Genomic DNA, 67,710 nt, shown 5'->3' on the forward strand with positions numbered 1-67,710 from the left:
AACTTGTGAGGTCGTAGTGTCCTCCCGCGAAGTGGGTAATCATTGCATTTCTTCGTCCGGAAGGTATTCCGCGTCCGTCTCCGGCCGTGGGGGCAGGTCCCCCCTCAGGAAGCTGACCCGAACCTGGGGATCCCACGCTCCGACTAGGGACGGAGCCCCGGGTGAGCAGAAGGGGAGCCTCCAAGGGACGGGTGGGCACGCGGGGCAGAGGCAGGACGGCACTTGGGCGGCTTCGCCCGCCAGGGGGTGAGGGCAGAGAAGGCTCGTGGGCGAACTCCCTGCGGGGGGCCTTCCCCTGGTTCGGACCGGGAAGGCCCCAAAGTTCACACCTCCCCCCCCCGCCCCCCCCAGGCCGACCGCGACACAACCACCTTCCAGGAATGCGCTGCCGGCAAAGCCCCGGACTTCCCCAGGCTCCGCGCCCAGAAAGCCCCAGAGAAACGCCTTTTCCCGGGACGAGGTTCAGGGCCCCCGCTGAGCGAGGCTCCCGGTGCAGGGAGAGCAGTCAGCGCCCCCCCTCCCCGGCCCGGCCGCCCGGAGCCTCCTCCGGCCTCCAGCCTCCGGGGAGGGAAGGCGGGAGCCCGCGCTGTGGGAGAGCCGGCAGCGAGGGCCGCGCAGCTGGGGGGGGGGGGCTCTGCCGCTTCTCCCCCCACAGCCGGGGGCCGGCCCGCCGCTTCGGCCTCCGCTCTCTGTGCCGGGCCCCCTGCATCCCAGGGAGGCTGCAGGCAGCACGAGGCACCAGGGCCGGATTTGCAGCGGCCTCCCGCCCATCCCCAGTGCAGACACCACGAAGCGGTTATTCCTGGCCCTGCGAGCGAGCCTGGCCCCGGTCACGCTGCGGAGTGAGACAGGCCCGGAGGCGGCCCCGCGCTCGTGGCAGAAGCCTGTGGCATTGGGGACACTTGGGACATTGGCTCTGGAGCGGGGCTGGCGGGGGGTGGGGCGGGGGGGTGTCCAGGGCATAGGAAGGTAGCAGTGCTGGGACCAGAAAGGGAAAGGCCACGACGCTGATGGCCAGGCTCTGGGGCAGCCCGTGCCTTTGGGGACCTCTGTGCAGGGAGCTTAGAGTCCGTGGTCTCCCAGGGTCATCCTCGCAGACTCCAGCTGCCTGTTCCACAGACCACGAGCTGGTGGTCCATCCCCCCCCCACCCCTGCCCCGGGACCAGAGTCCTGCGGGGATCCAGACCGTGAGGACAGGCTGGTGCTGCTTCCGGGGACGACTGCGGGCGCGGGTGTCCGAGGCCTGCGGGGGGAGCCCCCAGGGGGCTTCAGCCCCAGTGCACATGTGGATCCAGCCTGTGTGCCCCAGGTGACCACAACCTTACCCATGTGGCACTCTGGTGTGAACACGTGTTTGTTTGCTGGTGAGCTTAAGCGCTGGGTTGGCGGCGTTCTCCTCACACCGCTACCGAGGTGCGTGGCCGGGCGAGGTGGCCGCCGGACTGTCCACACACAGGCCCCCACGGCTGGTGCTCGTGGGCCCGTGAAATGTAGCTTTCCAACTAGTCACATCTGGTGACCCTCAACTTTATAACAGCTTCCCTTCCTTTAGCCCTCAGTGAGTGTGTTGGACATCTGGAGACCGGTTCTGTCTTGTTTTATCCGGTTCTCCTGCGGTCTACACTGCACGTGCTGCTTTCTTAGTCCTGACGGATGTTGCCCGGTTCTGTGTTCCTTGCTGGCCGCCTCCCAGCATCCAGCCCAGACCCTTCCGTGTCCCGCTTCCTGTGGATGCTCTGTTTCCTCCTGTAATAAACCTCAGTTCTGCCCCGGTCACTGGGTCCCGCCCATCTCCCTGCAGTTTGGGGGTGCAGTTGAGACTCCCCAGGGAGGCACTGCCGCCGTCTCCTGGCCCAGAGTCCGCCTCAGGCCTGCAGGGCCAGGATCCAGCCGCTCATGGCCTCCAGGCGCGTCCACTGGGCGCCGCCTCACGTCACCAGACTTGTAAGAGACAGACGCGTAAATCAGAGGAGGATTTGCGGACGTAGCATGAGTGGCCCCTAGTGTGACAGAGTTCTGTGGCCCTCAATAGACACGACCTTCTCGGCCCCAGATTCTGGGGAACTCCTGGTTCCTTGCTTGCCTGATGCCTGCAGTCATAGCCCTGGAGGGGGTCTGGGAGGCTCCCTGCCTGGTCCTCACCCCCTGGGGTCACCCCTTCAGGCCCGGAGTCCCGAAGAGCTCAGGCTGTCCTGCTGTCCCACGCCCTTGTTCACTTTGCCAGCCCGGGAACAGCCATCCCCAGCCATCCTGCCCGGACCGGACATGGTAATGTCGGGAGACACCTTGGGTTGTCCCGACGGGAGGCGCGGCTGGCACGTGGTGGGTGCGGGCAGGGAAGCTGCAGAGCGGAGGATGCCCGACGGCAAAGGCCCCGGCCAAGGACGGGACTCCGAGTGAGACCCGAAGTCAGGCGCTGGGCTGGGGTACAGACAGAGTGAGGGCCATTGACAAGGGTTACGGGCTGGGGAACTGGAGGCGAGGCAGCTTTGAGCAGGAACTTGAACCCTTAACAAGATACCTGTCCGGGCCAAGGAGTCTGGCGGAACCTCGGGAGCAGCTGAGTCCCCCGAAAGTGGGGCGGAGGCGGGGGGGAAACGTGATTGGCCCGCAACTCCCCACCCTCCTAGGAAGCGGGGGGCTGCCCCGCCTCACACTGAAGCTAAACCAGCAGGGCCACACCGGGCCGGCCAGGAGAGGAGGAGGGACAGACTGACAAGGGGAGCAGGGAGAGGCGAGCCCCCAGCCGCCGCTGCGTCGTGGGCCACTCGACCAGAGCGGAACTTGGCTTGTGGCCAGTGCCCCGTCTCAGCAGGCCTGCAGCCTGACTCCAGACCGAACCCCGAGTCGCCATGCCCCACATCCCAGCCAACAGCAGGTGCTGTCAAAATGTGGTCCCCAACACCGGCCCTACCCAGCCTACCCTCCATCTAAACCACCTGTCTCCTCCTGCCTCCCTGTTGCCCCAAACCAATCTTAAAATGCACATCGGTTATCACACCCTTGCTGGGACCTTCAGTACCTCCTGGTGTGCTTAAAATCCAAGCTCCTAATCATGGCTTCTAGACTGCTTATCCACCTTGATCCATTCTCCTGTGGCTCACCACACTCCCAGCCTGCCTGGTCTCTTCCAAACCATTGGCAACACTCATGCCTCAGGACCTTTGCACGTGCTCTTCTTCCTGCTTTGAATACCCTTCCCTCCAGCATTTGTGCGACCAGCTTGCCCTCCTCCCTCCCTCCCCTATGATGTCACTTCCTTGGTGAGCTCTCCTTGGACCACAAAGCCCTGTGTGCTTCCTGAAAGCTCTCACACATGTGGGGTGGGTGTGTTTGCCAATTTGTTGTTTTTCTCTCCTGCACACTAGAATGTGAACCCCATTGAGGCCAGGAGCCGTCCAGTCCCCCAGTATACCTCAGGGCCTGGCATTAGGTCAGGGGGAGGGCAGTCTCAGGGGATCTTTGCAGAACCTAGCGGCCCTGGAACCCCGTCGGGTTCTGGGGGTGACGCTAGTGCAGAGGGCGGCCTCACTGTCTGCACTTTTTACTCTGGCAGGAGTCGGCTGCCTGTCTCCCCACCCACCGAGGACAGCCTGTCCCCATACAGCGAGTGAGCCCTTCACGTGCCCCTGATCATCCAGCTTCTCTGCCTGCCTGGCACCCGCCCTGGGTCCAGATGGCGAGATGCTCGGCCTTGGGCCCCCCCGCTGCGCCCTGAGCGTCCCCGCAGCTTGGGCTCCTGGGTCCTCCCTTGCTGTCTTCCCGCCGGAGCTCGGGGCCGGCGGGGCAAGCGGACGCCTGGACGTCCACCCCTGCCGGGGGAGCTCACGGAAGCCCTTGCAGCCGTCTGCTGTCCCTAACAAGGAGGGTGTCGCTTAATTTCCTTTGGGGTCGTAAGAACGGGGCTGGAAAAGACTCCGGAGAAACAGCAGGAAGAATTCCACGGAAAGGTTTTGGGAAATTTTCTAACAGCCACTGCTCAGGCCCTAGGGTTTGGGAACATTTTGGTGGTGGGACAGTTTAGACGCCCAAAACAGGGAGAAAAGGGGACTCTCTTCAGCAAGCTCCCCGGCAGCTGGTGGCCGTCCGGGAGAAACACCGCGAGGTTGGAGACATGGCTCCGGGGATGCTTTGGGTGCAACTTTTCAGCGGCCTCCACGGCCTGTTGCCGCCGGGAGAACTCCGGGACCGCAAGAACGCTGCGGGCCGGGGTGCAGCCGCCCAGCCCGCCCCCCGCGCCACGGAGGCGACGGTCCTCCGGCGCCCAGAGCGTCCCGGAAGTGCACGCGGGAGGGCGGGGCGGGCGCAGGCGCACTTCCGGCCGTCGCGCGGGCGGCCGCCTCCCGCTCGGAAGGTGAGTGGGCGCGGGGCGGCGGCGGCGGCGGCGGCGGGGATGCTCGGCCCGGCCGCCCGCCCGCGCTCGCGCGTCGTCCTCGCGGGCCCCGCCCCGGGCCACCCCGCGCCGCCGTGACCCAGGCCCGGGCCCCGGCGCCCCTGAGCGGAGCGGAGGCCTCCGCGGGGTAGCGGGCCTCAGCGGGCTCACTGGCCCCTGGCGATCGCGAGGGTCCGTTTGCGGGGCGCCTCCCCACGCCCCCGGAACCCCGGCGACGGGGCCGTCGCGGTGCCCACTTTGCAGGTGGGAAACGGAGGCTCCGAGAAGGCCGCAGTCGGGAGTATGAGCGCCGGACCTCAGCCGCCTGGCGCCCCGAGAGCGCGCCGGTCCCCGCGGGGCGCGGGCCCCAGGCCGGGAGGAGAGCGGGCGGGGAAGGCCTTTCCCCTCCGCCTCCGGCCGGTTGCAGCAATGCGGGCCTGGGACCTGCGCCCAGAGCTTGTGCGTGCGTCCCGGCGGGCGTCCCCGTGTGAGCGCCACCTCCGCGCCGCCGGCCGGCGGCGAGGGGGGGGGGCGTGCTCTGGCCCAGACGAGTCCCGGCAGGTTAGCCGAGTAACTTGAGAAGAGACTTAGGAGCGTGAGGACCTGCACCCAGACGTCATGCCTGCTGCCGCACCCCGTGCCCACTTGTGTCCACTTGCCTGAGTGTCCGCGACCCTTCCCATGACCAGGGAACCAGGGCCGCCCGGGAGGCGGGGGTGACCGGGTGGCCCAAGCGCGGCGAGCAGCCCTGTTGGGGCTGCCTCCTCCCCTCCTCGAAGCGGATGCAGTTTGCAGTCACTGCTTAGTGCACTTGAACTTCCGTTCCTCCCGCGCCGGCGTCACCCCCCGTGGGCAGTCCTGCTCCACAGCGCGAACGAAAACTCCTCCCGTGGGGCCACGCCGTTCTTGCAAAGCACGTTAACGCAGAGTACTTTCCACCCCAAAAGAGGCTCCTTTCCACCGCGAAGGAGGCTCGGGGCGCTGCGGGCGCCCGGACGCGGTTTGCAGCCTGTCCTCTGAGGGCTCTGCAGGGTCCGAGGACGCTTTTCCTCTCCGGAATTGTCTGGTTAAGATGTGATCTAGAACGTTCGTGCTCCAGCAAGCGGAGCTCAGTTTGTCACCCTCCTCCAGGGCCCGCAGCTGTGGTGTGGGAGGTTTTTCGGGGAGACGCCGCCGCCTGAGGGTGTGGGTTCTGAGGACGTTCTCGGCCAGCGCTGGCATGAGGGCGTCGCTCCCCGCCCGTCCCCGAACGTGTGCGGTGCCGCCCCGCGGCGGAGTCCAGCCGCCTCCCCCAGGCCCCACGCGGCGCCTCCCCCCCCAGCGAAGGAGCCGCCGTTCCGGGTGGCTGCTCGGCGGCTGGCACTGCTCGCACCCTCCGCACGCCCCTCCCCCCCCTCATCGTGCCATGGTTTTCATTTCCCCAGGTCCCAGGTGTGCATACCTTCAGCAGGCCTTGGGGAAGATGGCGACCCTGGGGGACGGTCAGGAGCCCCCTCGTGTCCCGCCCCCTGTCAATCTTGCATCACCAGGGACACCTGGAGCCCACCGCCGCGAGGCCCGGCTTCACCTCCACGGTCATCAACACGGTACTCACCCTGCGCTGCGCTCCCTCCACCTCCCTGCGCTACCCACCCGCCCCGCGCCAGTGGCAGTGTGGCCGGAAACAGGGCAGCTCACGGCCGCTGGGGCTCCTGCCCCCTTGCACTTGGGTCGGACCCGGGCAGCCGAGGTTGAGGCTGCAGACCGAGCCTTGTGAGCGATGGCTCCCCAGGGGATGGTCCCCTGGGAGCACGTTGGCCCTGTGTCCTCTCATCTCCCTTTACGAGCCTTTGCTCCCACACGGAGAAAATAGCATCTGAGTTCTGGGCGGGCTGGTCTGCGCGGGGCCTCAGAGACCTGCAGGGGCAGAGCTGCCAGCCTGGTACTCCCCTCCTGGCGGCGTCTCAGGAAGTCACAGAAGTGGCCAGTGCTGAGGGGATGTCCCAGCCCCACGGCACCTGGTGCCCCTCGGCCTCCCTCCTGCTTCGAGGGCAAAAGTCCCTGGGGCCCTGGCCTTACAGCTCAGGAACACAAGCCGAAGATGGCCAGGTCAAGGGCCAGAGTGTGTTTCATCCCCCCTCTGTCCTGAAGAGCTGGCACTGAGCCCGGGGGCGGGGCCTGCTCTGTGCCCGGAGGGGACCCCCCTGCAGGGTCTCAGCATCACAGCGAGCGATGGGGTGACAGCTGGGATGGGCCAGCCTCTGGGCCGAGGGCTGTGTGGATTATCTCCAAGCCCAGAGACTGCCCTCTCAGGTGGGCATTGACAGATGAGCACAGTGAGGTCCACAGAGGTCACAGGGGTGGCAGGTCACACGCAGCTGGACAACGTGGCATTCACCCCCACCCAGGTCAGTCAGAGATCGGAACGGGAGCCACGCCTAGCTGGCCCCAGACCGTCCCTGGGGTGGACCAGCCTAGGGGTGTGGGGTAGGTGTGGAGCTAGGCACTGCCCGAAAGGAGCCACACACACACACACTCTTCCCCCCGCCCCCCTGCACGATGGCCCAGGGCTCCCCCGTGGCCGTGCTCCTGCCCCGTGCGGTCAGCACCCTGAGGCCCACCCTTAACCTCCATGTTTTTCTGCCACCTCACAACAGCCTGCAAGGTAGGACCTGTCCCTGTGTTCCAGACAGGGACAGGGGGGCCCGGACGCGAGCCAGTGGAGGCCGGTGGGACTCCGAACACATCAGCCTGACTCCAGCCCAAGCCCTCAGCCCCCTCCCCCGACCGGCCTGGCAAGCTGTGGCCCAAGGCTCATGGCTCCTGACTGGCAGGACGCAGGACCGGGGCGGGGCTGGCCTGGAGGACGCGCTGACCACACGGGTTCTGCGCAGCGAGGAGGCTGGAGCCCAGCACGCAGGTCGGCGAGCCCACGCAGCGTGGGGCTGCCCCTGGTCCAGTCTCCAGGCAGCAAGAGCCCGGAAGGCCGGGCTTGGCCCCCTGAATCACATCCATGTGCCTCGTGTGCCTGGGGCTTTGCCCAGTGAGCGGGAGTGTGGGTGGCAGCCAGCGGCCTCAGTGCTCCCTGAGTGCTCCAGAAACGGGGGGGGGAGGGGGGAGGCGCCTGTAGGGAACAAAACCCCCGGTTGACCAGAAAGAAGAGAGGGGGGTGCTCGGAGGGGTGTGGCACTGACGGAGGAGGCGTGGCTGGAGGGTGATGGAGCTCAGGGCGGTGGAGAGGTCGGGGAGGGGGTGCCTACATCCCTCCTTGCGGAGACTGACCCAGCACCGAGAACTGGGCCCTGTGACCACGCTGCTCCCCAGGACAGGGGCTCCCCCTCGTGGGCTCTGGAGCTCATTTCCTCTGTCGGTGCTCCAGACGCTTCACCTGAGAGCCCAACACTTCAGGAACCTGCCCAGGGCCCTCCCGCCAGCGGGGTCGGGACTCCTGGAGCCCCAGCCTCCCTGTGAAGCCTGGGGTCCCTCACACCACCCCCGGGGCTGGATGCCTGCAGTCTCCCACGTCCTCCTGACACAAGAGCCAACTCCTAAATCTCCATGACTGAGCGCAGTGCTGGCGGGCTGTGAGGGGGTTGGGGGAGCCGCGCGGGCACAGGGCACTCGGTGGGCCCCTGGGGGTGGTGTGGGCATGAAGCTGCCGAGGCCGCCCCTCCCTGTGCCTGCAGAGCAGGGGGCTGAGCGGGAGGGGTGCAGAACGGGACAGACACATCGGAGGGGCAGTCTGTGAGCAGGAGCAAGTGACAGAGAAAGACATGCCGCCCAAGGGTGGGCAAGAAAAGCTGCCCGGAGGCGGGGGAGGAGCTGTGTGGCCGGGGCAGTGCCACCCCCATCCCCCCGGCCAGGGGCTGGCCTTCCAGATGAGGCACCTGGCTTTGGCACCTGAGACCTGAATCCTGGCTGCCCTCCACCCCGTCCACACCCAGGCACGCACTTCACCATTTTATGAACAAGGAGCGCCCCTCCCAGCTAGAAAAGTTCCTGCCGCTCGGTGGCCCCAGATCTCCACACACAGCCCCTCCCCCCCAAGGCCAGCCCCAGGCCTGGGTGCCGCCTCTGAGGTGGAGCAAACCTGTCCCTGGTGCAGGTGCCGTGTCCCAGCCTCCCTGGAGGTGGCCAGTGTTGGGGGACACAGCGCTGAGGGTGCTTCAGGATGGGGCCAGTGAGCAGGAACCAGCAGACCCACCTGGTGGGACGCGGCCCAGCCCGGGCCCTTCACAGAGGGTGGGGGGCGCGCCCAGAAAGGCCCAGGACTGCCCGACACAGAAGGTGCAGGGGCGCATCGGGGGCCCAGGGGGCTTTTGGTCAGGGCGCACCCCTGCCCCTGCTCCAGCGCAGCCAAGCGGTGCCTTGGGACCCCCACACTCTCAGGAAAGGGGTGTCACGTGACTGCAGCATCTCCCCAAATGGCTCTTGGGGAGGGCCAGCCCCGTGGGGCCACCGGGAAAGCAAGGAGGTGTGTTGTGTGTCCGAGGACACAACCCAGGCGCAGGGGGCAGCTGCAGGCAGCTGATGGAGGGCTGGGATGGGGAGGAGGGGGAGATGAGCCCCCGTCCACCTGTCCCCCCAGACTCCCTGGGCTGCAGCCCTGAGGTGCTCTCCCGGCCGCCGCGGGAGGAGGAGGAGGAGGAGGAGCTGGATCTCCGAGATGAGGAGGAGGAGGAGGTCCGGATCGGCAGAGAGGCTTGCTGGCCGGGTGAGTGTGCGGAACCCCATCTGGGCCCTGCCGGGGTGCGTCTCCCCACGGCTGCCCCAGGCCAGGCTCTGTGCCAAGCCCACCACCGCCAGGACCCTGGGTCCCACTAGTCCCTGGCTCAGCGTTCACTTCTGTCCCCAGTGGCCCCTACCCCATTCTGTCCCAGTGTGTCGCTGGCGTTTCCCCAGGCAGAGTGCGTCCCGACCCTTCCCTGAGTCCCAGAGCCTGTAGTCAGCTGCACTCCCCCCCACCCAAGTGTAATCTCAGCCTTCGCGTGTCCTCTGTCCCCATTCCCTGCTTCCCACAGTCTGCTGGGACCTTCTGGCCTTCAGCCCTTGGCCATGCCCACCCCCACCCGTGAGAAGCCTTTGCGATGCCTCTTCGGTCTCTGCCCCCAACTCTGAGCTCTCCAACCCCGCCCCGCCCAGAGGTCCCGGAGGCATCCCAGCCTGGGGCCCTGGGGAACCGACTGTCCCTGCCCCAGTGTCCGGAGGGGAGCAGGGGAGCCAGGCGGGGAGACCGTTGCCCCCGGAAGTGGTCTGAGGGGGACGCGGGCGTGCGGAGCCTCAGGAGGGGGTGAAGAGGCAGCCCCCTGTGCCCCACGTTTCTGCTGGGAGCCTGGGCAACACCTTTAGGAGCAGGCGACTTTGCTGCCTCACTCTGGCTCTGAATCTGTGGGGCCTTCCCCACCCATGTCTGCCTTCGCCCTGGTCCCCAGCACGGTGGCGCCCCGTGCCGGCCCCATCCCTTCTCCAACGGCACCTGGCGGGTGGGGCTGACGGCTGGGTAGCTGCCATCCGCCTCCGTTTCTCCTTCTAGATCTGGAGCCAGAGCCGGCTCCCTCATCCCCCCACCCCCGCGACCCTGAAGAGGAGGTGGACCGGGACAGGGGGCCCCTGAGGACCCTTCTGAGAAGCCTTCCCCGTAGACCCAAGTGTGGGGACAGCTTTGGGCCGGAGTCCAGCGCGGAGCGGCCCACAGGCCAGCCGCCGGCGACCGCGCCCTGCCCCCCGAAGAGGGGCGCCTGGCGCGGGCCGCCGCTGCCACAGGGAGCCTCTGGGCCCCGGGGGGACCCCGCGCGGCCCGGGAAGCCGCACAGGTGCGAGGCCTGCGGCAAGAGCTTCCAGTACAAGTCGCTGCTGCTCAAGCACCAGCGCATCCACACGGGCGAGAAGCCGTACGCCTGCCACGAGTGCGGCAAGCGCTTCCGCGGCTGGTCCGGCTTCATCCAGCACCACCGCCTGCACACGGGCGAGAAGCCGTACGAGTGCGGCCAGTGCGGCCGCGCCTTCAGCCACAGCTCGCACTTCACGCAGCACCTGCGCATCCACAACGGCGAGAAGCCCTACAAGTGCGGCGAGTGCGGCCAGGCCTTCAGCCAGAGCTCCAACCTGGTGCGCCACCAGCGGCTGCACACGGGCGAGAAGCCGTACGCCTGCAGCCAGTGCGGCAAGGCCTTCGTCTGGAGCTCCGTGCTCATCGAGCACCAGCGCATCCACACCGGCGAGAAGCCGTACGAGTGCCCCGACTGCGGCAAGGCCTTCCGCGGCCGCTCGCACTTCTTCCGGCACCTGCGGACGCACACGGGCGAGAAGCCGTTCGCCTGCGGCGCCTGCGGCAAGGCCTTCGGCCAGAGCTCGCAGCTCATCCAGCACCAGCGGGTGCACTACCGGGAGTAGCGGCGCGGGAGGCGGCCTGCGTGCTGCGGGGGCCCAGCGGGTCAGCGACCCGCACGGAGGGGGAGGGTCGGAGAGAGGCCTCCCGCCTCTTGCCCCCCCCCCCCCCCCCCCCCGTCCCGCTGGGCACAGCCGGCACCGCGGGCCAGGTGCCCCAAATAAATCCTTTTTGGTTGATTGATTGAAACAGGAGTCGCCCCTGCCTAAGGCTGGAGAGGAGTGTCCCCGCCCCCCGGGTCTAGTCTTCTGGGGCCTGGCGGCCACATGACCAAGCAGGAAACACAGCCAGCTGTTTCCAGAGGCAGAGAGCCACAGCGGGGCAGGCGAGACGGGGGCTCACCTGCCTCTGCCCTTGGCAGTGGTCGCCAGAGGCAGGGTGCCTCCTGTCATTACCTGCAGCTTCAGCCGAGGCGTGGGCCCCGGGCTGTTCCCTCCAGACAGGCAGCCAGGCCTTGGCCTTCCCCAGGTCTGCCTCGTAGCCCTCCGACTTCCGGTAGGGACGGAGCTCTGCCCCCGCCCGCCCCGCTCTCTACTGAGCATTGGGACCGCACCGCCTCCCCGCACTGAGGCCCTTCCCACGGCTGCAACTCTGAGCCTCGCCTCCCCAGATCCAAGCCTTGCGGCTGGGACCCTGTGCTGAAGGCCCTGTGTGTGGGGGTGGGGTGGGGTGGGGTGGGGGGCGGCCTCACCTCTCCAGGCCACACTCCCAGGGACCCGTGGCCACCAAGCACTGTGGACTCCCTTGCCATGCGGCCCCACTCAAGGTGAGAGCAGCTCTAGGGGAGCAGAGTAGCTGTCAGTCCCAGGACATCTGCTGAGGCGCCTTTGCTGGTGGCGCTGTGGCCTGAAAGAGGAGGGACTGCGACCTTCTCCTACTCTCTCCTCTCCCTAATACCACCAGGGTGTCGTGGGGCCTCTGGCCTCCAGCAGCCAGCCGCCAAGCCTGCACGCGCTCCCCCCAGGGCGTCACGGGGAGCACTGGCCTCAGGGCAGTCACTGGAAGGGTCATCCTGCTGCCTCTGCATGGAAGGTGCACTTAGATACCAGCACCAGGACCCGACCCGGCAGGCAGCCACCAGGGGGAAGGCCTGGCGGTCGTCCACACGGCCCTAGACTAACCCACAGAGGCCTGTGCCCCACACACCTGTCTATCAGGACTGGATGGGACGGGGCCTGCATTAATCGAACTGGACCTTTTTGTTCTATTCAGTCCTTCAACCGATTAGGTGAGGCCCACCCACATTGAGGACTGCCTGTTTTACTGTCTACTAACTGAAATGCTAATCTCATCCAGAAACAGCTTCACCGACATACCCAGAATAATGTTTGACCAAGTTTCTAAATATCCCACAGCTTAGTCAAGTTGACACACAGAATTCACCACCACAAGCAAGGATAAGAATTGTACTTAATGCCATAGGGGTGGCCTAATTCCTCCTCGTCGAGGTGTCCTCTCTCACCGTGACCCAGAGCAGAGCTTAAAAGCCCAGATCCAGTTCCTTCTATTGTAGCTGCCAGAGGGGCAAGGGCCATTCCCAGCCCCAGGCACCTTGGGACTGTCCTGAGGAAGGGCTCTGCTGGTGGCCCTGCCATTCGCCATCCATCTCTGGGCCAGTGGTTGTGACCAGGGAGATGGACTGTAGAGGCTGCTGCTCAGCCGCACTCCTCAGTGGCACCACCTGCCTGGGCGGAGCTGCGGGGATGGGCAGACTGAACCGGAAGTGTCCCCTGCACGTTTTCGATGCCAGTGTCATCCACTCGTCTTCTTCAGTTGATCTGCCACTTTCCCTATTGGGCTACCTCAGATCCCCCCGGGGTTCAGTCTCTGAGACCCTAGATTCACGGTGGAGCCCAGAGGTGGAAACCACCAGTGGTCTGGGGGGCAGGGCCACCTGCTGTGTGCCTCGTTCCCCTCCGCCGGTGGGGAGGGATCGCCCAGTGTCCGGCCTCTAAGAGCACTCGAGCCACTTTGCAGCCCAGCTCTGGCACTCACCCCACGCCATCTTGGGCAAGGCCCATATCTCTTCCAGCTGCAGTGGTGTATGAGGGGCGATTCCACATCACAAGGTCTCTGGGAGCACTAAATGAGACTGTGTGAAGAACCAGCAGAGCACAGGCCAGAGCCACAAGTTAACAAGTTTGGGTTCCTAACCCTCCTGGCCCCCCATCGGGAAAATACTTCTATTCTCTCCCATGATCGTTTCTGTTCCTGATTCATGCAATCAGTAAACCATTTTGGGGCCCCTGCACTGTACTGGGCGTGTCCGCACCTAGGAGACTGGGCTCCACACAGCAAGTTTCATCCCACTCGGTCCTCGGGGTGCAGCAGCACAGCGGGCCTCCAGGAGTCACCCAAGCGTATCAGTGGTCGGACCCCCGGCTTTATCTCTTAAGCCTAAGGCTCTCCGCTAAAGCCGCTCTGGCAGGAGCCCAACGTTAGTGAAAACCAGGCGAACTTCTTCCCGGAGGCACCCGTAGAGGAGTGCTTCCGGCCGGGGTCTGTGGGCCGGAGGAAGGTCGGCTGGACCCAGACCCCGCGGAGGGGGGCTCTCTGGCCGGGGTCTCGGGGTCTCGATGATACTAGTTGCGGCGCTGGGAAAACTGCAAGCCACGCCAGCAGCTGCGGGGAGGAGCGCCTCCGCTAAGCGAAGAACCGGCCCGGCCGCGACCGAAGCGGGAGCGATGGAGAGCAAGCGGAAGTGCACCGGAAGGGGCGCGTCCCTCCCTCCTCCCGGCGCCGTCGGCCGCGTCCGGCGCCCCCAGCGACCCTGGGAGGGGTGGGGGTGGGGGTGTCGGGGAGGAGGGTGCAGGGCCGGGGCGGGAGGCTCTTTGCGGACCGCGGGTGCAGCTGGGCGACCAGCTCTAATGTCTGATGCCACAGGGCACAGGGGCCTCTTGCGTTTGACTGTTCTGTTCACAAGACAGATTCTAAAGGCCACAATTCACCCAGTGCCCACGTGTTGCCGGAAATCCTCGCTCACGCAGCCAGCGCTTCACAAGTCCTGCCGGTGGTCGTAAGACGCGGGCCGTGGATGCAGACAGCCCGAAGCTCAGAGCTGGAAACCGCAGCGCGCTCGACAGACCAGGGGATGTGGTGACGGTGGAGGCACGGCCCGGGCTCCGGTGTCATGAAGCGAGAGGGAGAAACCCTACGCGTGTAACCAAGGTGGACAGAGCCTTGGATGTAACAAACCGTTGGAGTTTGGGTGCAAGGCCTCGGGAACGTCATGAATGTGGGAGGGGTTCCGGCACGCTCAGGCCAGCTTCAGCATCGTAGAGTCCACACTGCAGAGAAGCCAATGACTGGACTAGACCTGGCGGAGCCAGAGGGTCAAGTTGTGAGGGTCAGAGTTCACAAGGAGACCCTGTGAACGTAGCAAGTGTGGAAAAGCCTGCCGGGCGCACACCGGAGTCAGGAGGGGACTAAGCATGCAGGGCGGGTAGAGGCATCAGATAATCTGGGCTGGAGAGGAGCCTTGTCATGGTCACCATGCAGGATATAACCGTCGCTGAGCACGTTTAGCATCTGAGAAATACCACCCACAGGACTCGCGCCAGCGCAGCGTCACAGCTGCCCTGAAACAACAGCACCCCCACCTGGGGGGCAGCCCGGGGTGAAACTCTCCCTCTCTCGTGTTCACCCAAAGTCACAGCCAAGGCGTTCACTCCATAGTGAGCTGGTGGGAGACGTCTCCGCAGGCCAGAGGGTTCCCTTGGGGTCACGGTCTAGAAAGGGGACACATTCCTCAGAAACTGGGTCTGCAGGGTTTTTTTGGAGCAGCTTCTGAGGCATCATGTGCAGACAGTGCATTGACAAGGTTACAGAGATCTCCACGCGCGGCCCGCATGTGTGCTGACTGCTGGGAAAACCCACTGTGGTGACTCCAGATCGAGTGGAGTCCTTTCCGTCCTCACGCCCGGAAAGCGCCGTGTGCCGAACCCTATGCTCAGTCCCGTAAGCCCTGTTTGTAAGATGCTGAGAACGGTCTCCTGCACCCGTCCCACCAATAAATCCAAGAGAGGGAGGGAGGTTTCTTTGCAGTCTTTTGAGACGATGGATACATTTCCAACCATCTTTCACCCCTCCTTCTGCTCAAGCTGTCCTCCTTCCTTGGAGCGGCTCCATACACCGCTGCTTGGCTTTGGAGATTTCGTGTGAAGCTGAGCAAATTCTTACGAGGCACTGGCCTCTCATGAGACCCCTTCTTTGCGTTTTCATGGGTGTGCGAACCCACTAAGGTACCAGTTACATCACCTGGGGAACCTGCGGAAAAACACAGGTTCCCAGGCCCGGTCCCAGGAGAGACCGATTGAGTAGGGCGGGGGTAAAGCAGGGAATCCGGGTTCCATTCCATCACCCCCAGTGACAGTGTCGGCGCCCCAGGCGTGGGAACCTCTGGTCTCATCAGCCCTCATCAGCACCGACACGGGCAGCTGCCCGGGGAGACCCCGCGGCCAGGCCCCCGGAACTGCGGGACGGCTCTGGCTCGGCCGGAGCCCGCCCTCGGCCCAGCCTGGCTGCGCCTCTCTTCTGCGCCTGCGGTAAGACCGCCTTGTCCCCGGTGTCAGTCGGGTTGCAGCGCGGCCCCGGCCTCCGCGGGCCCTCCCTGCTGCCCTCGCCACCCCGCCGCAGGCCACTCCGACCACGCAGGACACGCCCCGCGTCCCCCCGCCGCCCCCACACCCGAGAGGTCCTCTGGAGTCCCACGCCGGATGGCCTCCGTCGCTCGCTTCACACAGCCCTTCCGACGGCCTTCAGGCCCCTCCACGCCAGGGCCCTCGCTCAGTCCCTTCCGGCGTCTGCCTCCCCGACCACTTCCCGCGGCGCCCTCGCCCCGTGCACCCCTGGCCCTCGGACCGTCCCAGGCACACCGGCCGGCCGCACGCCGGTCCCCGGGCGAGTCCTCCGAGCTTCCTAGAACGCCCGGAAGTGCCGGCAGCGCGGGGCGGAGCTTCCGGTGAACAACGCGCGCGCCCGCGGTCCGGCCGCTTGGGGTCGGGGCATCTGCGGGAGCGGGGGGGGGGGGGTGCCTTCGGGCGGCGCGCGCAGCCTCCGCGGACCGTGCCCGCTGCCGCCGGTGCCCCCGGTACAGCCGCTGGTCCTCGGGGGCCGCCGGGCTGGAGCCGCGGAGGGGCGTCCGCGCAGCCGCAGCCCGGGCCGGGCCCCGCACCTGGCGCGGTTTAAGGCGTTCGGCTGGAGGACTGGACACTCCGGGCCGGGCCGGGCCCCTCCGAGAGCGCGCACCCTCGAGCGCTGGCACAGGGCTGCCCGAGTCCCGCCGGTGCGCCCCGGGGACACAGCTGCCTGACCCCCACCCAGCTGCCTGACCGAGCTGCCTGACTCTACGCGTTGGCATAGAGCTGCCAGAGTCCCGCCGGCACCATGCGGGTGGAGGCGAGCCTGGGCAGCTGCTGGGTCTCAGTGTGCCACAAATCCCCCCACCCCCCCGCATCCCTGCGCTGAGCTGGGACTTTCTGCGATAGAGCATCCAGGGTGTCTCCCCCCCACCCCACCCAAGCCCTCTCCCAGCCCATTTGTTACCGCTCAGACTCCGGGTGGGAAGTCCGGAGGCGGCTGCCTGGGACCTCCCGCTGGCCGCACGTGTTCACCTGCAGCCCTGCCCCAATCTCTTCGGGTGCTTAAAGGACTCAGGCCCCTCAGGCTGATCCCTCGGCCCCTGGAGGCAGCTCGCTAGAGGTCTTCTCTTCGGCTTCTTCCTCCAGGCACTGATGGTGCCTTTCCTACCTTTTCTTTCTGCGTTCTGCTGATTCAGCCCCTTGTGTGGCACCGGGTTCCTTTGGGCTCTTCGTTTATGTTAGTGATGCCCTTTGTAATTTCTTCACTGTCGTGTGGGGAGCGATCTGAGGGCATCCCGAGTCCCTTCCGCCTGCCCTGGGGGAAGGCAGGGCTGAGGGGCAGCGGGCGGCTGGGTCAAACCCACCCTGACTTCAGCTCCTCGCCCTGTCACCTGCTCTGCCACTCCCGGCACAAGTCCTCAAGGGAGCGTGGCCTCGGAGCTGAGATACTGTGCCCCCCTCACCTGGGGACTCACACCCTCACTGGGCCCCTCAGGGCTGTGCTCAGCCAGGCCTGCGCGAGGCGGGGCCTCCCAGGCTGTGGTTCTGGGCTTCCTCCCACCGCCATCCATTCTTTATTATCCCTCTATGTTGTCAGTAGTTTGAGAGGAAAAAAGGAAGTAAAAGTTCTCTACACAGTTATCTTTGAACAGAAGTCCTGGTTTATTTTTAGGAAAGGTAAGCAGATTCTAGATATTCTTAGTGATGTTGCTCTGTCACATCAGCACAGAGAGAGCAAGAGGCAGACACGGAAACATGAAGCTGGAGGGGCATCGCTTCAACCCGCCCACGGGACAGAGGCCAGCGCCCGGAGCGGCTCCGCAGGGTCCAGGGAGCCGGCTCTCCTCCCGGGACGCGGAGCTGTTTCTGCGGCTTCCGTGTCTTGCCTCGAGGGGGCACTGCACCTCCGAACTCGCAGCCTGACAGCTCTGGCCTGGCCTGGCCCTCTTACAACAGCCGGGCAGGGACGCACACTCCCAGCTCCTGGATCTCCCAGGGGAGGCGCACCTGGGAGGGAGGCCAGCCCCCAGGATGCCAACGTTGCACTGACTTGCACGTGGGAGTGAGGATGTTCCAGATGCACTTCGCCAGCCCTTTCCCGGGCCCTGCCCCCTGCCCCTGTGCCCTCCACCGCCTGCCTCTGGCCTGACATCCCCTCCCTCCCCGCAATCTTTGTATAACCCACCAAATACCCCATCCCGCCCCGGGAATACGTCCTTGCTTCCTTTCTCCCAAGCCACTGTCTCTAATGAGACGACGTTGCGGTCCCCAAAGTCTCTCCATGCTGTGGCTTCGAGTCTGGTGACATTGGCCTCCTCCCTTTCTGGTCTCAGACCGTGAGCTCAGAGCCCAGAATGAGGAGCAGGTTCTCCTGCAGGAAACCGTGGAGGAGACGGAGCCGCAGGGTGTCTGGGGGCAGGGCTTCCAAGGCCTGGGCCACCGGGCCAAGGACCTGCTGGGTCCTGCAGAGGCCATCGGGGTGCACAGGGGCGGGCAGGGCCGCCGCACAAGACCTGCAAGCATCAGACAACCCCCAGGGAGGAGAGGAACCGCCAACAGGAGCCTAGAGGTAAAGCCAGCCTCACTGTGAAGCTGGTGACCCACCAGTCCGATTGGACAGGCGGGAGCCCCTGTAGCTGTGACCCCAGCTGGAGGCGCCCCTCAGAATCCAGCAGGTGTGGGGAGACCCAGCTGGGTGAGCAAGCAATCCGCCAGGCTGCGCCTCCCCCCCCCCCCCCCCCCCCCCCGCCAACCCACACCCAGCCCTCCCGCACCGGAAGCTTCCCGGCGGGGAGAAGGTGGGTGGGGGGCGCCTCCCGGGGTGGGGGGCGCACGGGCGCCGGGAAGCCTTTGTGCCCGGCTCGCACTTCCCGCGGCGCCTGCGGCTCCTCCGCGCGGAGAAGCCCTTCCGCCGAACCCCAGCCCCCCTGCACCGGCGGGTGCGCAGGCGAGGAGCCTCCCCGCTGCCCCGAGCGCGGCCGCTCCTTCCGCCGGGTGCGCACGGACCCGGGAGTCGAGGCGGCCGCGCAAGGTCCTCCCGGCAGGCGCCCCCTGCTCCCCACCCCGGGCCTCTTCGCCCCCTTGGGGGCCTCCACGTGGGACGCGCGCAGACGGAGTCCCGGTCGCGCGGAGTGGAGGGCCCTTTCCGCGCGAGACCCGGAGGCCCGCCGTGGACGGGACCGCGGGAAGCGGAGGGCCCGGCGCCCACGGCCGCTTTTGTACGGCCACAGGGCACCGATGGTCTTTACACGTTTAAAGGATTATTACACAGCGTATGTCCTGTCTGTCCCCTTACGTAGACTTTGCGGGCTTGAGCCCTGGCGCCCGTCGCACACAGTCCCGTCCCTTCCATAGGCCGGGCTGGAGGACCCGCCGCCAGGCAGCTCGCCCCCGGCCGCCGGGGGGGCCTCCAGGTCGGGGTCGCTCGGCCCCCTCCGCCCTGGCCCCCGCCTCTGCCGGGCGCGCCGGGAGCCGGACGGTGGGGGCAGCGAGGGGCGTGCGCGGGGCGGCCCGAGCTGCACTGTCCCGGCGGGAGGCAGGACTCGCCGTTCGCAGTGTCGCCTGCGGGAGGAGCACTCTCCAGAATGCCCCGGGTTTCCCGCGGGAATGCGGAGGGAAGTCGGTTTCTCTGAGATCATCCTTTTTAAATGTTTTAATTTTTACGTGTTGTTTTATTATCAGTTACACACAAATAATACGGTATATAGTGGATGTTTACCGATGCCACCTGCCGTGGAAAGGCTTCCGCACGCAGGACGCGGCGGGTGAGCTGCCAGGCTGCCCTTGGGGACTGGAGGCGGCGCTCCAGAGAGAGCCCGGGGCGGGAAGGCGGTGGGCTGCAGGTCCTGAGGAAGCTTCTGGGGCCCGCCGCCTGTGATCTGCATTCTGCCCTCTTGCATCCTGAAGCTCCTTTGGGGCCAAAAGAGGTAACTGTCCTGGCAGCGAGTGCGGATTCAGACCACCTAGGCTCATTCCCACCTGGCGCCACTGCTGACCGCCCACCAGCCCGGTCCTCTGTGGCCCTGACCCTCACCTTTTCCTCAGGCCACGATAGAATTCACTCGAACCTGGCTGCGCCTAAGGCTTGTAATAAAAGAGAACCATGAAGAGCCAGGAGGCCGTCTCCCAGTTCTGTCTCCCTCATGGCCAGCAGTGGCCCGGTGGTGCCCAGGCTGTGGGCCCAGCCCGGGAAGGACGAAGCCCAGTGGAGCAGAGCCCACCAACCGCCATGAGCATGGCGCCCTGGAGTTTCCAGCCACAGAGACTGGGGGCTCGCCTGCTAGTACAGAGTAGCCAGGATTATCCTGCCTGAGTGAGAGGTCACTTCCTTTTCCTGTGTGCCAGCTTGTGCCTCTGGAATCCAGATTTCCTCGTGTGCAAAGTGGTCTCTCTCGCAGGGTTCTTACTACCTGACGAGGTGACTGGCACGGTCAGGGGCTACAGACAGGCTGCCTCAGTGGTGGGACAGACCACGGGCACCAGCTGGGGCCAAAGGCCAGTCAGTGTGAGTTTGGGCCTCATCCCCTCCCCCCCGCCTGGCCCCACTGAAGAGGCCTCTCCCCGTCCCCCCCTCCGGGCCCTTGCCAGCTCCTGGGGGCCCAGGGCTGGACCCTCGAAGTCATGGACAACTGCCAAAGCAACAGCGAGAGTAACGGGAGCCCTGGGCACACACTGGCTCAGAAGGACCTGGGGCAGCCGCACAATCAGGCGCTGCTTCACGAACGCCGGGCACCCAGGCTTCCTGGCCAGGGCCAGAACCTCCATGTGACCAGCGCTGTCACCTTCTTCTTCTTTTTAAAAAATGTTTATTTATTTGGGGGTGGGGTGGGGAAGGGGGCAGAGAGATAAGGAGAGATAATCCTAAGTAAGCTCCATCTGGCGGGGCTCGATCCCATGAGCCATGAGATCACGACCGGAGCAGAAATCAGGAGCCGGATGCTTAATCGACTGAGCCACCGAGGCGCCCACCCCGTCACCTTTCCACTTCTGATCCTACAGGGCCCGGTGTGGCCTCTGCTTGAAAATGATCTAAGGCAACAGAGGGAAGAGTACTCCCCAGAAGGAAACGTGTGCTCTCCCCAGAACGCATGACGGAAGGGATCCTGAGCAGAAACAGTCCCCCTCAGAAGCACCCCTGAACCTGTTGGGAGGGAAAAATAACCCGCAGCCCAGGACGAAGTCACCCTTCTAGCCGGCAGAGAAGAAGCCGTCTTCTGGCACCTGGTCGTCAGAGGCCCCGCGAAAGCCTGAAGAAGACCGTTTGCCACCCGTTTTGATGATTTACAGAGTAACATCCATTGTTCACCTGGCCTTTGCTGGGATCCCATCCTAGGTTCCCGAAGCAGCAGTACCTTGGACCCCTTTCCATTAAGAGTCCCTTAACCCAACCGACGGGGAGAACCCCTCTCCTTCCCGAGTCCACTGGACGCTCCGTCTGCTACTGTCTACCTGTTGCTCACAGCGCTCAATACGCCGCACTCTTCTCCGGCTCGCGTTTGACTTCGGTCCTGCGAGAAGCCTGGAGGCCCCTCGGCCGATCCTGCGGACCTGCCCTGGGCCCTTGGGCCGCGCCTGCCGCCGTCAGTTTTAAGCGCGCAGGCGGGAGGGCACCGCAGGCCGCTGGCGAGGGAGACGCGGAGCAAGAGGGGTCTCCGCGGCCGGGAGGCGGGCCGCGATCGCCGAGCCCGCCCTGCCGCGGGCGCTCCCGGCCCCTCTCCGGGACGCGGGGCCCCGGACCCCCTCGCCGGTCCTCTGCCCCCGCGGCGCCCCCACCGCCCTCCACCCGCACGCGCCTCGTCCGCTCGTTGGTTCGCCCCGCGGCCCACTCGGCCGCCGCCGGACCCCACCCGGGCCTGGCTGCAGGCGAGGGATCGCGGGTCTGAGAGGCCGGCGGGCGGGGCGGGCGGCGTCCCCCGGGACACCGCCGCGACCGGAGCGAGCACAGTGCGCGCGCAGCCGGGGCGCACGGGCCTCCGCGGCCTAGAGCGCCACCTAGCGCCGCGCGCGCCGCAGCCTCCCGGGCAGCTGAGCGCTCAGTCCTCCCGGGGCCTAGAGCGTCACCAGAGGTGCCCCCGCCGCGGCGAGGGGACGCGGCGCTTCCGGCGAACGGCGGGGCTGCAGGTGAGTGGCGGTGGGCGGCTATGGGCTGTGCCGGAGCGGGAACCTAGGGGTCCGGGCGCGGTACGTGCGCCTCTGCTGGGCTCTCGCTTTGGAGGAGGTGCACGTGCGCCGTGGGGAGTGACAGCCACAGGGGAGTCTCTCTCCGACTAGTGTGACAACCTCGGCAAGTCCTCCCTCTGACCCCATGACAGCTTGGGGACAGTTCCCCTTGACCAGCGTGAAGGCCAGGAGACACTCCCACCCCCAAGCCAGTGTGATGACCTCTGGAGACCCCTGACCAGTGAAATGGCCTTGGGGACAGTTTCCCCTGACTAGTGTGACTACCGGGAAACAGCCCTCTCTGCCCCCCACCAAGCCTCAGGAGACCCCTGACCAGTGAGATGGCCTCTGGGACGGCTTCTCCCTAACCAGAGTGACGGTCGTCAGGGGTGGCTTCATTCCCGGCCGCTCATATACTTTATCTTTCCCTGGTTTTTAGTTTTAATTACGTTATTTGCGAGGTTTCTTCCCGAACAAGTTGGAGAGGAAGCGTCCACACGGGCAGCTCTCCGCCGGCACCCGGTATCTCACTGTCGGGGTGACTCCCCAGAAGCGAAGTCACGGTGGACTGTAGACCTGTGTAAGCTGGCCAGCCCAGCTGTGGCACTTACTGTCCCCTCGCCGCGCAGCACGTGCCTGTCTCCCCCAGCCTTCTCCTCGCTGCCAAGGTGCTACCACACGAGGCTAAAAAGTCATATTTTAAATTATATTTCTTTAAAACATTTTTTACTGTTTATGCATTTTTGAGAGAGCGAGAACGTGAGCCAGGGAGGGGCGGAGAGGGAGGGAGACAGAACCGGAAGCAGCTCCAGGCTCTGAGCTGTCAGCACAGAGCCCCATGCGGGGCTCAGTCTGACGAACTGTGAGATCATGACCTGAGCCGAAGTTGGACACTCAGCCGACTGAGCCGCAGGTGCCCCTAAGTTACATTTCTTAATTGCAAATGAGGTGGGACAAACGAGGGACTTATATTTAAAAATATATCGGCCACCTGTCTGCTTTCTTTCTATGGGTTACTTGTTTGTGACTTCTACCAATTTTCATGTTTTTAACGTTAATATGTAGTGGGTTTTATACATTAAGGACATGAATCTTTATGTTATAAACATGCCCCTGCCCGGTTTTTTCATTTGTTTTTTACACTAACTTTCTTTGTGTAGTTACATCTGTCAGACTTTACCTTTAGTGCAAAGCATAGCAGGGTCATTCCTCAATCCAAAACTGTGCCACTCAGATAATTTTTGTTAATTTATTTAGTTATTTTGAGAGAGAGAGAGAGAGAGAGAGAATCCCAAACAGGCTCCGAGCTGTCAGCACAGAGGCTGACATGGGGCTCAATTCCACAAACTGTGAGATCATGACCTGAGCTGAAGTCAGCTGCTTAACCAACTGAGCCCCCCAGGCGCCCCTCAAATGATGTTTTACTTTTTTGATTTCATATTTTTATATTCAAATCTTTACAATTATCAAGAAAAAAAGCAATTCCCTAGATATGTCTCCAGGCGTCTGAGGACTGACCACAGGCATCGTGGGCGAGTTGGTCGTGGACAGGGCCACCGCAGGCAGCGAGCAGGGGCTGCTATCTGTCTATTGGGCGGGGGGTGGTGGGGCCAGCATGGTCTAGACAGCATCCCAGGGGAACCCTATGAACACTCATTTCTGCGGTGTCTGTTTCGTCATGACTGATTGCTAGTGGCAGAAGCAGGCACAGTGGATGAGGTGGCTTGTTCAGGGTCCCCAAGAGCAGCTCTGCCCTCTCTGAAGGCATTCCCAGCTCACCTCCACTTTCCTGCCATTTCCCCCCCCCCTTTGTCTTCCTTACTGGGGCAGGTGTACCCACTGCTGGCGTTCCGACGAGGCACAGCGAGGCGCGCCCCCAGGCCTGGTCTCCAGCGGGCCACTGAGACGGCCACCCTGATGGACACACACAGGTGAGGGGTGGACGGGCCGATGGGGATGGGGAGGAGGCGACAGCTTAAGAACCGAGGCTCCCAGCGCCCACCTGCCCAGCAGCTAGGGAACGTAGCTGGCCCCGGGCAGCACTGCCCTATCCCCTCTGCCCAGTCCGGCTGCCATCCTGCTGCCCGCTGTCCTCACCGCTGCCCGTTCCAACCCTTTGCTCCCTGGGCCAGACTCTGCACCCCTCTCTCTTTCTCTGCCCCCCCCCCCAACCTGGAGACTTCTGAGAACAAGACTGTTAATTCTGGCCCTGTTTCTCAAGAGCCCGGCTAGCTTGGGCTCAGACCCGGTGCCCCGGAAGAGCATGAGGAGTGAGACTCTGGCTAGGCCCTCGCCCATTGCCCTCTCAGGCTCCGGGCTCCCTTTTCTGAAGATCTAAGGCCACGCTGGCGGGCTGTCGAAGCTGAGGACTCCTATCCGGGTCAGTGCTGTTGCAGGACCACGCCGTCTCCCCTCCGCCCGCAACACACCACTGCCGAGGGCGCTGCCCCACATCCGCGTCTGCTGCATGGGCAGCGGGAGCCTGGGTGGGGTACGGCCCCGGCACCTGCACCTCTTCTCCTGTGAAGTCAGAGAACCCCCGTGTCCACGAACAAACACTCACCCCTTCCTCAGGCCCTGCCTTGAAGCTGCCTGCAAGTCCCGGACGTCTAGGCTGGGTCTCTCCCTCCCCTGCCCCGACCCTAACCCCGGTGGATCCCGCCTGCACGGGGCTCTGCGCAGTCCCGCACTCTGGGACAAAATAAGAATTTTAGCAAATGCCAGCACACACAGAGCGGTGGGGGAGAAACGGGGTACACCAGGGCACGCGTTTACGGGAGCAAAGAGCACCGCGAGTTGGTGGCCGGCCCTGAGCACGGGCGCGAGACCTCCGGCCCGCACGTGGGATGCGGCCCGGTGAGGCCAGTGCCGCCGGGATGGCTCTCGTGCGTGGCGGGCTGGCGGCGGGCTCTTCGCCAGGGGACGGTTCCCGGTTACAGCCATTCGGGAAGGCTCCCTCCGGCAGGCTGTCAGCCTGGCTCGTGGACGTTCGGGGGCCGGAGACCCCTGTTGTAAGCTGTCCCGTGCGTTCTCGGATGTTCCCCAGCGCCCCTGGCCTCTCCCCACCGGCTGCCAGCCTCGCCCCCTCCGCTCGGACACCCAGAGATGTTTTCCGCCACAGCCGGAGGTGCCGCCTGCAAAGCTGCCCCCGTGAGAGCGCGTGCTCTGCGTGCAGGGCTCCTCAGGGCCCCCTGGCGGTTGTCACTGGGAGGACCGCCTGCACCCGGCTGCCTGCCGGGCCTGGGACTGCCCCGGGGACAAGCGGTTCACAGGACCGGACGCCTGACCCCCTGCAACTGGAAAGGGTGTACGCGGCCCGCCCATTTTAACTCCGAGTAACTCTTGTCTCGTAACCAGTGCCTGTGAGGCCCTTTCTTGAACTTCTAGGTCTGCGAAACCACAGGTCAGACGGGGCCTCCCCAGAGCGCCTCCTTTCCCAGCCCTGGGCCTGGGCCCCCCCCTCCACCGCCGGATGCTCAGCTGGAGGCCCCCTCGTTAGAGAAGCGGGAAGTGGCTGTGGGCGCCTGCCCCTAGCCCGCCCCCCAGCCATGCAGGGCCTGGGGAGGGGGCAGCGGAGAGGGAGGCGCTCCATCCAGCCGGACAGGCACCGCCTTCCCCGAAAAGCTGCTCTGCAGGTTGATGGGCTCGCCCTGGGGGCCGCCCTCCTCCTGGGCCACCAGCAGGGAAGCCTCCTTGTCTCCCCTCGCAGGCACCCCTCCCGGCGCTGCCGCGGTGGCAAGAGCCGCGTTCTCACCCCCAGGGTTCTGCGACCACGCCCTAAAGCTGTTTGTCTAAGTGGGTGCTGGTCCGTGCCCGGGGGCCGGCGGGGCCTAGAGCACGCAGCAGCCTCCCCCTGCGCGGCCGGGCGCGGGGGGCCCTTCAGCCCTGCCGCGGTCTCCTGGCGCCGGCCGTTGCTGACTCTGCGCCCTGATTTCTGAAGCAGCTTTCTCTTGCTTGCACGGGCCGGAGGCTCTTTGGTTTGGTGGGTTGTGGGGAGCTGTCACGGACAGAGCTGTCGTGGGGAGTCCGGGGTCGGAGAAGCGAGTGGCCACCACTCACCCCACGGGCACCACCCCACGCCTCCCGGTGCCTCTACTTTGGTGATCTTCCGGTTTGCTGCCAGTTTTGTCTGCCTTCCAGGCCATGCGGCAGCGCCAGGGAGCACCCAGAGCCCGGGCTTCTGTCTCCTGCCCTCCCGAGACCGAGGGTAGAGGCTCAAGCTACCCTGGAGTCGCAGCGGAGGGTCCCGATTCGCCCCCTCGCGGCCTCGCCCGCTCCTCGGAGCGCGGGTGTTAGGGAGGCGGGCGGCTGGCAGGAACTGCGCCGGCCGCACGCAGGTGTCTGCACGGTGACCGTGCCCCGCACGGGCAGCGTCCTGTCCTAGGGCTTCCTTGGGCCTCGAGTCACACATGTCTGACCCTCTTTTCCAGCGTCCCTGGCGCAAGCGGCAGGCGGCCCGCGGGCCCCTGGCCGTGCTGCTTCGGCGACAGAGCGGGGGCTCCGAGCGCGGGGCCAGCGCCGCAGCAGGACGCCTCCGAAGGAGGGGGATGCGGCGGAGAGCGCGAGCTGGGCCGGCCCCGGGGCTCTGGACGGTCGCGGGGATTCCCCGGGGCCACCGGCCGTCTCTGAGAAACCCGCAGGGGGGACCAGCCGCGACCGCGGCGGGGCCGCCGCCCCGGACGCAGGGCCCCGGAAGGGGCGGCCCTACCCGTGCGGCGCGTGCGACCGCAGCGCAAGTGCGCCTCGGACGCGGCGAAGCACCGGAGCCTGCACTCCCGGGGGAAGCCGTTCGCTTGCGGCGACTGCGCACCGCGGGGACAGCCCCTGTGTGCGGGGCGTGCGGCCGCGCCTTCGGCCAGAGCTCCAACCTGCCGCAGCCCCGGTGCGTGCGCCGAGCGAGCTCGCCCGGGCAAAGGGGGGGGGCCCCGGGGTTCCCTTCCGGCGCGCGCTCAGAAGAGCAAGAGGGGCCTTGGGGAAGGCGGGTCTTGCCGGGGGGGGGGGGCGCTGGTGGGCCCAGGGTGCCCCGCGCCTTTTGCCGAGGTGTAACTCCCATACGGTGAAGCGCGCAGATCCCAAGTGCGGCCTTTAGGAGACTGGACAAGCATAACCTGATCTGACCTTGAGAACCACCGTCCTGTCAGGATTGTAGACTATTTCCGTCGCCCCCTTCAGGCCAAACCCCCCTCAGCCTCAGAGGCAAGCGGGACCTTCGTTCTGTCACTATAGTTCTGCTTGTTCTAGAGCTTTCTGTAAATAGAATGATTTAACATACTGTTCTGTCTTCCCTCTTTCCCTCTTCCCAATGTGTTTGAGATTTATCTATCAGTTTTTCTGTTTCTGTTCGTTTTCTTTCTTGTTTGGTTCTATAGCACTTTTTAAAAGGCAGGAGTCACTGCTTTGTATCAAAGCTGTTTATGTCTGTGTCTCTCTGTCCAAGTAGGCGCCCCTGTCCCAGAAGTGTTGCAACACAGCCCGTGGCACAGAAAACGCCAAAGCAGAGCACACCCCACCGAAGAGGGAAGCGTAGGGAGCGTTGAAAGGCACCCAGAGGAGACCATGGGCTGGTGGGAGGCGGCGAGAACACAGATCCGCTTTCAGAGCTTGCAGCTTGGAGACTCTGCTCAGCCTGGGAAAGGCGGCACCAGCGAAGGGAGTTTAAGACATCTGTACTTTCAACAAATGTTTCCTCAACCCATTTTGTCCAGGCTCTGTGCCACTGTGCTGGCAGACAAGTTCACGTGACATCTGCACGCAGGGACTTCACAGGTTAGAGGGTGGGAGACGGGGTAACAACCCATGAAGTGCCCAGCAAAGAGCCCAGGAACAGAAGCACCTCCAGGGACAGAAGCACAGGGAGGTGCACACGTGTGATGGGGCGAGGCTGGGGAGAGCTCGCAGGGGTGGGGACTCCTGAGCTGCTGCTTCAGGTGTAATCAGCAGATGAGCTAAATGTGCACAAGCAGGTCCAGGTGCCCTGGGGGTGTGAAAGGGTGCGAGAAATGTGCTCACTCACAGGACCTTGCAGTCTGCAGTCAGAGAAAGCAGAAAGCAAAATGTCAGTGAATTCACTATTTGCGTCCTAACACTTCGCATCGCGCTGCAACAGCGTCCTGGATGTGGGTCTGTGCTAGCTGCCGGTGGGGATGGCGAGGGGCCTTTCTTGCGTGTCCTAGAACTCTGCCATGATGAGTTGAGTGAGGTCCTGTTGCTGGAAGTTTATGGTCATGAGGAAGATTGATCTGAGCAGCCACCTGGACCTGAGTCCTGGGTTCCAGCTCCATGATCCAAATCTATCCTGGTCATACTGTGGTTTGGTGCCACTTCATGGTAATCGTTTGCTCTAGCTTAACTGCTGATGGTGAATTATTCTGGGTCCTGTTACTGGTTGGAACTCAAAAACAGCACAAGTCTAGGACTCTTGCGGGCACCTATTTCATTCTTTTATGTTTATTTTGAGAGAGAACGCTCTCTCAAAATCAGTTGTGGAGGGACACGGGGGGGTGGGGGGGTGGGGAGAGAATCCCAAACGTGCTCTGTGCTGTCAGCGCAGAGCCTATACAGGGCTCAATCTCATGAACTGTGAGATCATGACCTGAGCCAAAAGTGAGTCGGTCCCTTAACCAACTGAGCCACCCAGGCGCCCCGTCCACTATTTAAAACATGAGCTTTGGGTCAGGTTTGTGCAGCCTGTAGGGACAGAGTTGCCCTCAGAGTGGATTCAGTGGCACCACAGCTCTTGGCCAGTGAGGTGGGAAACTGGGACTGGGACTCCAGTCCTGAGCCAAGGTCCTCAGACAGGCTCAGGGGTCCCCGGTTCATGGTGCCTCTCAGATACCGATGGAGGAAAGCTTCCCCTACTTAGATCTGTGGTGTTCCTGTTTATAAAGTCAAACAGTGAGCTTACAGAAATCACCAGCCACACGGAAAGCTCTCACTGAATGAGGGTCAATGAAAACAGCAAACTGCACATCAACCTCAAAGAACTGCAGAGAGTGAAATTGCCAGGTAATGCAGCCAAGACAGTAGTTCTGTACGAAATGTGTGCAGAGAGAAGACACTCATAGCAATGAGAAAGCAATGAAAGGCTATCCGGGATGAGCAGACACAGTTTTTAAACGAGTACTTTTAGAAATGAAAAATGTAATTGTTGATAGAATTCACTGGGTAGGTTAAATAGCAGATTAGACACTTTGAAGAAAGTATTAGCGTAGTGGAAGATACATCCAAGGAAATCCAGAGAAGGATTACCATACACAAAAGGAAATGGAAAATAGAAAGGAAATGTTACAGGATTTGTAAAGCAGAATAAGAAGGTCTGGCATGGACCTGACAGGAGCCCAAGAGGAGAGAACACCCAGGGAGGCCCAGCGATGACGCGCCCCATGATTAAGCAAATTACAACTTTATCAGCAGCTGGCTGCCACAGCCCATCCAGGCCCAGTTCTCCAGCCGTACTCTCATATTGTGCATGGTTGAGGATGGAGGTGAAGGTGAGGTCAGGCAGAGAGACATCAGCCAACTCCACCTGGGGAAGATGAGTGTTTATACCCCATTTTAACCAGCCCAGTCTCCCCATAATCAGGCCAACAAAATAATCCATGATAGGAAAGGCCACTGAAATCATTACCAACTGCCTAGAAGTTCCAGCCACCCTCAAGACCCAGATATATCACGTTCAAGATTTAAGTCATAAAGGGAAACTGCAAACAAGTAGTGCCAATCCATAGCTGAGACTGCCTGGAGGGGCTGACGTGTGCAGCTCACCCCATTCTCCACAGGAACACGGTGCTACACTTCACAGGACTGAACTGTTTTGGAACCGCATTTACAGTGTTCCTACAAGCTTTTCTTTAATGAAAACATAAATTCACAGATCTCGGAAGCATGATGTAGAGGAAGCAACATAAATAAAGAGAAATGCACACCTAAACACAACACAGTGAAAGCACAGACCATCTTCATGTCCAAGAGAAAGGCTTGATCACTCACAAAGGAGCCAGTCATACCATGAGCCGAGTTCTCAAAGCAACAGAGAGGCGGCAGTTGGTTGGTGCCTTCTATGTACTGGGAGGAAACACCTAGAACTGCATGCCTGGCAAAGTTATTGCTCATCAAGGTGAACACGGACATTTATAGATACCTAAAATATAAGACAGTTTGTCACTAAGGAGCTTTGACTGAACAGCCTTTACAATATACACTGCAAAATGAAGGAAAATGATAGCAGAATGATGGCCTTCGACAGGAGGTGGAGTGGTGATCAAACAAAATGACCAATATGAACTTGGTCCAAGCACGGTATGCACTGAACAGGAATGTTGACTGAAATACTGAACAACAGCACGTCTGCTGGAAGGGGGTGTAAAGATCCTCCTCCAGTTGGGAAGGAGTGTAAGACTCTTTAATATACTTTTAAAAATTTTTAATGTTTTATTTATTTCTGAGAGAGAGACAGCGTGAGCAGCAGAGGGTCAGAGAGAGGGAGACAGTGAATCCGAAGCAGGTTCCAGGCTCTGAGCTAGCTGTCAGCACAGAGCCTGACATGGGGCTTGAACCCATGAACCATGAGATCATGACCTGAGCTGAAGTCAGATGCCTAACCGACTGAGCCACCCATGCACCCCAAGACTCTTTAATATTTGATAAATATGCAGAGTATAGGGGTGTGAGGGGGCTCAGTTGGTTAAGTGTCCAACTCTTGGTTTTGGCTCAGGTCATGATCTCACGGTTCATGAGTTTGAGCCCCACGTCAGGCTCTGTGCTGACAGTGCAGAGCCTGCTTGGGATTCTCTCTCTCCCCTCTCTCTGACTCTTCCGCATCTGTGCTATCTCTGTCTCTCAAAATAAATAAATAAACTTAAAAAAAATAAATAGAGGCAACTGGATGGTTCAGTTGCTTGGCCATCTGACTTCGGCTCAGGTCATGATCTCATGGTTCATGAGTTCGAGCCCCACACTAGGCTTGCTGCTCTCAGCATAGAGCCCATTTTGGATTCTCTGACCCTTTCTCTCTCCACCCCTTCCCTACTCATGCTCTCTCAAAAATAAATGAAAAATGTTTAAGTAAATAAATATGCATGGTATACTTTAATGCTAATTACTGAATATAAACTGTACGTTTCCAGTCCAATGGAAAGAAAACCTGCAATAATTTAAGGTGAACAAGTGCCATCAATTAAAATCATAAGTTAGAAAAGAGAAAGAAGAGGCACTAGGGTGGCTCAGTTGGTTAAGCATCCGACTTTGGCTTAGGTCATGATCCCACGGTTCGTGGGTTCGAGCCCTGCATCAGGCTCTGTGCTGACAGCTCAGAGCCTGGAGCTGCTTCAGATTCTGTATCTCCCTCTCTCTCTGACCCTTCCCTGCTCATGCTGTCTCTCTCTCTCTCAGAAATAAATTTAAAAAAAGAAAAGAGAAAGGTAAGAAAAAGACGGGGCAAATTATCAGAGCAAGGTGGCAGGGACAAGTCTGTAATCCCAGTAGAAATAACTAGGAGGAACTTCCAGCTAAAACTAAGATGGGTGGGAGGAGTCTGCTACTCAGATCCATGATACGAAAGAAGACAGGCAGGCGGAGGCAGGAGCCCGGCATGGAGCAAAGTCACATGTAGGTTGCCGCAGAGGTGAGAAGCCAGCCTGTCTGCAGTGGGAGACCGGTGGGCCACAGACAAGACACCGGGAGTCCTGGGTCCTTCACAGGAGGTAGCGAGCCACCGCAGAGGAAAGACAAGCAACTGACATACACTACAAGCCTCAAAGGTAAGTATATTCATGGGCCCAAGAGCCAGCGAGCCCTGCCTGTGCCCACAGGACTCCTGGCCACCTCTACTCCCACATGGTTGGAAGCCAGATGCAGCCAGACTTTCAGGGAGGGTTTCCAACATGCCAGTGAGAAATCCAGCTGAAGGAAACCGACGTGGTCCAGGAAGTGCAGACACGGTGAACAGTATGATCGTTAGTGACCTCAAAGTGATTAAAAGAAACTGCATCCATTACAAAAGAATAGTATTTTAAAAGGAAACATTCAAAAGAAAGAAAGAAACCTTAGAAATTAAATGCAATTGCCAAATTGGCAAGACGGGTGGAGGTGAATTTGAGGAAATGTTTTTACAAGAATGAAAGGTGGGCACCTGGGGGGCTCGGTTAGTTGAGTGACCGACTTTGGCTCGGGTCATGATCTCATGATTCGTGAGTTAGAGCCCCGCATCGGATGAGCCCCACTTCTTTCTCACCCTCTCCCCTGCACCACAGCACAGCCACCCCTCCAGGGGTGCAGAGGGGCCTACTTCCCTGATTTCCCGCCGCCCTGGTTTCCGTGGATGACAGCTGGCATGCGGGAAGGACCCGCAGAGCTGGGGACAGTGCTTCGTCCTCCTAAAGCCCGTAAGTCAGTTCTAGCACAGGCCCACCCACCATTCCATGATCAGAATCCCGAGGACACTGTGCTTTCAAATTCAGACTACGAACGACAGTGTGGCAGGACAAAAGGAGTAAGATCCCTCAACAGACACAGAAGAGGCACCTGCCAAACTCCCACACCACTCATGATAAAAGCGATCGCACTCACCAGACAACAGCACATAGGCAAGAAAATGATATAAAAAGTATGTAAATTGGAAAGGAAGAAGTAAATTCTTTGCAGATGGTATGATGTGCATATAGGAAACCCAAAAACATCTCCAAGAAAATTATTAGAGCTAGTAAGTGAATTCAACCCAGTTTCAGGGTACAAGGTCAACACACAATAGTCAGTTTTGTCTCTTTATGCCTATGACAAACACCCAACTAGAAAACTAGGAACCAACTTAACTTACAATACCACCAAAAAACAAAACAAAACCTAGGAATGAATTTACCCAAGGAAATGAAATATTTGCACACTGAAAGCTACAGAACACTGGTGAAAGAAATTAAAGAAGGTTGAAATAAACGGAAATCCATCCCGTGTTTGTGGGGTGGTAGACTTCGTGGTGCTGAGATGGCAATACTCCCCAAAGCGACCTGCAGGTACAACCCAATCCTCGGCCAACTCCCCAAATCTCTGCAGAAACTGACAACCCAATTCTAAAATTCACGCAGATACAAGATACCCAGAATAGCCAAAATAATCTTGAAAGAGAAAAACAAAGGTGGAGGACGCACACATTCCAATTTTACAACACACTCTAAAGCTCTAGCAATCGAGGCAACGTGCTGCTGGCATCAGGATACACACTCAGGTCAACGAGGTAAAACTGACTCCAGAAATAAACTCCTAGAGCTGCGGTCAACTGGCCTTCCACGAGGCTGTCGGGGCTGCTTACAGGGATGGGCAGTGTTCTCAACAAGTGCGGCCAGACTACCTCATGCACAGAACACCCTCCCCAAAAGTTACTCAAAAGGGATCGAAGTCCGAATGCCAGAACAACAGCATTTGTAGAAAAATGTAGGTGCACATCTTCACATACAGTCTTTAAACATGGTATCAAATGTACAAACGGCCCAACAGAAAACAGCTAAATTAGATTCATCGAAAGGTAAAACCTCTGCACTTCATAGGATACCACCCAGAAAACAAGAAAACAGCCCATAGAAAGGGAGAAAACGTTTGCAAATCATATATCTGGTAAGAGTCTAGTGTCTAGAACATAGAACTATTACATCTCAATGATGACAAATAAGCTAATTAAAAATGGGCAAAGAATTTGAACAGGCATTTCTTCAAAGAAGATGTACAAATGGCCAAGAAGCTCATGAAAAGATCAACATCTTTAGCTGTCAGGGAAACACAATCAATCGCACACCGAAAGATACCCCACCAATAGCCCTTCACATGCACCCTCACACTTAAGCCTGCTTCACGGATGACAGAAACAAGGCTCAGAATGTTTATGACATTTCCCCAAACAGCTGCTGAATGCAAGAGCCAATACCAAGAGAGGCAGCGACCGCTGTGACCCCGAAGGCCACAGCTGCACTCGGGCCTTCCCTGCCCCCTTCACGGGGTGTGAGGCAGTGTGCTCAGCACAAACATGACAGCCATATGTGGATTCTAAGTGGTCTAGAAGCCAAAAGAATGTGAATGTGATTTTTAAACATGCTTAATGTTAACAAATATATCCAAAATAGCGTAGTTTCAATGTGTTGTCACTATAGAAAACCTGACGCATTAGTCACATTCTTTTTATCATAGTAAGTCTTTGAAGTCAGCATGCATTTTACACCCACAGCACAGCTCCATCAGGACCAGCCACATCTCCAGTTCAAAGCCACATGTGGCTGGTGGCAGCCCTACGGGGCAGCCCAGGGGTGACGGTTAAGATAAGTGTCCGCCATCTGACCCTCTGCTTCGTGGCCGTGTGACCTTCCGCAAGTCCCTAAACCTGTGTGTGCCGTGGTTTCCTCACTGAAACACAGGGACAGGACGCAGCTCCTCAAGGACTGGCCAGAAGCGATGTGGCCACGGAACACGCATCAGTGCCAGCTCGCCCGCACCCAGAAAGCCTACAGCCGTTTTCCCCAGACCTACCTTTGTATTCCTGAATAAAAAGCACAGCGTCTCCTGTTTTTGTCTCCCTCACCCGACACCCCAGGAGGACTGTGCACGGCGTGCAGGGCAGGGATGACGAGGCTTCTGCCCCGCACCCTGCCCACGGGCTGAGCTCTGCCCAGGTCACTTCAGGTACCTGCTGGGTACACAGGCTGCCAGGCCGGACTGTGGGTCCCGCTCACACATACTGCTTGGCAGAGTTGCGTTTAGGGTAGGAGTGGGGTGTGCAGTACCCATCTTTGCTGCCACTCCCAGGACAGGAGCAAGTGAGCAGAGCACCCCCAGGACGACCAGAGCAGACCCCGCCGGGCCAGTGGAGACGGCGGGACCAAGCTTGTGCCCAAGATTCACAGGGACCAGCAGGTTATAAAAGTCTGTGACAAGGGTGCCCAGGCGACTCAGTCAGTTAAGCATCTGACTCTTTAAAAAAATTTTTTTAGTGTTTTTTTTTGAGAGAGAGAGACAGAATGTGAGGGGAGGGGCAGAGAGAGAGGGAGACAGTGGGCTCCAGGCTCCAAGCTGTCAGCATAGAGCCCAATGCAGGGCTCGAACTCATGAGCAGCGAGATCATAACCTGAGCAGAAATCAGGCGCTGGAGCTGGAGTCAGGTGCTCAACCGACTGAGCCCCTGGGCGCCCCAAGTATGTGACTGTTGATTTCAGCTCAGTCATGATCTCTTGATCCTGAGATGGAGCCCAGGTTGGCATGGAGGCTGCTTAAGCTTCTCTCTCTTCCTCTCCCTCTGCCCCTCCCCTGCTCTCTCCCAAAAAAAAAAAAAAAAAAAGCCTGTGACAGTCTGGTGGCAACACCAGGAACAAGCTGTCCAGCAGCAGGACCCGCCACGATGAAAATGCCACCTGCGGTCAAGGCTATCCAGGTCTTCCTCACTCGGTCCTCTCCCCCGAGCCTGCACACCTTGTGCCCGTGGTGTCCGAGCGTGGCCAGGAAGCCCAGCCCAGGGACACCTCCATCAGGGCTCGGGTGGCCTGCGTGGCCGATTTTGCAGCTCACCATGCTGCGGCCCCGCATGACGAGGTCCATCCACAGCCCCCTGTACTGGCCTGTGACGCTCCCGTGCCACTGCGGGACGGCAGTGCGCGCCGCCAGGCCCAGCCAGCCCAGCAGAGCCATAAAACCTACATTTCAAAATCTGCCCCTGCACTAGAACATTCTGGAGTTACCATTCATGCCTTCCCACAACACTGCCGCTGGCAGGAAGGGCTCCCTCCATTGGATGTAACAGTGCTCCCCACCCTGGGCGTGGGCTCTGCCTCCCCTCCGCCCAACCCCGCCCCCCCTCCTCCCTCCCCCCACTCCCTCTCCTCCCCCCACCTCTCCTCTGCCCCTCCTCCACCCTCCTCCCGCCTCCTCTCACTCCTCCCCACGAATTCTTCCCCCTCTGGCAGCCGCCAGCTCCTTGCTCCCCAAAAAGGCCCCCCAGCCCCCGCCCTGCGCCTCCTCCTCCACGCCGCCCTCCACCCCGTCCACTCCAGGCCCTTCTCCAGGGCTCCTCCTCAAGCCTTCCGGCCTTTTCCTTTCCGATGCTTTGCCTTTGATTTCTCTTCTGCTTGCTTTTCATCTTCACCCTGTCCCCCCCGCCTCTCGTCTGCTGGCTGGCTCGCTCTCCAGAGGCGTGCTGGGTGGCACCGCCTGCAGAGCCCCGTCCTCGGGGACCACCTGGTGTCCACGGAGCGCCTCCTGCACCCTGGCCCCAGAACAGAGGGAACACACCGGAAGGTCACCTGCTGCAGCTCGCTGGGAGGGGCATGGGTAGAGAGGCACAGCTACCCCGCGGCACCCGCAGCGCCCAAGGGGACACCGCGCACCTGTCCGTGCCGCAGAACCGAGGCGTGTGTTTCTGGGGCCTCAGAAAACATGGGCCCTTGTGTCTGAGCCCTTGTGGCCGCTGTCCAGACTGGATCTCAGGGCTGCTCCTGGCCCGGAGCAGCTTCATCCGCGCCCCTCCCCCCAAGCCCCCAGCCCCTTCCCCCATCCAGGCCCCGGCCATTTACTTCACGAAAAAAGTCTCTACTAGACAGTTAGGCCCCCGGTTCACCCGCTGTCTTCTCGTGTTTGCACGAATCAACATGCCCAGCGTGAGGGCTTAGCTACTCCCGGGAATCACCGTCAGATGCTCACACGGCTTCTCATCTTAGACCATTATTCACCTTCAGCCGCTTGCGGGGCTGTGTAGGTCGGAAAACACAAATTGAGGGCGCCTGGGGGGCTCAGTCAGTTGAGTGTCGTCGGACTCTTGTTCTCAGCTCAGGTCATGATCCCAGGGTCATGGGATCGAGCCTCACATCACGCCTGCTTGGGATTCTCTTTTTTCCTCCCTCTGCCCCTCTCCCCGGCATGTGCTCTGTCTCTCTCACAAAAAAAAAAGAAAAAGAAAACACAAACTGATAACGTACATAGATGGATCTGCTGCTCACTTAGAAAGCCTGCCATTTTAGAAACAGAGGGAAAGACTCTAAAATCTAGTCGAAGTCTCCGATCCTTTCAATGGAGTTTTTCTATTTTTATAAATATACTTGGTAAAGAGGCAGCAAATCTATGAGCAGGGGAGCGAACGAGCACGACTGCAGTCAAAGCACAACGGGCTCCATCCCGCCTGCAGCCCCTCCTGGGGCTTGAGGAGGAGTCACAGGAAAGCCAGATCTAGCAGCACTACGTCCGCCAGGAAAGCACCAGCTTAGAAACTGGTCCTTCAAAAATAACTTTTAAAGAAATTATCAGAGCGAGAAAACATATGCAGAGACAAACCCCAGTGCAGAGAGAGGACCGGATGCGATGGCCAGGGCAGGTGACAGGGCGCCACCTCACTGCCACTCCAGCACGCATGCCAGTGGGGCTCTGTCAGGGGGAGACCCCAGCCCAGGTCACCCGCCAAGTGCGAGCCCGGTGAATGTAGCCACTCCTCCACTTCCCGAACGTCACACCTGCTGCAATGGCCAGAGTGAAAGAGACAGAAAATAACAAGTGTTGTCATGGACGCAGAGAAAACGAATTCCTTGTACGCCGTTGGCAGGAAGGAAAATGGTGGAGCCACTTCGGAAAACAGCCGGGAAGTCCCTCCATAAGGCAAACAGAATTCCCAGGAGACTACACCTCCACGCCTAGGTGCCCAAACAAATCCCTGTACGCGAATGTTCGCATCAGTAATGTTCACAAGAGCCCAGACGTGGAACGATCCAGACGTCCGTCAGCAGATGAATGGAAAGGTGACCCGTGGCCTAGTCTCAGCCACGAAGGGGAGTGACGTGGCACATGCTACACTGTGGACGGGTCTCAGACTCGTGCTGAGTGAAAGAAAGCGGACACGGAAGAACAAAGACTGTACGATCCACTCTGAAGCATCCAGAACAGGCAAAATCACGGAAACAGAAAGCTGATAGTGTGGTCAGGACCCGGGGGTGGAGGGGTGTTGGGGGGAGTCTATCCCTAGTGACACGTGTCATGGATTCTGGAACCAGACTGCCCACGTGCTTCCTGCTGCGGAATTGGATACTTTCAGGCTCAAACGATGAATTTTCTATTACATAAGTTTTACCACAATGAAAAGAAACCCAAAATGAAAGTTTCCAGAACCTTCCACCATTTTCCATGACAGAACAAGGAGAGTGGGGACAGAACATGAGGCACAGAGAGAAATCCCACCTCCACGCCCGGGGCGGACCCAACACCACGGCCCGGGAGCTACATGCGGGCCGCACGCACTTGTCTGGCCAGCCAGGCATCTCTGTGCGATTTCAGCAATGTTTAACATTCAGATCATTTCAGCCTACCAACCCCAGTTCCCGCAGCCAGGACAGGCCAGCAGCCTGGGCCACGTGGGCCTCTGCACCCACGTGCCCTCTGACAGGTGAGCAGGCCCCCCGCGGTGTGGACATGGCGGGGCGCACGCCGAAGCAGCAAATGGCAGACCATGAAGGGAATGGCCTGTGTCCTCCCCGGAAGGGACGACAGAAAACCAGGAGACACGACCTGACGATGCTCAGGGAGAGCATCAACCTAAACAGGTCCTGGGCCCCAGGCGGGCACAGCACTCAGCAGTGCCTGCGTATGACACGGGTCACACTACCTGGTTCTACTGCATCACTCCAGGCGCGCCTGGGAGGCTCAGTCAGTTAAGCATCCGACTTCAGTTCAGGTCATGATCTTGTGGTCTGTGGGTCTGAGCCCTGCGTCGGGCTCTGTGCCGACGGCTCGGAGCCCACAGCCTGTTTCACGTTCTGCGTGCGTGTGTCTCTCTCTCAAAAATAAACAAACGTTAAAAAAATAAATACAAAATATAAAACTTCATTCCATTCACCATGAAGCAAAACACAAATCCCGCACCGAGCCCTGTATTCATTTATAGCACCACGCTTTTCAGAAGCAAAACTGACCTGTGTTTTCCATCAGGTTTTTTCTCTGTTCCACAGGACAAAGGGAGCTATTTACAGCATCATCTGATACAGGCGACAGGGAGGAAACAGACGGGAGAGGTAAAGAAAGGCCAGCCACCACTGTATACCTAATGCCTTCAAACCACTTTTGGTTGTAGTCCTGAAAAAGATGTGGTTACGCTGTTGCCAAGTTCACAGTTATTTCTCACAAAATCATTGATTTAAAACAAAAACCATAGAAAGGGCCAAGGGCAGCCGAGAGAGGACTGGCCCTTGCCGTTAGCCTCTGTCTCAGCTCTCACGTGAACGTGCAAGGCACTGACGTTCCGTGGCAGCACGTTACCAACTGTTCTATATTCTACTGGATTCTGACTTCCGCTTGAGTCAAAGCAAGGCCTGGGTGAACAGAGGTCCCAGCTCCATTGCCAAGGCCACACTGAGGGCCCCTCCCACCGCACCTACCTCACTCCCTCACCATCCCTACACCCCTCCCAGGAAATAGACAGAGAACAAACCCGACCTGATAATATGATTATCCTGGCCTGGGTTTTCTTTCCAAATGGAGAAGGTGCTTTCTTTCAAGCCCAGCTACAAGCCACAGATAACATTCATTTACTGGGAGCATTTCCACGCCATGATAATGGTTAAAACTTCTGTTTAAAACACGAAGAAGCCCATTACCGATGTGGCCCCGGGGGAAAACCAACTGTGGTGCCTGGGATGTGAGCTCGGATCCAGGCTGCCCTGACACCCCGGCCAGGGCCTGCCCGTCCCTCAGAACACACCGAGAGGGATGTGACTGGCAAATAAGCACACCCACCCCTCCTGGGACTGATTCCAATCCCAAGCCACAACACAGAAAGCAGCACACCTGAAATGTGAAGTAAATGTACTTTACGTGAACACAGTTACTTGTTTGTAGATTTATCAAAATGACATGCAGACTAAGAAAGGCCCAGGGGTTACCCAAATAAGAACTGTAACATACTGATGACTGTGCTTTAAAAATGAAATATTACCAGCAAATAAAAAACTCAAACACAGTGGTCTCCACATCTTCCCGGATTTGGGGGGTTTGGTTCCTTGGCTTTCTACTTCTTTGAGTTTCTAGCTTCATGTGCTCAGTATTCTCTTCCTTTAATCAAAGAAGTCTTTCAACGTGACTCCCAAGGGGAGAAACACAAAGCCAAGGTTGAGACAGTGTCTTTGATGGGAAGAAACTGAAACTGCACAGAGAAGCGATTAGATCTCCTCCGCCCTCTCCTCCAGGTGACACCGAAGCCCTTGCTCCACACAACTGTTACGTGTCTGTGCACACACGCCGCTCCCGCCCCACTGCCCCCCCACCCCTGCGTGTCTGTGCACACACGCCGCTCCCGCCCCACTCCCCCCCAACCCCTGCGTGTCTGTGTGCACTGCTCCCATCACATCTCAACACCGCGGGGAGGGCTCGATTAGACTAAACTATGACCAAAGCCACGCCAGCTTGTGAACAGAAGTCACAACCAGCCCAGCAAAGGCCACCTCTTCCCGAAGTATCCTGGTATCTCATGCGAGCAGCTTCATCTTTCACCCAGAACAGCGTGGAATCTGGACCATCTCCCACGGCCCCGCCTTCATCTGTAACTGCAAGAAAACACACAGGGCTGGGCTGCATCGTGGAAGACCCCAGGGCAGAGCGACAGGTCAGCTCTGAAGGTGAGCCGTGACCCAAGTGGCACTGACGTTCTACGGCCAGTCAGGCCTGGGGCCCACGGTGCGTCCAGCTGAATCTACACCCAAAACACAGCCCCGCTACCTCACGTCAGCCCGCAGCCAGGAGAGCCAAGGCACGCTGTCGGCGAGGTCTCTATCGGCCGGACAGTCCACAGAGGGCATTCGTTCTTGACCCCCGTTACTATATTGTTAGTCTCTCTAGGAACAGTTTGAGTTAACAGGTCCTGAGCATTTTCCTGGGGGGTTAAATGTCATCATGCTCATATTTTGTTTAAATTCTTTTAACGTTTATTTTTGAAAGAGAAAGAGAGCCAGAGTGTGAGCGGCGGAGGGGCAGAGAGCGAGGGAGACAGAATCCAAAGCAGGTTCCAAAGCTGTCAGCTCAGAGCCCGACGTGGGGCTCAAACCCGAGAACCGTGAGATCACGAGCTGAGCCGAAGTCGGACTGTTAACCGACTGAGCTGCCCCCGTGCCCTTCATGCCTGTATTTTTAAACATTACAGCCAAGGGCTGGGAGTGCAGGCACAGACTCCACGGCGAGGGGCCCGTCTGCCACCTCGACCCGGTAACTTAACGCTTTAGACGCACGTCAGACCAAAAGAAAAGGGAAAGCCCCTTCCTGTAGGCTCAAGGCGCGACAAAATTACCAGCAAAGTGACGAAGAGGAGGGCGGCAGGTCTGAAGGCAGGACATGGGGGGCCCCGTGAGGTAGGGCGGGAGCTGGGCAGGAAGCCCTCCGCCCAGAGGACGGGCGCGTGGGGTGGGCGCATCCACAGCGTCTCCCCGCGCTGAGCGCAGCCCTGGGGACGAGCAGGACGTGCCCCCCGCGAGGGCTGCCCCGGGCGCCTTCCCTGCGAGGCGGGCGTGGCGCGCGGGGCACCGGCCGGCCTGGAGGAGGAGGCCGGGGCAGGGGGCCGGGGCAGGGGGCCGGGGCAGGGGTAGCTCGCAGAAAAGAGGGAAGAGGCCCGAGAGGGGAGCACAGGCGCGGAGCGCATGCCGGGCGTCACCGAGAGGAACGCGGTCAGCGACAGAAAGGTTTTCTGAGGCCATGGCCGGGCCTCCTCTGGGTCCACAAACAGCCCTTGTGCCCGCGGGCCAGGTCCCAGCGGCTCTTCCAGGGTCCTCGCACCCCCCAAAGGGACTAGACGTCGCCCCCGCCAGCGCGGCGGTGCCGGCGTTCAGCTCCGCGCATGCGCAGCCGACGGCGCCACACCGCCGCCACGTGCCACGCCTCGCGCTGCCGCGAGGGCCTCTGGGAAGGCGGGCGGGCGCATGCGCGTAGGCGGGCGGCACTGGAGAGGCTGGCGGTGGAGCCCCGCATCACCTGCCTCCCCGCGCGCTGGGCCTCGGGTGCCCAGGGAGTGTGGGCATCGCGGTGCTTTTGCCGTTCAAAGGCTAAACGGGATGGTGTAGAGAACCTCCGAGAGGCGCTGTCAGGACCCACGTGGTGCGGTGGGCGCGTGACGGGAGCGAGGCGTGCTGGGCGCCGGGCCGAGAGCTGGCGGGTGAGCGTGTTCTGCAGTGTGTGGGAGCAGGGGAGCACCCCAAACACACAGCGGGGTCGACCGAGTGTGGGGAGGCCGCCCGGCCGACGGGGAGCTGTGTGCACAGGCCACAGCCACGGGGGCCAGTGATGGGGTGACGCTTGTGGGGGCGCCCATGTGCCTGGCGTGCAAGGGGGGGCGCTGGGTTCCCTCAGGAGCACGGCCTTGGTTTGGGAGGCGGCCCAGGGAAGCACGGGAAAGGGAGCAGCACCGGAGACTCGACGCGGCGAGGCTGGGCCCCGGGTGTTGACGAGCGAGCTCTTCGGTGCGGGGGGCCTCGAGGAGGACGGAGACGGCGCCCCCAGAGCTCTCTGACTCCCCGCACCCTCGTCTGGGACGCGGACCCGGGCGTCCGGAGGGGCCCCGCGAAGGCTCTCGCGTGCCTCTGGGGAGCAGCCGGGTCGAGGACCCGCGGCCCCGGCGCTGGGAACGTGCACGCGCGCACCTGTATGTGCCTGCAGGGGAAGGGCCGCGCGGGGTGCAGGGGTGGGGGCGCACCGGGCAGGGAGGCCTGCGGGGAGCTGAGGTCCCGTGGGAGACCGAAGCGAGGGCGGCCGGCCCCGGGATGGAAGGGGGTGGAAACTAGGAGTGAGGGCACTGCGTGTCTCCGGACCCAAGCCCTCGTGGCGGGAAAACCGCCTGAAAAACACGGAGGCGGCTGGGACGGGTTACTTTTGCGTTACAGTGAGATCCTTTTAGAAGTTCTGGTGCGTTTGTTTGAAGTGATTAAAGATGCCGGTTTCCTACCTCTGAACAAATGGGCGTTAAGGAAATAGCGGTTTTCGTGCTTTGGTGAGTGATGGCCGGATGGACGCCTTCACCTGTCGCGTCGCCGGCCTCACGCCGCCAGCCGAGTGTGTGCGGCCAAAGCTTTGCATAAAGATGGCATCTAATCTGCGATCGCGCCTGGATTTGCTCGGCCCCACGGAGGCTGAACTCATTCTATTCAGAACGCCACGGGAACAATAACCAAAAAAGGATACCGTGAAGGCAACATCTATCATATGCTTCTTAAAAAACCCCATTGTCAGCATCAGTGACAATGGCATTACCGCTCAGTCACTGAGATTAAAAATTAGTCATACGTGGAAAATAGAAACAGGTTTTCAGGGAGAAGGAAGCTTTGGTTCCACTGAATAATGCCCCCTTTTTTTGCTTGGTAAATAAATGATGCGTATTTTCTGATGATAGATATTTCTGAGGGTGGCTGTGTCTAGGTGGCCCCAGGTTTGGGGTAAAAGCCTTGTTGTCACTTGACTGGGCAGATGTGAAAAATATTTTATAAATGATATCCCACGCTCTCTGACAGTGAGGTATGGGCAGTGACAGCAGACATCTAGAATGTGTATCTTTCTAGCTTAGGTCACGAATGAATCACAGTGTTTGGAATTAAGGGTTTTTTTTCTCTTACATATCACGGGTTATCAGGGCGTCGTTAGGCGGGCCGTGTCCCCTCACCCCTGCAGCCCTGCCTTCCTTCCTGCTGCTCCTCTGCCCCCCAAGCCCACTGTCAGTGGGGGACCTTGCTCCCTCTGTCAGCGACACCTAGAAACAGTCCACGGGGCGCCCCTGCACCACCCCCACGCCAGGCCTGTGTCCCCCTTTCCTCTGCCTTCTGTGCTGAGGACTCTTAGTACTTGTGTGAAAGGCCCGCTGGCCCTATGGCTCTCCCCGACCCTATGAGCCTATGAGCCAGTCCTGTGCTCCCGCGGCAGTAGAAGCCCCTGGACATGTGTTCAATCCCTGCGTCCACTTCCTGTCCTCCAGCTCGCTTTTGATCCCACTCAGAGCAGCTTTTTGTCCACACCCCACTGAGAGGTCTCCTGGCAAGGTCCCCACTGGCCTCCTCCCTCAACCCGCATGAGATGAGGCGTCAGTCACTGGCTCTCTTGGGGCCTCAGGTTTCTGGGTGCCTGCGGGCTCAGCCCCTGCTGCCCTGGGCAGCCCCTCCTCTTCCCGCCCACTGTGGCGGACTCGCTGGGCCTCTGCCCAGGACCGCTCTCGAGCGACTGCACAGCACAGACGCCTGCACAGGGCTCTCCCTGCAGCCTCACCCCCAGGCTCCAGCTCGGCAGCCCGCCCCCACCTGCGCCTGCCTCTCCGGAGCCCCCCACAGCCCAAGGTGGCTCTTCAGCAGTAGGTCCCCTGCAGAGGGTCGTGGTGAGGGCTCGCTGCGTCCAGCTGACAGCCTGTGGTCAGACCAGTAAGTGCAGGCTCCTGACACCGACGCTCGGGGCAGCGCAGGAAATCCTCGCCTTGTGCCGTCCTAAGGGTGGACCCAGCTCCCCACGGTGGCCAGAAAGTGCCGGTGGAACCAGGCCGCTCTGCCAAGTTTACAGGAACAATCATTTGTCCCCTGCTCTCCTTGGGCCTTATCCCCTGAAGTGCCAGTTCCCCGGAGGCCAGCAGGGAAGCCACCTGCCTTGCCCAGAGCAGGACTTCTCCCTCCCTGCTCGTGTGCACACTCAGTACCTTTATATCCAAGAGGGGAGAGGAGAGACGGGGCCTGGGAAGATTCTAGAGTGTGGTGGGCATTCAGTGCCCACAGAGCCCCCTCTCACCAAGACACCCTGAAGAAGGGAACTTTGAGTTCTCTTGTTTCCCAAAGGGCTTTTTATAGTGTGCCCACTGCAAGCCAGTCCTCAGTGGCTCTTCCCGCCCCCTCCAAATGCCTCTCAGCCTGTCTTCAAATAAGAATAAATATGTGTGTCTGTTCTCTGGGGCCTCTGACAGCCCTGGGCTGGCCCCATGACTTGGGTGGGATTGATGGCACCGTCTCCCCACGAAGCCAGGTGCATCTTTTACTAAAGGTGGTTTCCACATGATAAATGGCTCTCTCACAAACACAAAATTGTTGATAGTGTTTACAAACAATTCATTTTTCACGTTCTGTTGATTCTCCGTCAGCCTCCCTCGGTGACCCCCCCACCGCTGATGCATCGGTGGCTATTACTGCCATTGATTAAGGCTTCCTGTGGTCCCCCGGAGCCTGTTACTCCATTTGTCACAGGCAAGTGGCTCGCGCACAGCAGTATATCATGTTCTCTTCGTGCTTTACCGTTATTTGTTTTTCAATTTATGTCGTGGGCTCTCCAAGTACAGGTGCGCACCCACACTCCAGAGTCTCGTCGCCCCAATTGTGAACACGTCACACATGTAATTAAATTATCTGGCTTGACCCAATCCCGTGCCCCCGAAGCCTGACTCCTCTGCCTCCCGTTCTGAAAAAATGCAAATGTAAATAAACAGCGTCAGCACTGCCACCTAATTGAGACTTGGGGACAGGAAAGAAAGTCATGTAAGTGCCATGATTTGTTTGACATTCACAATTGAACCAAAATAAAAAACAAAACCAAAAAAAACACCCCAAACCCAAATTTTTCAGCACCTTCTGGGGAAGAGACAGTCATCTCTTCCAGCGGCCCCGTCCAGGCTGGGTGAGGGTTTTATAGAATAGCTGATTTCACCATGGTTCTCCACTGCGTCCTGACCGCATTTGTAGTTCACTTACGGCATTTCCCATGGCCAGGCCCTCACAGGAGACAGGCTGGTGTGTGCAGAAGGTGCTGGACACTGTGAGGGTCCCGCCTTCAACTTCCTGCCGCATGCCCGCTGGGCTTCTCGACAGCCTGGTCCTCATTTAGGACTTGCAGAGGCTCAGGAGGAGCCTCAGTTTCCTCCCGTCCTGTGAGTCTGAGTGTCATGTTCACATCCAGAGTCCACTGGGGTCGTACTTGCCAAGCATCTGCTTCCAGGAGTGAGGCAGACTCCTTCAGCACGTCTGTCCCCGTCCATTGAAAACCCCTGCAGTGGCCTGCGTCCTCACACACTCCAACCCCATTTGTCTGCCTTTTCACACCAAAATTCTCCACTTCCTCATTTCTTATTCTCTTGTTTTCCTTCTAGGTTTTTTTTTTTTTTTGTTTTTTTTAACTTCAAAAGCACAGTAGTACATTCTTGCTGAGAGAAGTCCAGTAATACAGAAGTGTGTAAGGAAAAGGCCGGTCATCTCCCTGAGCCCGGGGGCCTGAGGAGGCCGGGCTCTGCTGCTGATTCTGCCAGTTACTCAGACAAAGAGGTGTATTTGGACTTTTCTTCCGTGTCTTTCCTTTTAAAATACTAATGTGGATTTTTCTGCCACATAGACATTACTCTGCAGTTTGCTTTATTCACCTCCTGTGACACCTGCCCCGAGACCCGGGGTGGGGGAAGGCGGGTCTTAGGCCGGGTGTGGAGCCTGGAACCCGTGGCCTGCGGACTCTGGGGCGCCCCACCTTCTGCCTCTGCACCCGCTCTGCCCCAGAGCTTCGGACCAGTGGCTCTATTCAGTTCCTCTTTTTGAAATACCCGGGGTGGCTTCTCCTTACCTGGTTGGACACAGACAGACATACACCCTTTCCTCACTTTGCCTGTGGTTACTTTTGACTATTTCGGAATCAGGTTTTAGGAGCTCTTTTACTTGGGGCCCTCGCTTCCATTTATCACATGTGGCACATTTGCTTAAAAATCTCTTGTCTTTTGACTTTTTCCTGATGTCTTGTTATATAGAAGTATTAAATTTTAAATTGTACAATCTTCAAATCTTTTCCTCTACGGTATCTGGCTTTTCTGTTTTGATATAAAATGTTCCTTCATTCCTGAGATTATTAAAATTATCCCCCTTTTCTAACGTTGTTTGTACTTTGTTTACACTGAATCTCTAAGCAGCCTTTAGGGAGAGGAACGTTTTTACAGTAGTATGTATTTTCAAGGTGCACAGTATGTCCACCCATTATTGAAGTCTGGTTTTGAGTTGCTGAGTAAAAATTATATACATCTCCTAGATCATGTCTTTTTCTTATTAAATGTGTTCCTAGACATCGTATAGTCTTGTCACACTTGTAACTGAAAATATTCCTGATTTCTGTTTCTAGCTGTGTGTGTGTGTGTGTGTGTGTGTGTGTGCTTTAAGAAGTTGGTTATTATATAGTGTCTTAATCTGCTCAAGCTGCTATAACAAAATACCACACCGTGGGGGATTGAAACAATTTTCTCACAGTTCTGAAGGAGGCTGGAGGTCTGAGATCAAGGTGCTGGTTGATTCGGTTCCCGGTGAGGGCTTCTCCCTGGTTTGCACACAGCCACCTTCTCACTGTGTGCCTGCCTTCTGGAGAAAGTGAGCAAACTCTTGTGTCTCTTCTCATAAGGGCACTAATCCTGCTGTAGGGCCCCACCCTCACAGCCTCACCTAACCCTAATCACCTCCCCCAAACCCCTCTTCTAAACACTGTCACGTTGGGGTTCAGGCCTCAACATACAAATGGGGGGGCACAATTCAGTCCATAACATATAGTTAGCTAACCTTACCGGGGCATCTAGGTGGCTCAGTCAGTAGAGCCATCGACTCTTGGTTTTGGCTCAGGTCATAATCTCAAGGTTAGTGAGACAGAGCCCTGCATGGGGCTCTGCACTAACAGGGCAGAGTCCACTTGGGATTGAGAGACTTACTTTCTCTCAAAATGAACTTAAATTTAAAACTACATTACCAAATTCTGTAATTAGTTTTAATAGTTCTTTTAGTTGATTTTCTTGGTATTTCAAATTGTACAAACAGATCCTCTGAATATAAAGATTATTGTGTCTCCTTTCTCTAAGATTTTGTTTTTCTGCATTATTTCCTTAACTGAGAACTCCACCTGGGAAGAACAGTGGTAGTAGCAGGCATTCACATCTTGTTACCGATTTAAATGTCAAAGGTTTTAAGATTTCAATATGCAGGGGCGCCTGGGTGGCTTAGTCGGTTAAGCGTCCGACTTTCGCTTAGGTCATGATCTCGCGGTTCGTGGGTTCGAGCCCCGCATCGGGCTCTGTGCTGACTGCCAGCTCAGAGCCTAGAGCCTGTTTCAGAGTCTGTGACTCCCTCTCTCTCTGACCCTCCCCTGCTCACGCTGTCTCTCTTTCTCTCCTAGAAATAAATAAAACATCAAAAAAAAATTAAAAGAAAGATTTCAATATGCAATGTGTGCATTATCTGCATTTGATACATTGTCTAACAAATGTAAGCAGTCCCTTCTGTTCTCATTTTACTTAGAATGTTTTACAGCATAGCGGCTGAATTGTTCAGATGTTTTAGGGGCCGCCGGGAGATTTCTGCACAGCGTTTCTTCTGTCCCTGTTGGTGAGGTCGCCCCGGCTGGTGGGGCCCTCGTGGTCGTGCAGTGTCCTGCATGAGCACATGCCAGACCTGATCTGTTATTTATATTCAAGACATGTATCTGTGTTGTGTTAGGGCACTTTGGGCTTCAAATATCAGAAAGCCCAACTTGCACTGACTGGGTTGGAAAGGAGATTGGTTATTTCAGCAAATCAGAAACCAGAGGGGCCTCAGGGCGCCAGTCCTCTTCCACCCTCAGTCTGTCTGTGGATCCCCCACGGTCGCAAGATGGCCACACGGTTCTTGGCGTTGCCCCCAGTAACAACGGCTTCCAGAAGCAGAGAGACGTGGCCTCTGCCTGTGGGCTCTCCCGGGGGTACCCTGAAGACTCCCCTCTTGACCAACTGGCCAGACTGCATCCTGAGACTATGGTGCAGGTCAGTCCCTGGTTGAAGGCCTGGGGTGACCTCTGCAGATCACCATGTCCTACTGGCATTTGGGACAGTGAGTGTGAGCAGGTGTGCCCAGCACTGCAGCACATTTAGCGTCCCCAGCCCCTGACAGTGCTCCCTCCCCACCGTGCTGCCAGCACCCTTTGTTTATACGCCAGTTGTCTACACCTTCTGGGGCTGAGACTGGCCGTCCTTCCCTGGAGCATGTGGCTTCAGTAAGGAGATGGTCACACGAGCCAAAGGAGATTCTGTAATGACAGGTGGGGCACGCGGATGGGGTCAGGCCACCAACAAAGTCTGCAGCTTACGTTGTTGATGAAACGGATCCACAGTGCTCTGTGCCACCTTTTCATCAGATCTGGCGTTTTCGCCTGGCAAGCCGAGGCCGGGCCCCAGCAGCCTGTGGACAGGCGGCCTGTGCTCTCTGCAGACTGGAGCGCCTGGCTGCTGGCCGCTAGAGGCCACGTCCCCTTTTAGCAGCTTCTAGTCTATGGCTGTTGGTCTGTTCTTGCTTGTTCCCTTTTCTTGGGTCAGCTTTGATCCTTTAAGTCTTGATGCATCCATTTCTCAAATCTTCCAGTTTACATTCATGACGTCTTCTAAGTTTGTAAAATCTCCCCTGTGGCTTGGTTAGTGTTCTTTTTCCTTTCTTAATGTGCAGTAATTTGTGTTTTCCCTCTGAGGCAGCCACTGCTTGTGGTCACCCAAACTCATTCTTGTCTTCCAATGACAGAGCCTGATTGTGTTTGGATCGGCAGTGTGTCAGCTAGAACTCCTGGCCTCCCGTGTAGCCAGTGTGGCCCTGTGACCAAGTTCTAGGGGAAGTGGGGGATGCTTTGCTTTCCTCTTTGACACTTCTTCCTTTTTTTTCCTCTTGGAACACAGAGACGAGCCCTGAGGTGGAGTAACTGGTCTCTGCTGTGAGGCTGAAAGCAAACTGCAGGCACCTGGGGGCGGAGACCCTGTGGCCCTGCCCCCGGGCCTCTGAATGACCCCTTACTCCTGCACACAGCTAACCAGCCCTGGCGAAACAGCTGTGTCCCAATCTCATGCAGTCAAAAGTGGATCCTAGTTGATACAATCTCTTTTCTCGCTGATCGGGCCTCTCAAGGATTTATCAACTTTGTTTTTTTCCCGGACACTCCGCTTTTTTGCTGTATGACTGAAGTCAACTTTTAATATTCAGTAATTTCCTCTTTGTACTGTCTTTTGGTTAATTTATTTCATAAATTATATATATATATATAATTGTATAAATACATATACACACACACCTGTGTATAGGGAATAAACTCATCTAAGGTTGCAGAATTTCATCATAAATGTATGAATCCCATACATTTTATATAATGATAATTACTTTGCAGTTACTTTCTAGGTAATGTGCAGCTTGTGCTTTAACCTCCTGTTCAGACCTTACTTAGAAACGTCTCTTCACTTCCAAATGGTTTTACTTGGGATGCTCTCAGCTGCCACTTTGTAAGCACGCACTCTCTAAAAAACGAGCTGTGGGAAATGCTTTGCTATTGAAGGAGTGATTTCACCAAGCACGTGGTTCTGCCAGCACCGCTCCGGAGCTGCAGCCTCGGCTGGTGCCCTGTCGCCTCTCCGGCAGCCCCCCACCCCCACCCCTGGCTCTGGGAGTTGATGATCTGGCCCTGAAAACCACAGTTCGGAACAACATTATTCTGCTGCTGGAGCGCTGTTTCCTGATTTAGGCGTAACTCATGGACTTGGCAGGATGAAGGGTCAACATCTCTCTCCTCTCCACTTGGCCTGTCTTCCTCCCCCTTCACGTCTCCTCCTAATAGAGTCAAGTTATAACTGCCCCCGGGGCCCAGATGCCAGGAGGACATCCGCTTACATTAGTATGGCTCCGAGAAAGAACGCACAGCTGAGTCAGGTTATATTCCAAGATTGCTTTCTATGTTCCCTCGAGTTACTGCCCGTCTGATTTTGTTGCTGTTGTTGCAGGAGATGGCCAGGGCTCCGAGACGCCTAGCTTCCAGGCTTTAGCTTCGCGGACCGCAGGCTGGCGGGGGCCTGCTGGGGGAGGGGGGGGGGGCGGAGCCCGCGGCTCAGCGCCGAGGACCAGTGGGGCCCCGGGCGGGAAGGCGGGAACTTCGGAGGGCCGCGAGGGACACTGGGACACTGGCGTGGTTCCTGTTTATGCAGGGTGTCCCTACCCCTGCGAAGGGGGTGTCGTTAGGTGAGGGGAGCCTCGCGGGAACGGAGTGGGCTCCACAGTGACCCGGGTCCCTGGGAGGTTATGCAGGGCCCCCGTGGAGGTACACCTCTCGGACAGGCCTGCAGGGAGCGCAGGCTCCGGAAGCAGGCCTGATCTGCGGGCCAGGCTGGTCCTGGAGGCGAGCTGGTTCTAGAAGTCGTTGCGGCAGGTCGTGGGAGCAGGTCGGGGACCGGGCTCCGGGGAGCGTTTCGAAGGCAGGTTCCGGCAGGGAGTTGTGCCGGCGGGCTGCGCCGACGGCTCCCGGGCTCCCGGGCCGCGCTGCGTCCGCGATCGAGAAGGCGGGCATCGCTGGAGGCCTCGCACCAGCGCTCGCTCCTGCGAAGCCGTCAAACACCCCACTGCCAACGTTTTAACGGTTTGGACAAGCTCCTCAGAGCGCCACTGTTGCCCTGGGGGCGGGGCGAACCGGCGCCGTGCAAACCTGCGCAGTCGGCTCCGAGCCGAGCACGCAGGCTCCCGGGACGTCGGGCTGGACGCTTTTGGGAGTTGCTTTTTTCCTTTTTCCCTAACTTTTCCGCTCGCTGAGCGGACACCGCGGCGCATGCCTAGTCTGCGCCCCGCCCGGCCGCGCGGCGTCTCGCCAGGCGGTTGCCAGGGGCGACCGCATTCCCCCGGGACTCCTCGGCCGCGAGGGCGGGGCCTGGTCGTCGGGGGCCCGCCTCCTTCGCTCTCTGGTTGGCTGATGCTGCTGTTCGTTGGAGTCGTCGCGGCCGCCGATTGGGCAAAGGGAAGTTTCGCACGCTCGGCCCGCGCCCGCCACCCTCGAGGAGAGAACGGTGGGGGACACTGCGCGGCGCCCGGGAGGGACCTGTCCCGGCCTCGGCTTCCAGGCAGGCAAGGCCCGAGCGGCGGGCGGCGATGATCCCCGAGGAGAGGCCGGACGGCCCGGACTCCGGCGAGGAGAGCGCGCGGCTACAACCTGCCGGCAGCGTTCGCAAGGTGGGCGCGTCCGCAGGGACGGGGATCGCCGGGAGGAGGGGTCTCGGACCCCTGGCCCGCTTTTGCCCGCCACCTGCAGCCGGCGGGCGTGTGGGGCTCGGGAGTCGGCGCTGGCTTTTCAGGTCTGAGCGCGCTGCAAGACCTCTGGCAGCAACCCACTTCACTCGCCCCTAGAGGCCAGCTGGGCTTACCTCTGGGGAAACTGAGGCTCGGTGGAGAGGCCAAGCCCGCGTTACCTGCCTGAGCTGGGCTCCTGTGCCGCCCAGCAAAGGGTGGGAGCGTAAGTCCAGCTCACCGTTTTCTCCCACTCTCCGGAGGACGCTCAGGTGTTGGGTTCTGGTCTGTGACAGCCCGTGACCCTTGAGCTAGTTCTGGGTGCCCGTCATTCCTCCTTTCCTAGCCTTTCCCTCCCTCTCGCTAGGACCGCTCAGCCTTGCCCTGGCACCTAGCTCTGTATTTGACGAAACTTTCAGCGGCAGGCAGCTGGAGCCTCCCAGGAACAGGAAATGGCTGGAGGACTCCACAGATGGACAGTTTGTCCATTTCCTCACTTCCCACACACCTCCTCCCCCTCTGAGGTCCCTAATCCTGGGGCGCGCACTCGGCCGGCGACCATTCTCAAGAGTAGTGGGGAAGCTCTGGAAAGGGGTGGGAAGTGGACACCTGTGGAGTTTGTGCTGGGAAGAAGGGGGCACTCAGGCTGCCCCTCTCTGCAGCCTGGAGCCTCGGTGTTCCCTGGGCGTAACCCACAGTCCGTCCCAGTGTCAAGACCAGGCCCGTGCAGGTGCTATAGGGCTCGGAGGGTGCATTCCCCCCTTCCCACACATCTCTTCAGGAGCACTCGACATTGGGGAGCAGACGAGTGGTGTCGATGAAGACAGCCCTCCTGAACTGATGGCCTCTGCCAGCTCACGGTCCACCCCCTCCCCAGGCAGATGGACATGACTGCTGGCCCAGAACCTCTAGAACCTGCTGGAGCTTTGCTTCAGAAGGGGAGGGATGTAGCTTTGGCTGTGGTCTGATCCTCCCTCCCCAAGTCCTCAGGACTTCTGGAGGGGAGACTGCCCACCTCCTCGGCTCATTCCCTCCTACACAGAGCAGGCTTGGGGGGTGCCGTGCAGAAGAGACACAGGCCAGCTGGAAGACAGCCAGACAGCAGAGCAGAGAGAAGGGCCATGCTTTGTCTTCTCTCTTGGCGCCCCCCTGAGATGTACAGATGAGGGTCCTGCCCAAGGGCCCAGAGCAGGGGGCCGTCCACTTCTAGTGTCCTTTCTCTCGTTCACTGGGACAAGCCCCCTCTCCCTAGTTACCCAAGGATCACCAGGTGGCCTCCCAGGAGAACGCCTCTGCCTTTGGGAGATCCTTCCTGATTGATCTCTCATCTCTCTTGACCACGCTGGAGTCGGTGGGGGCGGTGAGCCATAATCTGAGGTGGTTGTGCACCAGGAGCCTTCCACTTGGGAGGGTGTGAGGCCTCCTTAAGGGTGCCCTCGAGGGACTGGCACAAGATGTAGCCCCCAAAAGGTCTGTAACTGTCCCTGCCTGCCAGCAGGAGGGCGCATATCAAACAAAATAGGCCACGTTTCCTCAAATGTGTGGAAGACAGTGGACACTGCAAGGGGCCTGACCTCAGCACCGCCTGAATAAAGCTCTGTCCCTGCCGTCGGGGCAGCATCCTGAAGACACTGTCCCCACCGCCACTCTGTTCAGGCCATGTGACCATCTGTGGGGACATTGCCCAGGGAAGGTACATTCTGGGAAGTTCTTCTGACCCCAGGGCTGGTGACTGTCGCAGATGAAGGCCCCTAAATGGCTAGGAGGAGGCATGATGGCCATGGCCATGAGGTCCCACTGCAGCCCTGAAGGCTGCTCCAGTCCCCCTTCCTGGCTGCCGCGGAAGCCCCTCGCCTTCCCTGCCCGGAGCCTCCGGTCACCCGGCTGCAGCGTCACTGTGGCTGGGAACCCCCCATATCTGCCTTCCGCGGCTCATGGCTCTCCTGCCTGGGGCCCCGAGCTGCAGGTGGCCGGATTGTCCTGTGTAATGAGGAACCATGGCTAAAGGGCCAGTGGGCAGTCGGGAGGCTGGCCTGCTGCCTGTGAGCTGAGGGACCCTGGGCCTGTGGTTTGAGCATTTGCCCAAAGGGACCCCACATGTAAACAGCCAGCTGGGGTGATACCTTTGTGTCACGCATCAAGACACGTATCCCAGGGTCAGCATGGGCTGAGCGCCACAGGGAGCAAAGTAGGCTGGAAAGCCAGCCTCCAGCAGGCCCCTTTCCATCACCACCTTCGCAGGAGCCAGGCTGGGTCATCCCCCCACCCTGGCCATGCTAGAACTCATGCTAGAAACGTGGGTAGAGTGGATTCTGGGGGTGATGGAATGAAGTTCAAAAGCACAGAAGGATATGTGCTGAGCAATTGGCCACCTCCCGCCAGAGGCTCCCAGAGCCCCGTCACACTGGTGCTGGCTCCACAGAATAGGCCCAGCTGCTTCTTGGGGCCCGGTCCCAGCCCTTCTCCTGCCCGCTGTGTGCTTCCTGCCCTGACCGCCTCCACCCCCCTCCTTTCTGGGATCTGGGATCCCACCTCGACTAGGCCTGCCCAGCCCCACCTGTGCTGACCGCCCCCCTCTCCCACCAGCGAGAGCCCTCTGGCATTCGTGAGCTGTTGACCAAGGCACAGCCTGGCCCCTGTGACCTGCAGCCTCTCCACAGGGCTGTGACCCGCTGGCACAGACGCCGCGTGGCCGCCTGCAGAGCCGCAGGGCCCAGGTCCACCAGCAGATCAACAAGGAGTTGCGGATGCGGACGGGCGCGGAGAATCTGTACAGGTGAGTGCCGGCCGCCACCCCCACCCCTTAGGACAGTGGTGCTGCTGTCCCCTGAGGCCCCCTGGAACCCAGCCCGTGGGGGATGACGGGGGCAAGGCAATGACCCAGGCAGGTGCCTGATCCTGTGGCCTGGTTCGGGAGAGAGACGTGTGAGCCGGTGACTATGGCCGTTGCAGGCTCCCAGGAGGAGGGGCTGGGCCTCCGCCCAGGGTCTGGGGCAGCCATGCTGTTCAAATGGAAGCCTCCCAGACAACCTGGGCCCCTACCTTGGTGGGCCTTCCTGGCAGGGGTCAGCGCAGGGCCAGCCAAGTTCCATGTGGTGCTGGAGGGGGCTGGTGTGCAGTGCGGGAGCCTCTGATTTATGTGGTGACCAGAAGGGCTTTCTCAGTAGAGGCACCATTTAGGCTGAACTGTGACAGGTGTCCCAAGACTGAGGACCTGGGAAAGCATCCTCCAGGCTGAAGAGGTGCCTCTTCCTTAGAACAGTGAGCTGTACATCCGCTCAGACCCTCACTCACGTCTCATGCACGGCTGGTGGCCCAGGAGGATGGTCCGACCCGTCAGAGCCCCAGCCAGTGTGCACGGAGCTGGCCGATGGGCTCCAGGATGCGGCTCTGCTGGCCCCAAGAGGCCCCTCCATTTCCTTAGCCGACCTGCAACCCTGTCCAACTCATCCCTGCTCTCAGCTTGGCCTCCCTGGGGACCCACGGCCCCGTCTGTCCAGTGTCCATGTGGAGGCGCAGAGAGAGGGGCTGACTCCCGCCCTTCCGGGAAAGTTGGTTTCATGTCCCTGTGGAAGGCTTGCTGGAGTCTGCGTCCAAGGAGTGAGGTGGTGGGAGGCAAGAGCCTGTGCCGTGGGGCAGGGTCACCATGTATATGTGTGGACAGGACCCTGCACGAACGATGGGGGGTCGCGGTGCCCCACCCAAGGGGGCTGGGCCTGTGAGCACAGCACTATGGGAGGGGGCTCCGGAGCCCAGGCTGGGCAGGGGCTGCGCAAGGCCCAAGGGCACGGGGTCCACCTGCAGAGCAGGGCTTCAGCTCAGTCTGGCCTCCCCCAGAGCCACCAGCAACGCCTGGGTCAGGGAGACAGTGGCCCTAGAGCTGAGCTACGTCAACTCCAGCCTGCAGCTGCTCAAGGAGGAGCTGGAGGAGCTCAACGGCAGTGCGGAGGCCGACCGGCCCGAGGGGTGCGTGTGCGTGTGAGCGGGCAGGTGTGTGCGTGTCGGCAGCGAAGAGGCGGAGTGCCCAGAGGGGTGTGCGCAGGAGGGTGTGGTGCACACGTGCGAGACACCATCCAGGGCAGCATCTGCGTGCTGTGCAGCATGTGTGCAAGCCACGTTTCAGAATCAGGAAGGGGGTTACGTGTGCCTGGAGAGGTAGGGGGCGGCCACTGGGGACAGCAGGGGACAGCCGTAGAGTCTGGGCTCAATGGTTCTGGTTCCAGCGAAGGGGTCACTGTCCCTATGATCCCCCTGGGGCTGAAGGAGACCAAGGAGCTGGACTGGTCCACACCCCTGAGGGTAAGTGCTGACCTGTGAGCCCTGGGGTCTGATGGGACACGGCCCTGCCCTGAGGGCCACACCCTGCCCTGGGGTCTGAAGGGATCGCCAAGGCTTCCTGGTCCAGCCATTGCCTGGAACAGATGTGGAAACAGGCCCAGAGGGAGGGGGTCTGGCGGCGGCTGCCGGGCCTGCCCAGGCCGTGGGAGGTTCTGGCTGCGTGGTCGATGGAGAAGAGCCCACTGTGGGATCGATCTTGCTGAAAGCCCATGATTGGCCTCAGGGTCCCCCCACTCACTCTGTGAGTCGGCACTGGCTGGGGGCTGCCCTCTCTAGTCAGAGCCTCTGCTGTGAAAACCTGCCGGTTCAGGGGTCCTCGGGGTTGGTGATCTCACTGCCCAGCAGGCAGCACAGCGAGGGGCCCAGCTCCTGGCCTCAGGGCCCTTGCCTGTCAAGCGGCAGGAGAGCGCCTGCTTCACAGGAAGAGCTCTGAGCAGAAGCAGCACCGAGTCCCTGAGCCTGTAGCTGCAGGGGGTGGGGGGGACCGCAAGGCCAGAGGAGGGGACCCACCACCCCATACACACCAGTCCTCAGCCTTCCTCCAGGGGCCCCGGGGCCTCCGCCACCCGTCTCCACGTTGGGCCGGGTGAGCAGGGAAGGCCAGCCCCTGCCCCTCCCCCAAGCAGGAGCTGATCTCTGGGCACTTTGGAGAGGACAGTGCCTCGTACGAGGCGGAAATCAGGGAGCTGGAGGACCTGCGGCAGGTGAGAGGGCTCCTCCCACCCCCTCCCTGTCCCGGAGACCAGCCACCCCCGGTCACAAGGGAAAACAAGACTCAGTGAGGGACAGAGGAAAGGAGCTCAGTGTAGACAGCCTCCATGCAGGAGTCCCCGCGGGGGGCAGCCCTGGGGACAGTGGGGAGACTGGCACACCCCGAGTGTGCATTAGCACAAACAGCCAGGGCACACACGTGTTCTGCGCACAGCAGGGAAGTTCTTTCCTCATCACAGGCAGTGGCCCCTGAGAGTGGCTGCCCTGTGCCTTCCCTTCCCCAGGGACCCTCCGTGACTGGGCCTGTCCCCTGTGTCCAGTGTCCTGGGGACAGCATGGTCCACAAGAGAGCCAGACAAGGCAGATGTGCCGCTTCGGGACCTTGTCCACTCCTAGACCCTGGGGTGCTCCCATTGGGCTGGGGCATCCAGGGGGGTCCCGGGGTGCTGTGTGTGCTGTGGGATGGATCTGGGGTACCGAGGCCCAGCTGGTGCCTGCCCCGCAGGCCATTCGGACCCCCAGCCGTGGCGAGGCGGGCCTGGAGCTGCTCATGGCCTACTACAACCAGCTCTGCTTCCTGGACGCACGCTTCGTCACCCCGACCAGGAGCCTGGGGCTGCTCTTCCAGTGGTAGGTGGTGGGGGGAGGCGGTCACTGGTGTCCACTGACTGCTCCCCAAAGCCCTTTCTGTGACTCCTGGCTGCTTGCTGTGGGAACTCCATCCAGCCTCATCCACCCGCAGGTATGACTCACTCACGGGGGTCCCGGCCCAGCAGCGGGCCCTGGCCTTCGAGAAGGGCAGTGTGCTTTTCAACATCGGGGCCCTCTACACCCAGATCGGGGCTCGCCAGGACCGCTCCTGCCCCGAGGGCACCAGGCTCGCCATTGAGGCTTTTCAGAGGGCTGCTGGTGAGGGCAACCCAGCCCCCAGCCCCCTAGCTGGAATTTTCGGGGGTGGGGGGTGGGGCGGGGGGTGGGAATGCGCCCCAGTGTGCGGGGCAGAGCAGATACACGGGCCCGTGGAGGGGGGCGGGCAGGCAGCCCTGTGCTCGTGCTGTGAGCGCCCCTCCGCAGGGGCCTTCAGCCTCCTGAGGGAGAACTTTTCCCGAGCACCCAGCCCCGACATGAGCCCGGCCTCGCTCTCCATGCTGGAACAACTCATGACTGCCCAGGCCCAGGAGTGCATCTTTGAGGGCCTCTTGCTGCCGTCCCCTGAAGCCCCCCAGGGTTGCCTGGCCCAGCTGCGCCTGGCTCAGGAGGCTGCCCAGGTGAGGACAGGGAGCCCTCAAGAGACCTGGCCGTGGCCAGATGAGCAGGAGGGCCTGATCGGGGGTCGGGGTAGGGTACAGGGGCCGTGTCTCCCGTTTGTTCCCAAAGCCAGCCGTTGTTCTGGTCTTTGGAGTTGGTCGGGATGCCGGGGTCCTGAGTTCTTGCCACTGGGGCCCAGGGTCCTGAGCTTGGCTCAGCTCAGGGTGCAGGGCCGGGCCACTGGGACTCTGGCCGGGGCAGTCAGAGGCCGGGCCACTGGGCGGGGAGGCCCCAGCACCCCAGCCCATTCTCCGGCAGGTGGCAGCTGAGTACAGGCTGGCACACCAGAGCATGGCCCAGCCACCCGTCCGCGACTACGTGCCCTTCGCCTGGACCACCCTGGTGCGTGTCAAGGCTGAGTTCTTCAGCGCGCTGGCCCACTACCACGCAGCCGCGGCGCTCTGCGACAGCTCCCGTGAGTGCCCTGCCCCTCACGCGTGTGCCGGCGGGGGCCCTGGCGCGGAGGGGCTCACAGCCCTTTCTGATCCCCAACAGCGGCCGAGGCGGACTGCCCAGCGCCCCCACAGGCCATCCTCGGGCTCCCGCCCACATCCGGGCCCCCGGGCGCTGCACCACCTCAGGAGCAGGAGGGGCGCAGGATGCTGGGTGAGGCGGCCTGGCGCGGAGGGGGCTGGGGCTGCCGAGGGGGACGAGCCACCCCTCCATCACGGGTCACCTCTCCCGGGCATGGCTGGTGTCTGGCGACTTGCCTCCTGAATGTCCCTTGGCGGTTGAGTCCAGGCAGGGCCGGAGCGAGGCGGGTAGCTTGGGCAGGTGGGGGCCCTCGTGGGCGGCAGCTCTTCCCCGGCCTGGCCCTCCACACCCGGCAGCTCCTCCAGGAGTGGCCGATGGGCCCGAAGCCCTCAGCTGCCCTCCTCGTGCTGCGTCTGGGGGTGGGAGAGCCCCGGCCTGAGCGGGGGGCCGCACGGGGCGTGTGCCGACTCTGTCCCGCGCAGGCAAGGCCCACCTGAAGCGCGCCATCCTGGGCCAGGAGGAGGCCCTGCGGCTGCACGCCATGGGCCGTGCCCTGCGGAGCGTGGACCTGCTGCAGGCCGTGCTGGCCCGGGCCCTGCGCCACTCGCTGGCCCGGTACTCGGAGCTCGAGCGGGAGGACGACTTCCTGGAGGCCACGGAGGCGCCTGGCGTCCCGCGTGAGCAGCCCCGCCCCTCGGGCCGCGTGTGTGCAGCCCGCGGGCGTCAGCGGGCCGAGGCCCTGTGGCTGCTGTTGAAGCCACTTCACCTCCAGCGCCCACCAGGGCAGCGGGCCTTCAGAGGAGCCCGCGCGGGCGAGCCCCCCGCCTTCCGGGTCTCGCCCCCCCCCCCCACCCCGCGCACTCCTGCCCGAGGGAGGCCGCAAGCAGTGGCCTGGGAGACAGACCCACAGACCGCCCCGCCCCGTCTCCTGCTTTACAGGAGCAGGTGCCCAGGAGCCCCCTGGGGCAGGGGGAGCAGCCAGGTCCCCGGGTGTGCGTAGAGCAGGCTGCACCTCGGGCCCCCTCCCAGGCAGGGGCCTAGGGTCCCTGAGCCACAGGCCGAGTTCTGTTTTCCCTTCACCTTTGTCATTTCAGCGAAAACACAGCAGAAGCCAGAGATCAGGGCACCCAGCTTTTCCAGGGTGAAGGTGACAGATATCTTCCACCGGCTGGTGAGCACCCCTGCCCGGGTTCCCCCGCCCCGCCTCAGCACAGGCGGCCCAGCCCTGCCCTGGGGGAGGACCCTGGGGGAGGACCCTGGACTCGTGATGTGTCCGTGATGGTGGCCCCGCCCCATCCTGCCCTTCTGCCACACGAGTGTTTGACCCAAGATATAGAGATTGGGGTGAGGGGTGCTGTGGTGCCCCGGCTGAGCCTCTGACACCCCTTCACCCCACCCCCAGGGGCCCCTGTCTGTGTTTTCAGCCAAGAACTGCTGGCGGCTGGTGGGACCTGTCCGTGTGACCCGGGGAGAGGCTGGCTTTGGCCTCACGCTTCGGGGAGATGCCCCTGTCCTCATTGCTGCTGTCATTCCCGGGGGCCCGGCTGAGGTAAGGCCCCTGCCCAGGGCCGGTTCCCCGCGTTGAAGGGGGCAGATGGGACTGTGGCCAGGGGTGGCAGGTGCCCATGGGGGACTCAGGACCACCCCCGTGTCCCCACAGGCAGCTGGCCTGCGGGAGGGTGACTACATCGTGTCCCTGAACGGGCGGCCGTGCAAGTGGTGGAAGCACGCGGAGGTGGTGGCACAGCTAAGAGGCGCGGGTGCCGAGGGTGTGAGCCTGCAGACGGTGACGCTGCTGCCCAGGGCGGGGCCGCCCAGCACGGTGAGCGGCGCTCGCAGGGCAGGGGAGAGGGAGCCTGCGCGTGGCCGGCCCTCACTGGCATGGCCTCCTGGCGGGCAGCCCTCCCCTCAGCGGGCCTCTGCGTGCCCACACTCCTGGGGACCTCAGGCAGGGGCGCCGCTGCAGGCGCTGTGTCACAGCCCCCCCCCAGCCCGCCCCTGACGCGCCAGCCACCACCCTCCCCGTCACTTCCCGCAGGCTGCCCAGCGTCGGGCCAGGCCCGGGGAGCCAGCTGTTACTCCTTTCTGTCCCCACTGCAGGGGGACCCCCAGCCAGCTCTGGGGGCGCTTCGGAGGGGCCAGAAGGAGTGTGGGCAGGAGCCACCAGCCCCCGCACCAGCCGGCCCCAGGCCCCTCCTTGGCTGGAGCTGCAAGGCCAAGAGGGGCAAGAGCAGAGGGGGGCTGTTGCCACGCCCCTGAGCTCCGTACCCTCCTCCTACCCCTGGGTGGCAGTGAGGGGCCGGCCCCCCCGGCCCCCCTCCATCCTGAAGGACTTTCAGGCCAGTTTGCTGCGCCACCCGGTACCCGAAGCTGCCCATTAAAAAGACCATGTTAGAGGCGCCTGGGGGCTCAGTCGGTTAAGCGTCCAACTTCAGCTCAGGTCATGATCTCATGGTTCGTGGGTTCAAGCCCCATGTCAGGCTCTGTGCTGGCAGCTAGTTCACAGCCTAGCGCTGCTTCAGATTCTGTGTCTCCCTCTCTCTCTCTGACCCTCCCCTGCTCATGCAGTCTCTATCTTTCCCAAAAATAAATAAAACATTAAAATTTTTTATTAAATAAAAATAAGTAAATAAATAAAAAGCCCATGTTTGATGAGATGTCTGAGCCTGGTGCCGGGCGCGGCATCCACAAGTGGGAAGTCACAGTTGCTCTGTGGGCCAGCCCAGCCCCTGGGCTGCCTGTCCCCACACGTGCCCCACGTTCCCACTTCGAGGGGGCTGTCCAGCGGCTTGTAGGAGTCAGAAACTGGGCGGGCTGTGGCCCAGATCCTCACTCCCCTGCACCCCTGCCCCTGAACGGCCTCCACCCTGTCCACACCCTACCTTAGGACTGGGTCAGCTTCACGCCAATTTGCACCCTGACCCCGTCTACGGGCCCCTGCACTGGCCCAGGCCACCTGGCACCCATCCGTGTCCCAGCCAGGCCCATCCGCACAACAGCTCTTCTTGACCCCTCTACTTCCGTTCTTGCTGTCCAGTCCTCACACGTGCTTCCCCCGTGGGGCCCGGCCGGCGCTCCACCCCCACGCCCACCCGCCAGGCTCCGCCGGGGGGCTGCCTCGGACTTGGCCCTAAAGGGAGGGCTTGGGGCGGGGAGCAGTCGCCTGCAGCGGCCTTGGGTGGGTGCCGGGGCCGGGGCGACCGGGAGTGCGCGTGGCCACCAGGGGGCGGCAGCTGCCCGCTCAAGCGGCCTCTGCGGGCGGGACCTGGCGGGCGCGAGGCCCACCTGCAAGCCGCGACCGCCCCTCCTTGCCGGCGGTGTCCGGCACCCCTTGATGGGAGACCCCCTTGATCGCAGCGGCCGTGGCCTGGTCCTCCCACTGGCCTGGCCTCCCCACTGCTGTCGTGTTACCGTCTGGGTGGCGCGGCCGTGAATGAGCAGGTGGCCTTGAGGGTGGCGGTCATGCGTGAGGGGGGGCGGCCCCGCCTCCCTGAGCCTGGGCGGAGGGCGTCCAGGTGCGTCCCTGCCGACCGCCTGCCCCTCCTGGGAGAGCACCCCTCTCAGCAGAACCAGCCAAGGTCACCTCAGCGCTTACTAATTTGATTAATAAAATTGTGCTTCAAGGAGGCCATTACCTGCTAATCAGGGATGACAGGGCTGGCAGGTCTCGTCCAGGAGGGCGCTGAGACCCCTGCCTCCCGCCGCCAAGCTGAACCCAAGAGGGGCCCCCGCGCTGGGGGACAGAAGCTGCCGCTGGCCTCTGGGCCAGGCTGGTGGGGGGGCCTTCCCGAAGACCGCACCCCTGCCCCCCACAGACAGCCTGGGGTCTCCGTCCCCCAGCGCCCTGTGTCCAAGGTTCCTCGATGCTGGAGGCAGGGGTGGCAGGGAGCGGGCTCCTTCTCCCTGGCGGGGGGCGGGGGCGGTGGCAAGGGGGCTCTGGGCATCTCTGAGGCCCAGCTGGTGAGATGCTCCCTGGGTTGGAGTTGAGCTCTGGGTCGCGGGGCACGGTGCTGGGCCCACTGCTCACCCCTGGGCCGGGCCGGGCTGGATGTGGAGTGCAGCCTCACCTCTCCCGGCGTCCACAAGCCCCTTTTCCACATAGGAAAGTAGGTGTTGAGCGAGGTACAGACCAGCTTGACAGCACAGGGCCAGCTGGGAGGCTCAGCCCGCACGTTCCAGCCACTCGAGAAGCCCGCCCTGTGTCCACCTCGCCGGCTGGCCTCTGCCTCCTCAGGGCACAGGAACCCGCCTCCCTGTCCAGCCTGCCTGGCATTTCCTAGTCCAGCCAGGCAGCTGCAAGCAGGCGGAGTCCAAGGCCGGCTCTGGGAGCCCTTGGGAATGCGGTCACCGACCTAGAGGACCCGCAGCCTCGCCCCACCGGTCAGGCACGGCCTGCACCCCGGCCGGGGCCCTGGCACTGGCACAAGCCTGCCTAAGCGGGCAGCTCAGGGCCGCGGCAGCCGGGGAGCTAAAGCAAGAAGCCAGGGCGTTTGCTGCACGTGCTGGAGGTGGAGGGCCACGCCCATGAGAGCCACCTTAACCAAGGCCTTTCTGGTCGGGCCACGTGCCTCTAGATGTGAGGACAGTGGGTGCCTGCCTGGCCCTTCACGGCTCTGATGCGTGTGGGGAGCCTGGTGTCTGCCTGCCCGCCCCACACAAGTCATCCACCTTCACTCCCGCCCTCTGCCTGTGCTCCCTGGCCTTCCGGTCCGGCTGGAACCTGCTCAGCCTTCCTCGGACGCGGCCACACCTCCCGGTGCAGGCCCCAGCCCCCTTTCTCACTCAACCACATCGCCCATGTCTGCTTCCCAGCCAGGCTGTGGGCCACGGGCAGAGACCACAGCGACTCATCCACAAGTCCCAGAACGCCTGAGGAGGCTCAGTGACCTGGTGTGAGGGTCCCACATGTGAGCCCCCCCAGGGGGGCTCAGCACCCGGGAGCGGCTGTCTCCCCGGCTCCTGGCACAGAGCAGGGCCCATGGGGGTGCGAGCGCGTGTGCCGCGGCTCGGAGACGCGTGCGTGAGGCTTTCCCGGCGTGCGCCCCGCGGCCCATGCAGGAACATCTCATTTTCCAGAGTCGGCCCCCCTGGGCGGGGAGGTCGGGGGTGAGTGCGCGCCGAGATCCTTTTTGCTTTGCCAACAGAAAACTGCCGAGAGGGGGAAAGGCAAACTCCGTTTCGCTTGGGTCAGCAGTGAGCGGCTGGGAGATTAATGTGAGGAGAGGCGGGAGGAAGGGAGCCCTGGAGGCGTGGGAGGCACAGGCTGGGACGGACGTGAGGGGGGGTGGGGGCCAGCGATCCACAGGGAGAGCTGGGGGCAGAGGGCAGGGGCGAGGGCCGTGGGGTGGGGGGCCCGGTTCCCTCTGCCCCCTTGTCCCTCTCCGTTCACTCTCCTCAAACTCCCCTCCCACTTCACCCCTCCCTCACCAGCTCGGCCTCAGCGTAGGCGCCTCCGAGGTAGCCTCAGTCTACCCCTGATTCGCTGAGAGGTGGGGGTGGCCCAGGAGCCTCCCAAGTTGCGCCCGGATCGGTGCCACAGCCCAGCAGACAGGAGCCCACTAGGAGTCCCAGCGGCCCCTGAGCTGGGGGCTGAGGCCACAAGAGGGAGCATCCAGGAAGCCTCCAGCGGTTCGCTAGGCCGTGGGATGCCCTGAGCTCACACAGCTACGTGGGGGCCGGCCGGGTGGTCCCCGGGGCCCTGGCGATCCAGGAGAGGGGTATGTGGGCGGTGGCAAGCCAGAGAAGCTGCCGGGAGGGCCGAGTTCACGGCCCTGCCCTGGGTGGGAGGCTGGCTTAGAGGTCCGAGGAGCCTCGGTGGAGGTCGGGGTGGGGGTTCCCAGAGCCCAGAAAGCCCAAGGCAGCTGTGCCCCCCGCTTTCCCAGGCGGGGCCTTTGCTGGACCTACTACCTCACTGCAGTGGGCTCACCAGTGGCCCCCAAAAGTACATCCCCTGGAACTTGTGAATGTGCCCTTGTTTGGAAAAAGCCTTTGCAGGTGTAATTAAGAGTCTCTAGATTAGATTCGATGACCCCGCCTACCCAGAGGCCCTACACCCCCGATGCGTGTCCCTGCAGGAGACAGAAGAGGCCATGAGTCAGAGGCAGAGGCTGGTGGCCGCAGAGAGAGGGTCTGGAGCCACCAGAAGCTGAAGGGACGAGGCGAGATCCCCCTTCAGAGCCTCCAGGGCCACGAGGCCCTGCGGACCCCTGAGCTCCAGTGCGGGGCGGGGGGGGGGCAGTTGGAGTGGGGGCGAGCACATTCCTGGGGCTTTAAGTCTCCAGGTTTGTGGCCGCTTCTCAGGACGGCCGCAGGAACCGAGCGGCAGCCTCACACGCGTCCTTCGCAGGACAGGGCGCGGCCCGCAGGCGAGCGGTTAGAAGGGCGGCTCCGCGGCTGCCCAGGCGGAGCCCACCCCACACCTGCAGTGCCCACCACCCCCGGGGTCCGAGGCACTTTGGGTCATGGTGGCCTGAACCTCTGCATTTGGGGGGCTGTCCCGCTGGAGACTGGCCTCCCACCCTGCCCCCACCCTGCCTCCCTCGGCACGGCACCACCTTACAGCCTGGGCCCCTGACGCGCTGCTTCCTGGGGCGTCAGCCCAGCGTCAGGCTCCAGCAGGGCGAGGGTGGGGGGCACCAGCTGGGCACTGCTTAGCGGGCCTCCTTCTGGTGGGGGTGGCGTTGATCCGGGCCCAGCTTTGGAGGCTCTTGGGTCAACCCTGCCTCTTAGGGGACCAGAGGTAGACTGAGGCTGAGGCTGGCACGGAGGGGCCTGGGCCAGGTGGCCGGGGTGGGGAGTGGGAAACAGTCACCAAGGACAAGGGAGACGCGGAGGTCTTTATGGTGGCCTCGGCCCGGGACTGTGGGGTCACTGGGCCTGTGCGAAGCCACATCAGGGCCTCGGAACCGCCCAGCCCAACCCCCCGCTGTGTGTGTTGGTGGCCGCAGGGCTGCCCACATTCAGCCCAGTGCGCCCCCACCGTGACCACCGCCTCATCAGGCCTCACTCTTCCCATCAGCCGGGGGTCTGTGCACTCACCGGCCTTGCCCGACAGCCTACCGCCCCCGCTGCGCTGCGCAGACACAGACCCGTTGGGGACCATCTGCGGGAAGTGCTCACGGGGCCCGCGGCGCAGGGTGGGGAGTCACGGTCCGAGGTCGGCACTCCGTGCGGCTGTCCGGGGGCTGGAGGAGCTGGGCTGGGGCCCCAGGGTGGAGCCCGCCGGCCGGGGAGGCCCTGCCTGGGACTGGCTTGGCTGGCTCCAGACGCTGGAGGGCAGGGTGGAGGCCGGTGTGAGGCCGGTGTGGGCAGTGCGCCGGCCCGCGACCTGGCCGAGGCTGCCCCCAGGCGGGAGCAGGCAGAGGTCATAGAGGAACCTCCTGGGGGCGGCGGGGGGGGGGGGGATAGGAGCTTTAGCCCGTCCACGTCCACGGGGCCATCGGCTGGAGGGCGAGGTGGTGACGCGTCAGGAGGGGCTGGGCCCCCCCGTACCAGCTCAGTGCGGCCGTCCCGGCAGGTGCCAGGGGCTTGGCCAGCGGGCGCAGGGTGCTGACCAGAGTGATGGGTTTTGCCCCTACTGTCCACTGGGAGCCTCGCTTCCCAGCCTGAGGAGCAAACAGGGTGAAGGCCTGACTGCAGCCTCCCTGAGTGACGTCCAGCCCCCCCCCGGCGGTCGGCGGCCACCTGCCTCGGCCAGCGCCTCGGCCTGTCCTGGGGGCAGAGGGACGCTTGCCTCACATCCAGGAGGGCCGAGGGCAGGGCAGGGGGGACAGTGACTGGCCCGAGTTCTCACTCCCTTGGGGGAAGATCTTTCACCTCCAGGGCCGCCTATCTGCCCCTCCGAGGGCACATCCCTCCCAGCAGGTGCCAGAAGCCGTCAGTTCTGCGCCTCTGACCCAAAGCATGGGGCCCTCCCGGCTGGCGATGGGGCACCCAAACCCCAGCCCTCCCCCCGTGAGGCCGTTCCCTGCCCTCAGCCGGGCCCTACCAGCTCCTTACAAGCCCCCCTGCCCCCAACCCGTGCTCTCCTGCTGCTGAGGACCCCATGCTGTTCCCTGCCGTCCCTTCCACCTTCCCAGCCTCTCCTCCCGGGAGCCCGGACCTTCGGTGACCCCTGAGGGCGGGCGCAGGGGACATTCTCCTCACCCCCCTGGGCAGAGAGAAGGCAGCTGTGGGGGGGGGGCGCAGGGGCCACTGGAGCGGGGCAGGGGAGGATGGGGCAGAGCACCCACCTCAGGCCTGGCGTTCCGCTCGGGAGGGGCGTCCCCAGGGCCACAGAGGACACCCCCCCCCCCAGACTGCAGAGATAGCAGCTCAGGGTGCGTCACTGGGCCTCAGTTTCCCTGCTTGAGCTCAGGCTGGCATGAGGCTGTCAGGAGCTGGGGGGGCGGTGGTGCCCCTGAAAGTCCTGGACCCCTCACGAGGGGGCATGTGGTGGCTGAGTCCCTCCTCAGGCCACGGGAGGTCAGCCCACGCACCACGGCCCCGCAGGCCCCGTGTCAGGCCCCAGGCCCGCACACAGCCTGCAGACGGCGTGGCCCAGGAGGGCGAGGCCAGCCCCGGGGAGGCAGGGGGCCGTCCCCAATCACCGGGCCCTCCTCACGCGGCCGTGTGGGCAGGCGTCCGCCACCGGCCGCGCCTCGGGTCGGCCCCAGCAGCATGGCTGAGGTTGAGGGGAGCCAGGCCGGGCCCGGCGGGACTGCGATTCCAGAAGTTCAGGCAGGTTCGAGACCAGGTCAGTTTAAGGCAGGAACCACGAGTCCTGGACACACCAGGGCTGTTGGGCGTGGCCTGGGGAGGAAGGGCAACCTGAAGTCCTGGGGGGGGGGTAGCTGGGCTGGAGGGCGGGGACAGTCTGGATTCCTGGGGACAGCTGCGGGCCCTCTCGGGAGGGCGGAGATGGCCGTGGGGCCTAAGGAGGGCAGGGCCCTGCCCTCAGGCCGCCCAGGCCCGGCTGGCAGGCGGCCCGCTGGCCCAGAGTCCTGGGTGGGCCCTGCCAGAGGTGGGCGGCTCGGGAGAGGGGTCTCACTGCCCCTGGTTCTCCGTCTCCTCCTCCCGCACACTCTCTGCAGGTGGCTGTACTGTCAGCAGCCGCAGGCAAGGCCACCCTGGGAGGGGGCCCTGCAGGGTGGCCGCAGCCCTGGGGCCATACATAATGCAGTATTTACCTGCAGATGATTGGCAGCCCCCCCCAGCCTCCTCAGCTCCCCTGCCGCCCCCGCCCGACGACGACGAGCCAGACGTGCATTAAGGCAAGAGTGACTTATCGAGCTGTCAGGAGGAGCGTTTTAAGACAGAATTATAGGGGAGAGGAAAAAGATTTTTACCAAATTAATGAAAAATCAATCTGGCCTCAAAAATCCATTAGCCTTCATAATGTGCCGGTTACAGGCTGA

General features: G+C 61.3%; 2 protein-coding genes and 1 long non-coding RNA gene across 6 annotated transcripts; all 3 read left to right on the plus strand.

Annotated features, from left to right (window-relative positions):
- Positions 1–2,853: 2,853 nt before the first annotated feature.
- GLI4 (GLI family zinc finger 4) lies at positions 2,854–10,929 on the plus strand. The gene is made up of 6 exons (XM_039254022.1): positions 2,854–2,879; positions 3,558–3,611; positions 4,180–4,355; positions 5,798–5,959; positions 8,941–9,066; positions 9,886–10,929. Exons 1-6 carry the CDS (start codon positions 2,854–2,856, stop codon positions 10,743–10,745), a joined length of 1,404 nt encoding a protein of 467 aa, XP_039109953.1. The 3' UTR covers positions 10,746–10,929.
- Positions 10,930–21,339: 10,410 nt separating this feature from the next.
- LOC120246526 lies at positions 21,340–24,247 on the plus strand. Of its 2 annotated transcripts, XR_005532074.1 has the most exons (4): positions 21,340–21,440; positions 21,919–22,147; positions 23,310–23,410; positions 23,789–24,247. It is a non-coding gene; the product is annotated as an uncharacterized LOC120246526 (long non-coding RNA). The 2 variants fall into 2 exon arrangements; XR_005532073.1 differs by lacking the exon at positions 23,789–24,247 and having other exon boundaries at positions 23,310–23,461.
- A 27,102-nt stretch (positions 24,248–51,349) lies between these two features.
- On the plus strand, positions 51,350–60,761 carry RHPN1 (rhophilin Rho GTPase binding protein 1). Of its 3 annotated transcripts, XM_039254090.1 has the most exons (15): positions 51,350–51,430; positions 54,145–54,260; positions 55,322–55,450; positions 55,708–55,783; positions 56,449–56,526; positions 57,039–57,163; positions 57,276–57,442; positions 57,608–57,801; positions 58,100–58,256; positions 58,337–58,447; positions 58,756–58,992; positions 59,410–59,486; positions 59,718–59,864; positions 59,976–60,137; positions 60,416–60,761. In XM_039254090.1, the coding sequence occupies exons 1-15, from the start codon at positions 51,350–51,352 to the stop codon at positions 60,572–60,574; spliced, it is 2,016 nt and encodes a 671-aa protein (XP_039110021.1). In that variant the 3' UTR covers positions 60,575–60,761. The 3 variants fall into 3 exon arrangements, with proteins under 3 accessions (XP_039110021.1, XP_039110019.1, XP_039110020.1); XM_039254088.1 differs by lacking the exon at positions 58,756–58,992 and having other exon boundaries at positions 59,976–60,509; XM_039254089.1 differs by lacking the exons at positions 56,449–56,526; positions 58,756–58,992 and having other exon boundaries at positions 59,976–60,509.
- The last annotated feature ends 6,949 nt before the right edge of the window (positions 60,762–67,710 follow it).

This window comes from Hyaena hyaena, unplaced genomic scaffold (assembly GCF_003009895.1).
Source record: "Hyaena hyaena isolate Hyena2069 unplaced genomic scaffold, ASM300989v1 scaffold_474, whole genome shotgun sequence".
NCBI classification, from domain to species: domain Eukaryota; kingdom Metazoa; phylum Chordata; class Mammalia; order Carnivora; family Hyaenidae; genus Hyaena; species Hyaena hyaena.

What these genes read in the sequence shown, in the direction of transcription:
- GLI4 (XM_039254022.1), top strand. Translation starts at nt 2,854, where the DNA reads ATGCCCCACATCCCAGCCAACAGCAG. An exon ending in CACATCCCAGCCAACAGCAG is followed by an intron (nt 2,880 to 3,557) that starts GTGCTGTCAAAA and finishes TTACTCTGGCAG; the next exon opens with GAGTCGGCTGCCTGTCTCCC. An exon ending in CAGAGAGGCTTGCTGGCCGG is followed by an intron (nt 9,067 to 9,885) that starts GTGAGTGTGCGG and finishes TTCTCCTTCTAG; the next exon opens with ATCTGGAGCCAGAGCCGGCT.
- RHPN1 (XM_039254090.1), top strand. Translation starts at nt 51,350, where the DNA reads ATGATCCCCGAGGAGAGGCCGGACGGCCCGGACTCCGGCGAGGAGAGC. An exon ending in GGCGCGGAGAATCTGTACAG is followed by an intron (nt 54,261 to 55,321) that starts GTGAGTGCCGGC and finishes GGCCTCCCCCAG; the next exon opens with AGCCACCAGCAACGCCTGGG. An exon ending in AGCTGGAGGACCTGCGGCAG is followed by an intron (nt 56,527 to 57,038) that starts GTGAGAGGGCTC and finishes CCTGCCCCGCAG; the next exon opens with GCCATTCGGACCCCCAGCCG.